This window comes from Lampetra fluviatilis, chromosome 52, assembly GCF_964198595.1.
Source record: "Lampetra fluviatilis chromosome 52, kcLamFluv1.1, whole genome shotgun sequence".
Lineage (NCBI taxonomy): Eukaryota > Metazoa > Chordata > Hyperoartia > Petromyzontiformes > Petromyzontidae > Lampetra > Lampetra fluviatilis.
Genome location: NC_136326.1, coordinates 427,813 through 499,259, shown reverse-complemented (window position 1 = coordinate 499,259; position 71,447 = coordinate 427,813). Strand labels below are relative to the sequence as shown.

The window sequence follows — 71,447 nt, the reverse complement described above, 5'->3', positions numbered from 1 at the left end:
GAGGTTACGTGACCTGTGGCTGTTTTGACCGGGTCACCATGAGCAGCCAGTGGTTGAAATTCCACATTCCTGCGGTGGGGCCAAGTCCACTCCCTGTTTGAATGTCTCTCCACCCCGGTGGGCAAACTGCAGAGAGATGTGCGACCGCCCTCGCATCTCGCATCGCGATGATGACGTAACCGTGACGGTCTGACCCAAATGCCAACCTCTGAACCCCCCCCACCCTCCCCACCCCCCGAGCGTGGGCCGCTATCGGCGTGCGTTGCTGCGTCGCGATTCTCGCCCTGCCAAACCGACCAATGGGAACGCAGCGTCAGTTTCCGTGGGGGTGTGGGGGGCGTCGGGAGGAGTTCACCGCTCCGTACGGATTTTCTGTCTCCTAACGAGCACTCTGCTAACGAGCCTGTTCTAACCGCCAGCTCCATCCCCGGTGGCTAGGAGATGTTAACTCCCTCGCCTGGTGTACAGGAGGTCGTGGGTTCGATCCCGACCCTGACCTCTATATTTGGAGTTTGCGTGTCTCTCTCTCTCTCGCCGTGGTCGTGTGGATTTTGCTTTGGGTCCTCCGGTTTTTCCCTCCACGTTTAGAACCAATGACGTTCATTTCGATTATTTGGCTGCTATAAATCTCCACACGATGATAAGCCACTACGTAGTGCAGTGGGGGCCCTTAAATAATAGTTTTGAGTTTAAATCACTCAGTTGAGATGCAAACAGCAGCAGCAGTATCACCCCCGATCCCCAACTGTGAACACAGGACCGTCCTCAAAAGGCATCTGTGAGGCTTTTCTCGGTAAACAAGCAGAATAATAAACAACAATAACAACAATAACAACAACTTGCATGAGCTCTGATAACCATGAGCTGTTCTCCCTCTGGTGCATGTGTGCATGGCATCTGCCCTCCCCTCAACTATCAACCACCACCAATACCACCACCGCCGCCACCACCACAACCACCACCGCCACCACTAACCTCACTAACTCCTCTCATGCCATCACTCCTGCCTCAAACGCCACCACCGCCACCATCACCATCGTTACCACCACCACCGCCATCACCAATCGTCGTCACCACACTTACTTGTAATAACCCTGAAACCACATTAACCGCTCAACCGCCTCTTAACAAGCGCGTTCTCCTAACGACACAAACCTGCCTCGCCTTGATCTATTTATATACCACAACCACCGTCACAACCACCATCGCTAACACTACCAAACTCGCCAAACACAACAATATCACTGCTACCACCAGCACCACCACCATCAACACCACTGACTTGGACCACCACTGCCATCCATACCACCACCACTACCGCAATCACTACTACCACCACCACAATCACTACCACCACCACCACAATCTCGACCACCACCACAATCATGATCACCACCACCACCACAATCACTATCACCACCACAATCATTACCACCACCACCACAATCACTACCACCACCACAATCATCACCACCACCACCACTGCGGGTTGGCCGACCGCCCCAGGACCGCTCGGGGAACCTGAGACCGGAGGATTTCCGCGCGTGTCTCATCTCGCTGGGCTTCAGTATCGCTAACGATGCACAGGTACCGTCGGGGCGACGCCCAGACCCCGCGCGGGCCTCGCTCGGCCCTCCGCCGTCACCGTGCCGCCGCCGTCACCGTGCCGCCCGCTAAACGCGTCTCGTCCGTGTGTTCTGTGTCTCCTCCCCCCTCCCCCTCTTCTTCTTCTTGTGCCGGTGCGTGTCCCTGTCCCTCTACCCTCCCCGCTTCTCGTATTCGCGTCTCCGCGTGTCCCTCTCCCCACCTCCCCACTCCCCCCACCCCCCGTCTGTCCACGCGTGTGTCTCCGCGTCTCCCGCACCTCGCACGCGCCTCCCTGCGCCCCGTCCCCTCCGCGCGCTCCCCGCCGCTCCCGCGCACGAACCGCTCGCTCCCCGCCGCTCCCCGCCGCTCCACACCCCCCCCCCGCCCACGCTCCGCACCAAGCTCACCCCCCCCCCCCCCACGCTGTCGCTGCTGCGCCGACCGCGACGAGCGGCGCGCAACCCCCCCACGGCACCCCCCCCCCCCCCACGGCACCCCCCACGGCTCTGTGCGTGCACGCCGTGCGTCTGCAAACTCCCTGTCCTCCACCCCCCCCCCCACCGTGCGTGAGGCTTGACCCCGCTCGGTCACACGTGCGTGGCCCGCTGCAACACGTGACACGTGTGTTACATGCGTGACACATGTGACACGTGTGTTGCAACTGAACCAAACTCTAGCGCCGTGTCGTCGATGGTACCTGTGGCCTGATAATGCCTCTCCGTGTGTGCGCGTGGCTCACTTCGTGCGTGACTCACTCCGTGTGTGACTCACTCCGTGTCTCTGTGCGTGACTCACCGTGTGTGCGTACATCTGTGTGTGCATGCATCTGTGTGTGCATGCATGTGTGTGTGTGCATGTGTGTGCATGTGTGTGTGCATGTGTGTGTGCATGTGTGTGTGCATGTGTGTGTGCATGTGGGTGCGTGTGTGTGCATGTGTGTTCGTGCATGTGCGTGCGTGCGTGTGCGTGCATGTGTGTGTGCATGTGTGTGTGCATGTGTGTGTGCATGTGTGTGTGCATGTGTGTGCATGTGTGTGTGTGCGTGCGTGTGGAAATGCTGCTCTGTAACCTTTATGCCCAATCGCTCTAATGACCTCTGACCCTAACACCACTCACCGACCCCCGACCTCCTTTCTGCTGCCTTCTCTTCTGTCCGTCCCTCACCCCTCACCGGCTGAGGTCGTGGGATTGAACCCACATCTCTCACATCTCTCACCCCCCCCACTCCCCCCTCAACCTCCACAACTGCTTCCTTCTGCATCGCATCACCTTGCTGACACGCGCATGCATGCCCGTGCGTGCCCGTGCGTGTGCGCGTGTCTACACGTGTTTATGCACGTGTGTGCGCGTGCGTTCACGTGTGTTTGCATGTGTTTGTGTGCGCATGTTCACGCTCGCGTGCGTGCGTTGCCTGCATGCGCGAGGCACCTCCTCCCCTGGCCGACGCTCACCACCACCACCTCCACTCCTCCGTCTCCCCCAATCAAAACCTCGCACGGCAACCCCCCTCCCCGACGCCCCCTCCCATCGCGTGCCCCCCCCCCCCCGCGACCCCACCCACCCTTTCCCAACCCTCACGCCGAACAGAGAAAGAGTGGCATGATGGAGCCAGATGATTTCAGGGCTTGCCTCATCTCCATGGGTTACGTGCTGGTACGAATCCACATCCCCCGTCGACGGAGAGCCCAACGGAGACCCCATCAGAGGTCCCATCAGAGACCCCATCAGAGGTCCCATCAGAGGTCCCATCAGAGACCCCATCAGAGGCCCCATCAGAGACCCCATCAGAGACCCCATCAGAGGCCCCATCAGAGGTCCCATCAGAGGTCCCATCAGAGGTCCCATCAGAGACCCCATCAGAGGCCCCATCAGAGACCCCATCAGAGACCCCATCAGAGGCCCCATCAGAGGTCCCATCACAGACCCCATCAGAGGCCCCATCAGAGGTCCCATCAGAGGTCCCATCAGAGGCCCCATCAGAGGTCCCATCAGAGACCCCATCAGAGACCCCATCAGAGACCCCATCAGAGGCCCCATCAGAGACCCCATCAGAGACCCCATCAGAGGCCCCATCAGAGGTCCCATCAGAGGCCCCATCAGAGGTCCCATCAGAGGTCCCATCAGAGACCCCATCAGAGACCCCATCAGAGACCCCATCAGAGACCCCATCAGAGGCCCCATCAGAGGTCCCATCAGAGGCCCCATCAGAGGTCCCATCAGAGGCCCCATCAGAGGTCCCATCAGAGGTCCCATCAGAGGTCCCATCAGAGGTCCCATCAGAGGCCCCATCAGAGACCCCATCAGAGGTCCCATCAGAGGTCCCATCAGAGGTCCCATCAGAGGCCCCATCAGAGACCCCATCAGAGGTCCCATCAGAGGCCCCATCAGAGGCCCCATCAGAGGTCCCATCAGAGACCCCATCAGAGGTCCCATCAGAGGTCCCATCAGAGACCCCATCAGAAGTCCCATCAGAGGCCCCATCAGAGGTCCCATCAGAGGCCCCATCAGAGGTCCCATCAGAGGTCCCATCAGAGGCCCCATCAGAGGTCCCATCAGAGGTCCCATCAGAGGCCCCATCAGAGGTCCCATCAGAGGCCCCATCAGAGGTCCCATCAGAGACTCAACTGTCATTCTCTTTCGCCTCTTCAATGATTGGCTCTGTCAGTCATGCAGTTGTCTCTGCGTGTTTCTGTGTATGTGATGGTGTCCGTGTCTGTGCGTGAGTGTTTCTGTGTATGTGTGAGTGTTTCTGTGTATGTGTGAGTGTTTCTGTGTATGTGTGAGTGTTTCTGTGTCTGTGCGTGAGTGTTTCTGTGTATGTGTGTGTGTCCGTGTCTGTGCGTGAGTGTTTCTGTGTATGTGTGTGTCCGTGTCTGTGCGTGAGTGTTTCTGTGTATGTGTGAGTGTTTCTGTGTATGTGTGTGTCCGTGTCTGTGCGTGAGTGTTTCTGTGTCCATGTATCTCCGTGTCCACATGTCTACGTTTTTCCTTGTCCCCGTGACTGTGTCTGTCCAAACATTTCTGTATGTCTCTGTCTCCCTGTGTCCGCGTGTGCGTGTGTCTCCGCGTCTTCACGCTCCACGTCTTTGTGCGTGTCCACATGTCTCCATGCCCATGTGTGCGCGTGCTCGTCTGTGTAAATCTCTGCGTGTCCACGTGTGTCTTTTGCTCGTGTTGTCTCGGTGCCCACGCGTGTCCGTGTGGCTGTGCGCACATCTCTGCGTCTCCCCACGTGTCCCCGCACGCCGATTCTTCTCGTGTCTGCGTGTCCGCGTATATCCGTGTACCCACATCTCGGTGTCTCCGTGTGTCTCCCTGTCCATGTGTCCCCGTGTGTGTCTCCGCCGTGTCCCCTCACCCCGTGTCCCCCCCCCCCCCCCCCCGCGTGCGTCTCAGGGGGAGGCCGAGTTTGGCCGCATCATGGCCGTGGTCGACCCCAACAGCACGGGGGTCGTGACCTTCCAGTCCTTCATTGACTTCATGTCCCGCGAGACGGCCGACACCGACACGGCTGACCAGGTCATCGCCTCCTTCAAGATCCTCGCCGGGGACAAGGTCCGCACGCCCGCCCGGCGCCTCCCCGTGTCTCCCCATATCTCTCCCCACGACGTCTCTCCCCCACGTCCCCCCACGTCTCCCCACGACGACTCTCCCCCACGTCTCCTGACGACTCTCCCCACGTCTCCCCACAACGTCTCTCCCCCACGTCTCCCCGTGACTCTCCCCCCACGTCTCCCCACGACGACTCCCCCACGTCTCCCCGTGTCTCCCCGTGTCTCCTCACGTCTCCTCACGTCTCTCCACGACGACTCTCCCCCACGTCTCCCCACGACGACTCCCCCCCCCCCCCGCGTCTCCCCACGACGTCTCTCCCCCACGTCTCCCCGTGACTCTCCCCACGTCTCCCCACGACGTCTCTCCCCCCACATCTCCCCACGACGACTCCCCCACGTCTCCCCCTGTCTCCCCGTGTCTCCCCACGTCTCCTCACGTCTCTCCACGACGACTCTCCCCCACGTCTCCCCACGACGACTCCCCCCCCCCCCGCGTCTCCCCACGACGTCTCTCCCCCACGTCTCCCCGTGACTCTCCCCGCGTCTCCCCACGACGTCTCTCCCCCCCATGCCTCCCCACGCCGACTCTCTCCGCGTGCGTCTCTCCCCTCAGAGCTACATCCTGCCAGAGGAGCTGCGCCGGGAGCTGCCCCCGGACCAGGCTGAGTACTGCATCGTGCGCATGGCCCCCTACGCGGGGCCCGACGGCGTGCCCGGGGCTCTCGACTACACCTCCTTCTCCACGGCGCTCTACGGGGAGAGCGACCTCTAGACGCACGCTGAGGGGGGGCGGGGGCGGCGGGTGTGGGGGGTGCTGGTGGGGGGGGGCGGGTGTGGGGGGTGCTGGGGGGGGGGCGGTGTTTTGCCCACAGGCACACGCAGCGGCTCACGCGCTCGCCGTTCACGGCGCGCGCACGCACACACACACGCACGTCTCGTCGTGAGCGCACACCCTCCACACGGGCTGGGAATCGAACCCGGGTAGCCGTGCTCGGTAGCAGTAGCGCGCGAGGCACGCTCGCTCGCGCACATGCGCACAAGACAAATATACACGCGTACACACAGAGACAAAGATCCCCCGTATAGCCTTTCCAGACTGTTGGGGCAAGTGCTGTTAGTGAGCACCTATGAAAGCCGGCACGGCACACGAGAGGGTGGGTGGCCAACACTACGCCCGGCCGCCTTTGTCTCCCCAGTGGCGATGTTTACACACCGCACCAGGCACTTATTTGAGGCTGAGTCGACCTCGGGGAGGCCCAGGCCCGGTTCAGATTATCGTCACCGGTGTTGGCCGTGAGTGGGAATCGAACTTGGGTGTCGGCAGGGTTCGTAGTGCAGCGCACTGACCGCCTCACTAGACACACATACACACACATACAGACACATACAGACACATACAGACACATACACATACAGACACATACAGACACATACACACATACAGACACATACAGACATACAGACACATACACACATACACACATACAGACACATACACACATACAGATACATAAACACATACACACATACAGACACATACACACATACAGACACATACACACATACAGACACACACATAGTCACAAACACACACGTATATAGACGTAAACACACACACAGGTAGACGTGAAACAGCAGGTGTCACCCGTTTACGGAAGGATTTTTTTGTTTGAATTTTTTAACTTTTTGAGACCAAACATCCTCATGGGACTGAGACGCCGGATCGGCGCCCCGAGTTGCCCCTTGGTTGCCGCTGGTTGCTGCTGGTTGCCCCTGGTTGTCGCTGGTTGCCCCTTGGTTGCCGCTGGTTGCCGCTGGTTGCACGGCGGCTCCCCAGTTCGCATCTCCAGACTCGCAGAACTTTGCCATTGAAAACGCTGGGGGGGAGGGGGGATGGGTGACGTGGAGTTTGGAGTTGGTGGATCACGCGAGGATGGGACAATCTTGTGCACGGCACGCACGGCAATGGAAGTGTGGGGAGGTGGGGGGTAGGTCACAGTCCGATGCCTGCTGTGTGCAGTACAGCAAGTAGGTTGCCCAGTATGTTTACAGTCCTTATTGGCTGAAGATACGGTGTTGTTGGCGAGGCGTGCGGTATAACGAATATAAATAAATAATAGCTTCTACCCAGGGCGGCGTCACACGCGTGACCCTGCACACGCGTGACCCTGCACACGCTGGCCCATGTCCCCACGCCACCAGTGAGGGGGGAGTGGCACGCGGGGCTCCGCGTGGGATGTCTGTCACGAGCGGTCGTCCTCTGGGAAACATCCTGGGCCCCACCATAGGAGTGTGGAATCTCCACTATTGCTTCAGAGTTGCCGACACAGACGAACGCGCACCCCCCCCCCCCCTTGTGGTTTTTGGAGCGGGCAAGGAGGGCGGCCGCCGACAATTTGTGTCTCCGACGTCCAACCTCGCGTGCCAAGTGTGAATTTATCGCAATGAATAAAGACATTCTGTTATTATACTCATCATCATCTTCTAAACGCGTCGCATCGTAGAATTCTTAGCGTCTCTCTCTTTTGCTACGACCCACAATTTACTCTTGCTTTATAAACGAAGACGATCTTTCTGAAGCTCCAATATAATCACTTTTCTCGCGTTCGAATTTCTATCTTCGGCCCTGTGCCCGAGAGCGGCGGGGGTGCGCTCAGCACGCAGACCTCGCGGGCTCACAGCTTCTCGTGGGCAGGGTGGAGAACTCTTTCTAACTCGTTGTTGTTGGGGTTGTTTTGTTAAATCGGGAAGCTCCTCGTCGCTGGCGCTTGGGTTCGCAAGGCCCCTCTCTCTCGAGGCCCCTCTCTCTCTCTCTCGTGTACCCCGGGGAACGCTGCGCGTCGTTTCGCGACACCTGCTGACCGCCCCCTCCCCGAGTCCCAAGCGCGGCGGCGGCGCTCGCCTCACACTACTCGGCGAACGTGGAACCGCTGGAGCCAACGTTGGTCCCAATCACATTACCCAACGTTGACCCAACGTTGACCCAACGTTGACCCAGCCCAAATCGCCAACGTCGTCGTGTTTACTTGCGGCCAACAACGCAGCGAGCGGGCAGGCCCCCTCCCTTCTCCCGTGGCGCCTCCTCGTGATGAGCCCCGAGGTTGGGTTGGCGACTTGCCCCGCTGCTCAGGGTTTGTTTATGTTTGTTAACGTCGCTGGTTTAGGACCCCCAGGACGTGGCGAAGCCCGCAGCTCGCCCAGCGACGCGCTGCTACCGCCGCCACCACCACGAGTGGACGCTCGCTTAGTCAGCGGCTGGCTCCGACCAGCCGGCCGGTCTTGCTGACGGTGATTACGGAGTGCCGGGTGCCTGTCGTGCACCGCCAGGGGGCTTGAAAAACGTCGACATTTGCCAGGACCACTGCCCAACTTCTGGGCTGTTCTCAGTCCACGGGAGCGGGGGGGGGGGGGGGTCCCCCAGGGGGCCTCTCTGGCCGTAGAGGTCCTGAGATCTGCCAGAACTCCTGACGCGATGCCGGGGAGACGCTGCCCGACTTTGCGAGTCCTTTCTGGGCCTTCTTGATTCAACGTCTCTCTGGAGGCCATCCGTCACTCGAGGCCTCCGACGTGTTTAGTTTCGTCAGGATTTTTTTGCGATTGCGTTCAGGGTCCCTCCCCAGGCGGCCGTCACGACGCTCTGGAAGGCCCTCGGTTTTGAAACCGTCCGTCTTGAGAGGCTTTTTGAAGTTTTGTAATGGCTTGCAAGGCCCGTTGAAGAGGCGGATGTCCCTTGAGACTCTTGAAGGCTCATTCGATCTCTCGACGTAAACTCTCGCAATGCCCTCTGACCTAAGGCCCTCTGACCTAAGGCCCTCTGACCTAAGGCCCTCTGACTCGACGTAGGCCCTAACCCGCTCGAAACTGTGCCTTGTGTTCGGATTCTAGAACGATTTTTTTCTTTTTACAAAAAAAAAGTGTTCGTGGCTACTTTTGTAAACACGGGGGGGGGGGGGGGGATCCTGATCCTGATGAAAAGGGCAAACAAAAACAACCAGACGTATGGACGTACACGGACGGCGCCACTCCACATTCACGTGGCAGGGCCCAGTTGTCCCGTAAAGGTTTTGGATCCGCCAGAGCCATGCACTGTGCAGATATCAACCATCGAAGGGCCTCCTTCGGTCGGGTATTTTGTGAATGAAACCTATTCTGGTACTAAAGCTGGGCGGGAATTTTGACCAAAACACATCACGGGTTTGTGAATGATTCTTTATCAATGATTGAGCAATGGCGCGACTTTCAGCTTTTAAACGGCAGTCTCTGCTTACTGTTATACTATTAAATGTTCATCTTTTTCCCGAGTCTCGTGTTGTTGTTGATTGGTTGCTGTTGATTTTTTTTGGGAAAGAAATCCTTGACCGTGGGGTTCCTCCTCCTCCTGACGCCTCTTTGGTCGTGAGATGATGTCCCGCTGCAGGAGTGAGTGGACGCTGCGGCGACGTCGCCTTGCAAGTTGCCAACACACCAAGCAATCACGTTCTGGAAGGGTCTCGTGACTTTAAAATGCCGTTGTGCCTGGCCTTTGTAAGTCGTGAAGAGGCGTTGGGACTCGCGAGAAATGGATGGCAGTGGTCACGCAAACTCTCACACCCACTGTAGTGAGATCGAAAACTCCTCACCTACGCTATGGTCCAGGCAAATAACTCATCACGCACTGTGTAGTACAGACCAGAACTCATCACGCACTCTGAAGCCAGATCGATAACTCATCACGCACTGTGTAGTACAGACCAGAACTCATCTCGCACTCTGAAGCCAGATCGATAACTCATCACGCACTGTAGTACAGACCAGAACTCATCTCGCACTCTGAAGCCAGATCGATAACTCATCACGCACTGTGTAGTACAGACCAGAACTCATCTCGCACTCTGAAGCCAGATCGATAACTCATCACGCACTTTGTGGTACAGACCTAGAAATCAGCACCCACTCTCTAGGCCAGACATGGAAGTCGCCCACTCTCTCGGCCAGACCAGTAACCCATCACTCACTCCCAGGGTTGGTGAGCCATGCAGTGATTTGTAAAAGCCTCGAAACCCTGACAGGTGGCCAGGAGATGGCAGCACAGCAAGTGGGTTCGTCAACGCATCTGTGCGGACCTTGGAGCGATACCCCCCTCGTCCGATCAGTGGGTTTACTCCGGACAGCGTGCGGCGTCCTTCCACGCGAAGCGAAACGATCCCTTGGTTACAGCGCAGCCACACCGAGTGCGCGTGTGGTCTGACAGGGAAACATTCGATCGATCATCGGCCACGATTCGGGCAGTGGCCCTTCACGGCACTATAGAGAGGTGTGAAGAAGACCCATCGCCAGAAACGTCGACCATCATATATGTATCCAGGGACTCATCTTCTTGGTTCTTTCGGTAAAGTCACGTAGAAGGGAAATAATAAAGTAATAAAAATAAAACATAATAAACTGATATTGTTATTATTTTATTATTTCCCTTCTACGTGACTTTACCGAAAGAACCAAGAAGATGAATCCCTACAGTCACGAAAGCTGTAAATCGGAATATCCAGGGACTCTTTAACTTACGAACTTTAAGATATACGAACCTGGTCCGTACGTTAAGTTGCCTGTTCGGATCGAGAGTCATAAGTTCAATCGCTGCCCAATAGATGGGGTGGTGGCATCTACATCTGCAGAACGTGAAGAACCAGTGGCATCTACAGGAGATTAGACAACTTTTAAAGTAATTCGCCGTGTTTAGTGGACATGCCATACAACGTGTTCGCAATCGACGGGCATTTTAAAGTTGCAAATTGACTTTGGAACAGGCCTCTGGAAAGTGAGCATCACTACCAACGCAAAAGCGCCACGTAATTCGTTCCACTCCTTCGGCGAGAATCATCAGAACGGCGACAAATCGACACGAACACCACTCCACCGATCTCCCTTCTCACAGCTTCATCGCAGCTCGCTCAAGACGTGTGTGTGTGTGCCTCGCTGTGAGCCCACTCACGCCTCTGCCGGGACAATGACAGTTTTGTTTTGTGTGTGCACCCCCACTGGGATGCAACGACGATCGTGCATTTGGTCGGCATCGGCACTGCACGTGACAGAACTCGTGGCGTGAAGCAGCAGGCGCGAGGTGGTGGACCAGTCGCCTCCTGCTCGCTCAACGATCGCTCCGAGCACGGCGACTGCTCCAGTGGACTTCACTCGCCGAGTCCTCTCCAGCCACGGAGAGAGGACTGGGACTGCCACACTCATTTGTCTCAACCACCACACCGCGCGTCACAACACCCTCACCCACTCACCACACCGCACGTCTCAACATCCTCACCCACTCACCCACTCACTCACTCACCCACTCACCCACCCACTCACCCACTCACCCACCCACTCACTCACCCACTCACCCACTCACCACACCGCACGTCACAACATCCTCACCCACTCACCCACTCACTCACCCACCCACTCACTCACCCACTCACCCACCCACTCCCCCACTCCCCACTCACCCACTCACCACACCGCGCGTCACAACATCCTCACCCACTCACCCACTCACTCACCCACTCACCCACTCACTCACCCACTCACCCACCCGCTCACTCACTCACCACACGTCACAACATCCTCACCCACTCAACCACTCACTCACCCACCCACCCACCCACTCACTCACTCACCCACCCACTCACTCACCCACCCACCCACCCACCCTCACTCACTCACTCACCACACCGCGCGTCACAACATCCTCACTCACTCACCCACTCACTTCACTCACCACATCGCAGATCACAACACCCTCACTCACTCACTACACCGCACGTCACAACATCCTCACCCACTCACTCACCCACTCACCCACTCACTCACCCACTCACCCACTCACTCACCCACTCACCCACCCACTCACCCACCCACTCACCCACTCACTCACCCACTCACCCACTCACCCACCCACTCACCCACCCACTCACTCACTCACCACACCGCACGTCACAACATCCTCACCCACTCACTCACTCACCACATCGCAGATCACAACACCCTCACCCACTCACTCACCCACTCACCCACTCACTCACCCACTCACCCACTCACTCACCCACTCACCCACCCACTCACCCACCCACTCACCCACTCACCCACCCACTCACCCACTCACTCACCCACTCACCCACTCACCCACCCACCCACTCACCCACCCACTCACTCACTCACCACACCGCACGTCACAACATCCTCACCCACTCACCCACCCACTCACTCACTCACCCACTCACTCACCCACTCACTCACTCACTCACCACACCGCACGTCACAACATCCTCACCCACTCACCCACTCACCCACCCACTCACTCACCCACTCACTCACTCACTCACTCACCCACTCACTCACTCACTCACCCACTCACTCACCCACTCACTCACTCACCACACCGCACGTCACAACATCCTCACCCACTCACCCACTCACCAACCCACTCACTCACCCACTCACTCACCCACTCACCCACTCACTCACTCACTCACTCACCCACTCACTCACTCACTCACTCACCCACTCACCCACCCACTCACTCACTCACCCACTCACTCACTCACTCACCACACCGCACGTCACAACATCCTCACCCACTCACCCACCCACTCACTCACTCACTCACCCACTCACTCACTCACTCACCCACTCACTCACTCACTCACCCACTCACTAACTCACCACACCGCACGTCACAACATCCTCACCCACTCACCCACTCACCCACCCACTCACTCACTCACTCACCCACTCACTCACTCACTCACCCACTCACTCACCCACTCACTCACCCACTCACTCACCCACTCACTCACTCACCACACCGCACGTCACAACATCCTCACCCACTCACCCACTCACTCACTCACCCACTCACTCACTCACTCACCCACTCACTCACTCAATCACCCACTCACTCACTCACCACACCGCACGTCACAACATCCTCACCCACTCACCCACTCACCAACCCACTCACCAACCCACTCACTCACCCACTCACCCACTCACTCACTCACTCACCACACCGCACGTCACAACATCCTCACCCACTCACCCACTCACCCACCCACTCACTCACTCACTCACCCACTCACTCACCCACTCACTCACTCACTCACCCACTCACTCACTCACTCACCACACCGCACGTCACAACATCCTCACCCACTCACCCACTCACCAACCCACTCACTCACTCACCCACTCACCCACCCACTCACTCACTCACTCACTCACCCACTCACTCACTCACTCACTCACCCACTCACTCACTCACTCACCACACCGCACGTCACAACATCCTCACCCACTCACTCACCCACTCACCCACTCACTCACTCACCCACCCACTCACCCACTCACTCACTCACCACACCGCACGTCACAACATCCTCACCCACTCACCCACTCACCCACCCACTCACCCACCCACTCACTCACCCACTCACCCACTCACTCACCACACCGCACGTCACAACATCCTCACCCACTCACCCACTCACTCACCCACTCACCCACTCACCCACCCACTCACCCACTCACCCACTCACTCACTCACCCACTCACTCACCCACCCACTCACTCACCCACTCACCCACCCACCACACCGCACGTCACAATATCCTCACCCACTCACTCACCCACTCACCACACCGCACGTCACAACACCCTCACTTACTCACCTACTCACTCACCCACCCACTCACCCACTCACCACACCACAGGTCACAACACCCTCACCCACTCAACCACTCACTCACTCACTCACCCACCCACCCATTCACCACACCACAGGTCACAACACACTCACTCACTCACCCACCCGCTCACCCACTCACTCACTCACCCACTCACCCACCCACTCACCCACTCACCCACCCACTCACCCACTCACCCACCCACTCACCCACTCACCCACCCACTCACCCACTCACCCACCCACTCACCCACTCAACCACTCACCACACCGCAGGTCACAACACACTCACTCACCCACTCACCCACTCACCCACTCACCCACTCACTCACACCCTCACCCACTCAACCACTCACCACACCGCAGGTCACAAGATGTCCTGCACCTTCAAATCCCCTCCAACCCTCTCTCTTCCCCAAACTCCACGCAGCTTCGATTAGCACGGTTGGCTACGTACGGTGCGAAAGAAGTTCAACAGACATGCATACAACCTTGCTCAATTCACGAAGCGTGCTACGACCCTTATCGATTACAACTTCGATTAGTGCTGGCCTGCACGTCTACACACAACACGTGTATACACGTATATACATAACACACGTGTACACCACCCACACGTGTACAACACCCACACGTGTACACCACCCACACGTGTACACACACAGACGTGTACACCAACACACACACACGTGTACACCAACACACACAAACGTGTACACCAACACACACAAACGTGTGCACCAACACGCGTGTACACCAACACAACAACAACAACCGCCATTCGCCACTAAGTGGCGGTGACGTCACCACGACGCTTGTGCCAGGCCATGTGCACCCTGAGGCCACGTGAAGTGTCGAACGCCCGCTGGCAGGAGGTCACGGGGCAGACCCAGGTGCCACGGGTCGACTGACCGAGATGACCGAGATGACTGGCTGATGCACCACCTGTGCCCCCTACTGTGCCAACTTGCTGTGCTTTAGCCACCCGGCGCTCCGCTCGTTGTTGTGAGCGTCGCTCCTCCGCCCTCCGTTGTTGTTGGAGGGCGACTGCCTCCAACTGCCCAGTAGCGTCCTTCACGAGCCTCCTCCACTGAGGCCGATCTTGACACCGCTGGTACCAGTCATCGGCAAGTCCACTCAGCTCCACGTCCTCCTGTACCACATCACTCCATCTCTTCTCTAGCCCGTGCTGCGCCCGTTTAGCCCCCTCGATCCGGCCGAACAAAAGCTGTTTAGGCATGCGGTGGCTGGGCATGCGGGCTACATGACCCAGCCAACGCAGCCTTGCCTGCCGGAGGAGCTCACTGATGGGACTTTGCCCAGATCTTTCAAGGACTTGTGAGCTCCTCACACAATCCACCCTGGTTAAACCCAGGATGGATCGTAGGCAGGCCAGCCTAAATGTTTCCAACCGGCGAAGATGCTCCACTAGGGGGGTCCACGTTTCGCAAGCGTAGAGAAGGGAGGGAATGACCGTGGCCGAGAAGACCTGAAGCTTCGTGCGGAGCGACAGACCAGGTAGCTTCCACACAGCGTTACGCAACCGATGAAAAGATATTGCCGCTCGACTGATTCGGAGTGAGACCTCTGCTGATAAACTGGAGCCGGTCATAAGCACACTGCCCAGGTATGGGAAACTCTCCACTCTCTCACTCAACAACTGCCCCATCACCGATTGGGAGTTGTGGGGGTGGAGTGCCCGATGGTACAAAATACCCAGGCAGGTGCTTAGTTTTGGTGGGGCTGATGGTAAGGCCCCACCTCTTAGTGGCACGCTCCAGTCTCAGCAGCAGCGTCTCCAACTCCTCTTCTGAATGAGCAGCTATTACCAAATCATCGGCATACATAACGTGGTTGACCAATAGGGAGCCATCCCTTGATCGCACCCGGGCGTCGATCAGCCTCCCGTTATATCTGTACCAAATGGTAATTCCCCCGGTACAGCTATTGAAGGCTTCACGAACCACGCAGTCGAAATAGATGTTAAATAATGTGGGAGCCAGAGGACATCCCTGTCGCACCCCAAGGTGTACAGGGAAAGGCTCCGACTCCCGGCCACGTAGTTTTACCCGGGCCCGCTCACCATCATGAAGGTCCTTAATGATCGTGAGCAGAGGGTCAGGGACTCCGAAAGCACGAAGAACAACCCAGAGCCCAGTCCTACTGATGGTATCATAGGCCTTGACCAGGTCAATAAAGCAGAGATGTAGGTCTTTTTGGAATTCCCTACACCTCTGCTGTAGCAGACGAACACGCACACGTGTACACCAACACACACACACACACCTGTACACCAACACACACACACACACACGTGTACACCAACACACGTGTACACCAACACACACCTGTACACCAACACACACGTGTACACCATACACACACGTGTACACCAACACACACACGTGAACAGAAGGCAGGGGAACAGAATGGAGGGGAACAGAGGGTAGAACAGGGGGAGGGGAACGGGGGGAACAGAAGGGAGGGGAACAGCGGGTAGAACAGGAGGCGGGGTGTATGAATGGTGGAACAATTAGGAGGGGTAGAACAGGGGAGGCAGAACAGCTTGGAGGCAACAGGGGTCGAGGGGGAACGGAGAGCACGGGGGGCAGGCGGGAGGGGAGCTGATGAGGGCAGAACAGGAGGAGGGAGGGAGGGAGCGTGGAGGAGACGGCGTGGGTGGGAGGTGCAGAACGAGCAGGAGGAGGGGATGGGGGGGATCGGGAGGGGAAGGGGAGGGGGGATCAGGGGGGATGGGGGGATCGGGGGGGGGGATCCCCCATTGTCTGCTCCGCCGCTCTCCGCCATCCACGAGACGTCCGCAGCGAAGCTGCTGCGAGAGGCCGTGCGGCAAAATGGTGAGAAAGACAGAGTGTGTGTGTGTGTCTCTGTGTGTGTCTGTGTGTGTCCCTGTGTCTGTGTGTGTGTCTCTGCTAGTGTGTGTGTGTCTCTGTGTGTGTCTGTGTGCTAGTGTGGGTGTCTCTCTGTGTCTGTGTGTCTGTGTGTGCTTGTGTGTGTGTGCTCGTGTGTGTCTGTGTGTGCTAGTGTGTGTGTGTCTGTGTGTGCTAGTGTGTCTGTGTGTGCTAATGTGGGTGTCTCTCTGTGTCTGTGTGTGCTAGTGTGTGTGTCTGTGTGTCTCTGTGTGTCTGTGTGTGCTAGTGTGTGTGCTAGTGTGGGTGTCTCTCTGTGTCTGTGTGTGCTGGTGTGTGTGTGTCTGTGTGTGCTAGTGTGTGTCACTGTGTGTGCTAGTGTGTGTGTGCTAGTGTGTGTGTCTGTGTGTGCTAGTGTGTGTGTATGTCTGTGCTAATGTGGGTGTCTCTCTGTGTCTGTATGTCTCTGTGTGTGCTAGTGTGTGTGTCTGTGTGTCTCTGTGTGTCTGTGTGTGCTAGTGTGTGTGCTAGAGTGGGTGTCTCTCTGTGTCTGTGTGTGCTAGTGTGTGTATGTCTGTGTGTGTGCTGGTGTGTGTGTCTCTGTGTGTGTGTTTCTGTGTGTGTGTGTCCAAGCTCTGCAGGCTCAACCACTGCTGAGCTTGCGAGGAAGACTGCCTGTTCACATGCAGTGTTCACAGGCACACAGGCAGTGTTCACAGCCAGTCTGCTTGTTCACAGGCAGTGTGCCTGTGAACAGGCGGTCTTTGTGTGCATGTGCGTTGCCCTGTACTGAGCCATGCGGAGAGCCCATTGAGATTCGTGAACGTGTGCTGTGCTATATGGGATTGGGATGCATTATTCAGTCATTCAGTCTCACGCAGTGTCCTTTATTGAACCACGCGTAGAGCCCATTGAGATTCGTGTGTTGTGTGTGCATAACGTGTATGGGTAATTACAGATTTGTTTTTAATGAATCATTTGTCAATGTATCCAATGGTGCTGTGTGTGTGTTTATTTGTATAAACAAGACGGAGATATATCCCCATCTAGCTCACACAGGCTGTCGGGGCAGGCACTGTTAGCGAGCACCTATGAAGGGGTGGTAAACATCACAGCTCTTGGGAGACAAAGGCGGCCGTGCTGTTTGACCCCCCCCCCCTCGTGTGTCGTGCCAGCCTTCATAATCGGTGCCCGCTATCAGCACTTGCCCCCGACAGCATGTTGAAGGCTATACGGGGATCTTTGTCTTGTTTCTGTGCATGCACACTGCAGTATGCGTGCTTTGTATGATGTGCACGGCTGTGTAATTTGTGTGTATTTTACATAATGCGAGTATGTATTATTCATGCTATGTATTGCATCATACTCAGGTGTCAACGGACTGCTGTTTTGACGCGTCTCCCGTACGTGAGGTCGTTATTGCTGCTGCGTGTGTACGTCACACTAGAGGGAGACAAAGGCGCGCGGGCGTGGTGCTGGCCACCCACCCCTCGTGTGCCGTGCTGGCGTCGCTAACAGCACTTGCCCCAACAGTCTGTTCAGGCTACACGGGGGACCTTTGTCTTTATCACAGTGGGGGGGGGGGGGGGGGGAGCGCAAGGTGGTGCATCTGACAGTCATCTCGGTCTGGTTCACCCCGGGGCCTGTCCCGTGACCTCCTGCCAGCAACGGAGTCTCCGACGCTGAACGTGAAAACCTCGAAGTGCACCTAGCCTGGCACAGGCACCGTGGCGATGTCACTGCCCCCTCAGTGGTGAATGGCGGCTGTGGTTGTGTGTGCATGGCCAGGATGGGTCTGTGCGTGTGTGTATGGGTCTGTGCGTGTGTGTATGGGTCTGTGCGTGTGTGTATGTATGGGTCCACGTGTATAGACAAATCGGTTGATGTGTGCGTCTTAGGGGTTGTTTCATAATGATGACGATTATATTTCGATTTAAAGCTTTCGTGACTGCAGGGATTCATCTTCTTGGTTCTTTCGGTAAAGTCACGTAGAATAAAATAATAAAAATAAAACATAATAAAACAATTCTCACGACGTTTCGGCTACAACGCAAGCAGCCGTCTTCAGGTGAAGAATGAGACACTGCCAAGCTAGGAGCTTATATATAAGCTGAGTTGGAGGTGGAAGAAGAAGAGAGCCTTAACAAAAGAATGTGCATATCAAGAGGAATTTAGCATATTCATGGTAAATGCGTAGGAGGGGTTTCAAAGTCATATTATGCCCATGCATTATGCAGGATCAGCAGCACCAAAGGGAGGGGGGGGGGTAGCATTAACAAAGGGAGGGCATGTTAATAGTATGTAGAAGCAATGACACATGTGAATGGGAAAACGGTGGCAGGAGATCCGCAGCGGAGCAAATAATGCATTCCCTGTGGAGAACACAAGATACACAGTCAATGCCAGTGAGTGGACTGCGGTCTGAAAGTCACCATAAACGTGAACAACAATCAGTTAAGATCCGAAGTGGTTTATTACGTCCTTCCAATGATTGCTGAGCCAGAATCCATCTTCTCGGTTGAAATTGTCTCTGTGTTTGTATATGTGGATCGCCTCATGAACGAATCTCTCATGGTAGCCAGATGGCTTGCAGAGAACCTCTGTCTTGGAGAAGTCAATGTCATGTGAACCCACTGAATTGTAACAGTGATCTGCCAAGGCTGAGGTGTTTGTCCTACCGTGTTTCAGGTCAGCTTTATGTTCACCGATGCGGTCCGAGACATGTCGTTTGGTTTCTCCAATGTAACTGCTACCACAGAGGCAACTTAGTTTGTAGACGCCAGGGTACTGTATGTCTGGAACCACGTCTTTTACAGACGGAACCAGATCACGGATTTTATGTACTGTGTTGAATCGTACCTGAATCTTGTGTTTAATCAGGATTTTGGAGATCTTTTTTGTGACCCCAGCAATGTAGGGTAAGGTGATGGTTTTGAAAGGCTCCTCAGCAGGATCCTTCTTGACGGTTGGAGTGATGGCCTTGCGGATTGTGTAGTCGGAGTAACCATTAGCCTTAAGAGCTTGGCGTACGTGTTTGAGTTCACTGGCAATGTGTTCCTGGTCGGAGATGCATTGGGCTCTATGGTATAGAGTCTTGATGAGGGAGTTCTTCTGGGATGGATGGTGGTGGGAATCCGGTTTTAGGTAGGCATCCGTATGGGTGGCTTTCCTGTAGACACAATGGTTCATTGAACCATCAGGTCTCCTTTTAATTAGGACATCCAAAAAGGGTAGCTTGCCATCTTTTTCGACTTCCATGGTGAATCTGATGGCTGGGTGTATGGAATTGATGTGGTCGAGAAATTGGTCTCTCTTCTTCTTCCACCTCCAACTCAGCTTATATATAAGCTCCTAGCTTGGCAGTGTCTCATTCTTCACCTGAAGACGGCTGCTTGCGTTGTAGCCGAAACGTCGTGAGAATTGTTTTATTATGTTTTATTTTTATTATTTTATTACTTCCCTTCTATGTGACTTTACTGAAAGAACCAAGAAGATGATGACGATTATCTGAACCGGTCCTGGGCCTCCCAGAGGTCGACCTGGTACTGTGTGTAGTAAACATCGCCACTGGGGAGACAAAGGCAGCCGGACGTGGTGCTGGCCACCCACACCCTCGTACCCAGGGCCGGCCTTCAACCGGCGCTACTCACGAACAGCACTTGGCCCAAAGAGTCCGTGAAGGCTACACGGGTCGCCTTTGTCTTTGTGTGCGGCGTGGAGGTGTGGGTGTGAAGTTAATGCTCTGACACCTCCCGTTCTCTCGCAGGGAAACGAAGGCAGCTACCCCATGGAGATGTGTTCTCATTGTGAGTCTCGCCATCGCACAGACTCGCTCGCGCACACACGCCTGCATACACCCACACAGACAAAGGGCTCCCGTATAGCCTCGGCAGCCAGTCGGGGAAAGTGCTCCTCAGTCAAGTACGGAAAACGGAGGGGGTGGGTTCGGTGGCTAGAACCACGCCCGGCCGCCTTTGTCTCCCCAACTGGGGATATTTACACGCCAGGTACGGCTGAGTCGACCTAGGGGAGGCCGAGTATCGGTAGAGATATTCGTTACCCGTGTAGGCTGTTCTACAACAATCGAATTTGGGATGATCTGTTCACTGCGCCACCGCTCCAGGAACGAAAGCTTCCCCCATGTCGCCTGTAACAGGCTGTAGGGGCAAGTGCTGTTAGCGAGTAGCAGCACCTGTGAAGGCCGGCACGGCACACGAGGTGGTGGGTGGCCAACACCACGCCCGGCCGCCTTTGTCTCCCCAGTGGCGTTGTTTACACACCGCACCAGGTACTCATTTGAGGCTGAGTCGGCCTAGGGGAGGCCCAGGACCGGTTCAGATAATCGCCACTGGTGTTGGCCGTGAACGGGAATCGAACAGGTCCCACACTGTATGGGGGCTAGCGAACAGCACTTGCCCCAACCAGTCTCTGCAGGCTACATGGGGGTCTTCTGCCTCCCCACCTCCAAGGGGCTCATTTAACTCGGCACTTAACGCAAACAGTCGCGTCAGGCGCGCCCCAATCACGGCTAATCACAGCCGCGACTCGACACCCCCGCCCACTGATGGCAGATGTAGACCCGTCTCGCCGCACCGCATCTCACCACACCGTGGTCTGGGGTAGGTGGTGGGTGAGTGAGTGGTGAGTGGTCGGTGGTGGGTGGGTGGTGAGTGGTGGATGAGTGGTGGGTGGGTGGTGAGTGGTGGGTGAATGGTGGGTGAGTGGTGGGTGGTGGTGGGTGAGTGGTGGGTGAGTGGTGAGTGGTGGGTGGGTTGTGGTGGGTGGGTAGTGGTGGGTGGTGGGTGGGTAGTGGTGGGTGGTGAGTGGTGAGTGGTGGGCGAGTGGTGGGTGGGTGAGTGGTGGGTGAGTGGTGGGTGGGTGGTGAGTGGTGGGTTGTGAGTGATGGGTGGGTGGTGGGTGGTGAGTGGTGGGTGAGTGGTGGGTGGGTGGTGAGGGGTGGGTGGTGAGTGGTGGGTGGGTGGTGAGTGGGTGGTGAGTGGTGGGTGGTGAGTGGTGGGTGGGTGGTGAGTGGTGGGTGAGTGGTGGGTGGTGAGTGGTGGGTGGGTGGTGGTGGGTAGTGGGTGGGTGGTGGTTGGTGGGTGGATGAGTGAATTTGCCGATGACCGGTACCAGCGGTGTCAAGATCGGCCTCTGTGGAGGAGGCTCGCGAAGGATGCTGCTGGGCAGTTCAGAATCAGAATTTCTCCTGCAGGAGGATGCTGATGAGCTATAAAGCTCTTGTTCACAGCAGCCGTGGGTGAGAACACGTTGCAACAACAAACACGATAGTCGTGCAAAGTACGTACGTATGTTGAACTTCTTTCGCACCCAACAACAGCGGAGGGCGGAGGAGCGATGCTCACATAAACGAGCGGAGTGCCGGGCAGTTAAAACGCAGCAAGTTGGCACAGTCAAGGGCACAGGTGGTGCATCTGCCAGCCATCTCAGTCAGTCAACCCATGGCACCTGCTGGGTATGTCCCGTGACCTCCTGCCAGCAGTGAACCTTCCACACTTCACGTGGCCTCGGAATGCACCTAGCCTGGCACAAGCGCTGTGGTGTCGTCATCGCCACTGCGTGCCGAATGGCAGCTGTTGTTTTGTGTTATGGGGAGCGGTAGCGTAGCGCTAAGCACACTGCGCTACACACCCGGCGACCCGAGTTCGATTCCTGCTCACGGCCAACACCAGTGATGATTATCTTAGCTGGTCCTGGGCCTCCCCTGGGGCGACTCAGCCTCAAATGAGTACCTCCTGGTGCGGCATGGAAACATCGCCACTGGGGAAACAAAGGCGGCCGGGCGTGGTTCTGGCCACCCACCACCTTGTGTGCCACAGTTCCGGCCTTCATAGGTGCTACTCGCTAGCAGCACTTGCCCCAACAGTCTGTTAAGGCTACGCGGGGGATCTTTGTGAATCTAGTGCAGTGACAAATGTTGTCTTGCAAACATTCGAAATAGCTTCCCTTAATTACAGGCCGTCACGCGTCGCTATGATCGCACCCATTATGTAATTTGCAATCCAAATATGCAATGTTGGTGCCATTTCATTAGCTTGCCACTGTAGCTGCATGCCTCCTCCACCGTGCCTTCATCATCAACCACCACCATCATCAGCCATGATCAATCCACTGCTGGATGAAGGCCTCCTCCAAAAGCCACCACCACCGACACCTCTCAGGATCCTGCGATACCAAGATACGCCCGGAAACCGCTCGCTCACGAGCCCATTTCAATGCTCCATCTCCCCCATTGCGCCGCCGCTCCCCATGCAAACAACAACAACCGGCGTTCACCAATAACGAAGTGGCGGTGACTTTACCACGGCGCCTGTGCCAGGCTAGGTGCACTTTGATGCCACGTGAAGTGTCGAAGGCTCGCTGCTGGCAGGTCACGGGGCAGACCCAGCAGGTGCCGCGGGTCGACTGACTCAGATGACTGGCTGATGCACCGCCTGTGCCCCATACTGTGCAAACTTGCTGCGTTTTAGCCACCCGGCGCTCCGCTCGTTGTTGTGAGCATCACCCCTCTGCCCTTCGTCGTTTGCCTTTGCAACAACAAACTGTTTCGGATTTTTCTTCCAACTTGTGAAATCCTTCTCAAAATCGCATGGTTGTCTGATTTTAAGCCACTCATATTTAAGATTCAATTCCTTTGCATTCATGAAAGGTGAAGCTCTCGACGTTGCATTTCACACACGTGTACATACACACACGTGTAAGGGGAGCGGTAGTGTACACACACACACGTGTACATACACACATACACACGTGTAAGGGGAGCGGTAGTGTACACACACACACGTGTAAGGGGAGTGGTAGTGTACATACACACACACACGCTGGGTGTATGTGCATAAAGAGCACTGTATATGTGTGAGTGGGGGTGGAGGAGTGATTGCCATTAAACATTCATGACAACACAGCAGGTCTGGCGCCCTGGGTCGTCACTCATGAGCCCTTTCGCTCCGCTGACTTTCTCCTGACGATGTCAACCTCTGGCCGCGATAGTTCCCTTGGCTCCGACGACGGAGACCACCACCACCACCTCTCTCCACCGTGCAGTCGCGCGTCCAGCGAGCTCGCAGCTCGTCGCGACACGGGGGACATTTATTTGAACCGCTTCGGTGCGCGTAGAACCTACGGTGGTGCTGTTGATGGTGGTGGTGGTCTTGGTGGTCTTGGCAGTGGTGGTCCTGATGGTGGTGGTCGTGGTGGTCTTAGTGGTGGTCGTGATGGTCGTGGTTGAGATGGTGGTCATGATGGTGATGGTGGTCAATGTGGTGGTTGTAGTCTGTAGAATCTCGCGTGGAACAATTGGTTTCTGGCCAGGAGATGCTGGCCTCATGGCCTCATGATGCCCTCAGCGCGCCAATCGCTGAGCCATTCCACCGTCGGCCTGAACAGGGGAGCGCTAGTGCAGCGGTTAGCGCTACGCTGCGCTACGCTGCACTACGAACCCGGCGACCCGAGTTCGATTCCCGCTCATGGCCAACATCGGTGACGATTATCTGAACCGTTTCTGGACCTCCCTGAGGTCGATTCGGCCTCAAATGATTACCTGGTGCTGTCTGTAAACATCGCCACTGGGGAGACAAAGGCAGCCGTGCAGGGTGCTGGCCAGCGCATAGACCGTGTCACTACGGACCTCAGTAGGCACTTTGTTAACAGCTCTTGGATCAACGACGTTCTACGTCAACTAAACTATTCCTATGTCACCAGCTAAGGCCCACCCAACTATGTAGCTCTTGTTCAGAAGCGACCTGGCGATCGCAAATGATGGCTCAACAAAGTCGCGGCTTATCACGTGGACATTTATAGCAGCCAGATACTCTAAACGAGTGATGTTGATTCTAAATGTGGAGGGGAAAACCGGAGGCCCCGGAGAAAAATCCACACGACCACGGGGAGAGAGAGAGACACCGCAAACTCCAAATACACAGCAGCAGGCGTCAGGGTCGGGATCGATCCCACGACCTCCTGTATACCAGGCGAGGTAGTTAACATCTTGCCACCGTGACACCCAACCCCATGTGTAGCCTACATAGGCTACACATGGGGTTGTGTTTCATGTTTGTGTGTTTTAACTCTTTGTTTAATCTCCCTGGGGGTGGCGGGGGGGGGGGCAGGACCCACGTGGGGAAGCTTTTGCCCTTTGAGGTACCCCCCGCGTGACCCGGTGCTGCCGCTGCGACTCCTCGGTCCGCCGCCTCTCACCTCCAGCTCCCTCGGCCTTTGCGTCGCCGGGGGCCCTCGCCGGCCCTGGGGGGCGCAGGCGGAGCGTCTAGAAACACGCGGTCAGAGTGTTTGGCTGCTGCTAGAAATGCCCACGTGACGATGCTAAGTCACTCCCTTGAGTTATCATTTGTGATAGCTCAGCTGCGTAGCTCAGTGGGCTTTACCTGCTACAATAAAAACTGCTTAATGTTTGAACATCTCCCTGCGTTCCCCTCTGCTCCCCCCCGTTAACCCCCCCCCCCCCGTTAACCCCACTCCTCGCCGCCCGATCCCCGCGGGCAGTCGATCCGGACGAGATCCGGAGGCTGGGCAAGCGGTTCCGCAAGCTCGACCTGGACGGCTCGGGCTCGCTCAGCGTCGAGGAGTTCATGTCCCTGCCCGAGCTGCAGCAGAACCCCCTCGTGCAGAGAGTCATCCACATCTTCGACACCGACGGCAACGGGGAGGTCGACTTCAAGGGTAACCGTGGCGACGGCGGCGGCAGCTGTGGCGGCGATCGCGACCGCGGCGATCGCGACCACAGCATCTACTTTATTACCTCATTGTACTCGGTTTGTCCGTACGTGCGTCTGTGTTGGCCACCCCCCGCCCACCTCGTGTGCCGTGTCGGCCTTCAGTGATGTTCGCCAACAACACTTGCCCCAACAGCCATGGGGAATCTTTGCCTTTGTCCGTTCTCTGCCACAGAGTTCATTGAAGGCGTCTCACAGTTCAGTGTCAAGGGAGACAAGGAACAGAAGCTGCGATGTGAGTAGATCAGCGCACCAACAATAACGGCCGCCATTCGTCGCTAATTGGCGACGACGTCACCACGGCCCTTGCGCCAGGCTAGGTGAATATTGAGACCATGTTGAAGGGTCGCTGCTGGGTAGGAGGTCACGGGACAGCAGGTGCCATGGGTTGACTGACTGAGATGGCCGACAGATGCACCACCTGTGCTCCCCACTGTGCCAACTTGCTGCGTTTTAATCGCCCGGTGCTCCGCTCGTTGTTGTGAGCGTCGCTTCTCTGCCCTCAGTTGTTTCTGGAGGGCGACTGCCTCCACAGTAGCGTCCTTCACGAGCCTCCTCAATTTTGTGGGACTGTCTCACAAAGACAAAGATCCCCCATATAGCCTTAACAAACTGTTGGGGCAAGTGCTGTTCGTGAGCACCTATGAAGGCCAGCATGGCACACCAGGGGGTGGGTGGCCAGCACTACGCCTGGCCAGTGGCGATGTTTTACACACTGCACCAGGCTGAGTCGCCCGAGGAGAGGCCCAGAACCAGTTCAGATAATCGTCACTGGTGTCGGCCGTGAGCGGGAATCGAACTCGGCTCGCTGCTTTGTATCGCAGAGCGCTCGCCGCTACGCCGCCGCTCCGCCACCGCTCCCCACACACCACGGACACCCTCGTCACCCCGGGGATTACGCTCTCCCCGAGCCCCGCCTGCCACCCCCTGCCTTGCCCCGCACACCCCACACCCCCCCGCCCTTTCCCTCCGCCAGTCGCGTTCCAGATCTACGACATGGACCGCGACGGCTTCATCTCCAACGGGGAGCTCTTCCAGGTGCTCAAGATGATGGTGGGCAACAACCTGAAGGACACGCAGCTGCAGCAGATCGTGGACAAGACGATCCTCAACGCCGACAAGGACGGCGACGGTCGCATCTCCTTCCAGGAGTTCTGCTCCGTAGGTCGCGCCGCCAACGCGGTCGCCAGCGTGGCCGCCGCCGCGGCGATCGTCATGGTCGCCAACGCCGCGAAACTTAACACTATAAAAACTAAACTATTTTTCATTGTAGAGGATTTTTGGGTTAGGTCGGGATTGAACCCTCGACCTCCTGCATACCAGGTGAGGTAGTTAACATCTCGCCACCGTGGTCCATGCCCTCCCCCATGCACTGCGTACTGACATAGGTTACACATTTATTACAAGTCTCTTAGTGAGCGGCCTAACATATATAGACACACACAAAGTACAAAGACAAAGATTCACCGTGTGTAGACTTTAACAGACCGTTGTGGCTGTCAGTGAGTGCTGTTGGCAAGCCCCTTCTCTAATGCCGACACGGAAAGCGAGGGCGTGGGTGGCCAGGCTGCCACGGTTGGCTACGTACGGTGCGAAAGAAGTTGAACACATGGACCTACGACTCATTTGAGGCTGAATTGTCCAAGGAACAACCACCCACAGGATGAGATATTCCATCACCGATTTTGGCTGTGAGCGGGAATCAAACTCGGGCCCCAGAGTTCCTGGCGCGGTGCGCTGACCACTGCACCATCGATTAAAAAACTACCATCACTCCCCCTATGCACATCAGAAAGATATACCGCATACATCCTCTTAGATTTACCAGGACAGGCGCTATTATCACGCGCCTGTTAAGACCCGCACGGCACACGGGGGGTGGCGGTGGGGGGAGGAAGGAGTGTTGTGGCAGCCGCCACGCTCTGCCGCCACGCTCTGCTGCCTTTGTCTCCCCCCCCCCCCAGTGCTGATGCCCTCCCCCCCCCGTTCCCCCCCGGCCGTGGCGTGTGTGCGCGTGTGCCCAGGTGGTTGGCGGGATGGATGTTCACAAGAAGATGGTGGTGGACGTCTGATGGTGGGAGACTGCGCTGTTCACGTTCACACTCGTTCACCTGGATCCATTAAACTCCGTTCAAAATATCCTCCCTCATAACCGCCCTCCGCCCCCCCGTAAACACGAACCAAATTGAATGTTCCATGCTGAGCCCACTTGGCGGGTGTTGCCGAGCTTTCCATGGGTTAGTCCATTTTATTTTTTAGGGGGGTAGAGGGGGGGTGAAGGCCGCCTGATAGGTATTTGATCATTTGCAGAGTGTGGTGAAATCGTTCTCTCTCATCTAATTGGCCGGATGATACCACCTTTGCACAGTTTCCCCTATTTATGGCCCGGAGGTTTTATTTAAACTATTTATATGAGACGAAATATTTATTTATTACTTTTACGACAGCCAGTCTGGTTGTTTTAAGTGCACGCGGTATTACCTGGGAGCGGTGGTGCAGTAGCGGTTAGCGCTGCGCTGTCAACCCGGCGGAGACCCGAGGTCGATTCCCGCTCACGGCCAACACCGGTGACGATTATCTGAATAAATCCTGAGCATCCACCCGGTCGAGTACCTGGTGTGGTGTGTAAACATCGCCACTAGGGTGACAAAGGCGGCCGGGCGTGGTGCTGGCCACCCACCCCCTTGTGTGCCATTCTGGCCTTCATAGGTGCTCGCTCACAGCACTTGCCCCAACAATCTTTTCAATCTATACGGGGGATCTTTGTCTTGGTGATACCCACAACTAGAGAGCAAGCAAGAGGTCACGCAGGGAGCGGAGCTATGGTGAGCGTTGGGGTCTGGGTTTGTTTGTATTAAGGTTAGGGTCATGTGGTCAGGATATTGTCTGATTGGCGAGTTTGGGGAGGGTTGGCGGTGGAGCTGGTGTCTGATTGGGTAGTGTAGGTAGGGTTGGAGGTGGAGCTGGTGTGTGATTGGCTAGTGTAGGTAGGGTTGGAGGTGAGGCTGGTGTCTGATTGGCTAGTGTAGGTAGGGTTGGAGGTGAGGCTGGTGTCTGATTGGCTAGTGTGGGTAGGGTTGCAGGTAGGGCTGGTGTGTGATTGGGTAGTGTGGGTAGGGTTGGAGGTGGGGCTGGTGTGTGATTGGCTAGTGTGGGTAGGGTTGGAGGTAGGGCTGGTGTCTGATTGGCTAGTGCGGGTAGGGTTGGAGGTGGGGCTGGTGTGTGATTGGCTAGTGTGGGTAGGGTTGGAGGTAGGGCTGGTGTGTGATTGGCTAGTGTGGGTAGGGTTGGAGGTGAGGCTGGTGTCTGATTGGCTAGTGTGGGTAGGGTTGGAGGTAGGGCTGGTGTGTGATTGGGTAGTGTGGGTAGGGTTGGAGGTGGGGCTGGTGTGTGATTGGCTAGTGTGGGTAGGGTTGGAGGTGGGCCTGGTGTCTGATTGGTTAGTACGCTTTTTGCACCTCTCTATCACTCATTCCTTTACAACTGAAAATCAAACCGACTTAAAAAAACCAGAGAGCTTTACAGTTTACTCTGTAGGTTAGACATTTGGTGAGGTCTTGCCAAATCTGTACCAGCAGAGTGTTATTGATGATTTTTGATGGCCTTTGACCCGTGGTGTCGTGTTGGTGGAGGGGGTTGCGTGGGGCCCTGGTGCATGGCTGGAAACCCGGCCCCACCCCCCACGTCCCACCCCCCACGTCCCATCCCCCCAGCGTCTCCAGAGGGGCCACCCTGGAGACAAACGCCAACGTCGCCTAAAGCGAGGGCACCCCCCCACCCACCGCCAACCCCCACTCACCGCCAACCCCCCCCCCCCCGCTTCGTAGCCTCGGCCTCCCCTCTGGCCCGTGGGCCTCAGCGCAGTTGCACCGCCTGCGCACCCACTCGCGAGCTATGCCGGTGCCGCACGGCGGCCATCACGTTCCGCCCCTTTCTCCGCGCTCGCCAGCCACTGCCGCCCCTGACCTCCTCCTCGCCGCCGCCGCAAGGTTTATTAGAGCGCGTGGCATTCGCTCCATCGTTCGTACGTTGTTAAGCTTCTTTCGCACCGTACGTAGCCAACCGTGCTAATCGGAAGCGTGGAGGAAGGACAACAACGTCCAGCGCAGGGTTCTTCATTGCAAGGCCCATGGGCCACTGGCGGCCCCCGACAATACACAAGTGAACACCCCCCCCCCCCCCCCCCATCATCATCGTGCTGCTGTCAAACCCCCAGTGGTTTCAAATGCGTGGCGGCCCCCGCACCGATGAGACTCGGTGAACAGCACTGGGGTGGCGAGCGGCAGGGCAAGCGTTGCGAGCGACGGAACGCGTTGCTGTGTTTCACCGCAGCTGTCAACCCAGACGGTTTTCGCCGTATTCTTGTGCAGGGAAATTTAGTTTTCAGGTCGAAACAGCGTACAGCCGTTTCAATAAGGGCACATTTAAAAAAAAAAAAACGTCTTTGTGTTTCTCCCTTATGCTGGGACTTTGTAGGATGAACGTTGCTATTTATAAGGTCACGGGGTGACCAGTGAGGTGTGAATTGGTCGCTAATAAAATAGGCACTGACAAGGGGTTGACAGGTCTGGTTTCACGGACGTGGCACCTGCGATAGTTCCCAAGTGGGGGTCGATGTTGCCGCGTGTGTCATCCCAACTGAGTTGTTTCTTTTTCGGTAAATTTTATTTACTTATTAAATTTGACAATTTGGAGCGTGACCCACCACCACGACCGCTACCTGGCTCGCTCCAGAAGCGGGCGTGGCTAACCGAGCAACGGGCGTGGCCACCCCGGGGTATGGGTGTCGGTAGGCATGGCCGTGTGAAAGTGGGCGGTGCTGGTGGAGGAGGAGGGAGGGGCTTACCAGCTCGCCAGGTGCTGAGCCTCTGAGCGGTGCCCGTGTCGCTTCATTGATGGAGCGTGCACCTGGGGGGGGGGGGGGCGGGGGGGTGAGACTCATGGAGGCTTCGGCTATTCGAACTTTTGGTTTTGAAACCTCCGCGTGGAGGCAGGCAGGCGGACGCTCGCGTTTTTTTCACGAAATAAACCACTCAGGCTCATTGTGCCATCGCGCTCTCCACTCGCATCATCATCAGTTAACTCCAGGATCATCATCATAATTATCATCTGCTCCAGGATTGTTATCATCATCATTGTCGGCTGCAGGATCAGAATCAGTCTTCATCATCAGCAGCACATGCAGCTCAGTTTCAATTGTCATCGGCGTCTACAGCCAGCATCGTTAGCTCCAGCGTCATTAGCCGGAGGATCATTGCAATCATCAGTTCATCATCATAATCATCATCATCACTTTCATAATCATCATCATCACTTTCATCATCATCAGTGTTACTCTTCGCGTCGCGATGGTTGTGTTGGCTTGTCGCTGTCAGTGGTTGTCGTCAGTCGGTGTTGTTACAGTATTAAGTGGTGGTGGTTGATGTTGTTGATGTTGGTGATGTTGTTGGTGGTGGTATGGGGAGTGGTAGTGTAGCGATTAGCGCGCTGCACTACGAACCCGGCCGCCCGAGTTCGATTCCCGCTCACGGCCAACACCAGTGACGATTATCTGAATAAGTTATGGGCATCCCCGAAGTCGACTCAGCCTCAAATGAGAATCTGGTGCGGTGTTTAAACATCACCACTGGGGAGACAAAGGCGGCCGGGCGTGGTGCTGGCCACCCACCCTCTCGTGTGCCATGCCGGCCTTCATAGGTGCTCGCTAACAGCACTTGCTCCAACAGTCTGTTAAGGCTATACGGGGGATCTTTGTCTTTGTTGTTGTCTTGGTTGTGACCACCATCCCGGTCTCGTACACCCCAGTTGCAACCCCACCCCGCCTCCCCCAACTCCACCCGGCCCCAGCCAATAACCAAAAAAAATCTGCGCGTTGTCACCAGACTTGCTCTGCTTACGTGACAACCCTTACTCATTGGCTGCGTCGGGTGGTGGCGGGTTTAACAACACATTTATATTTACACGATCTAACCCCCAAAAAATACTTATATTATGGACTTGCTCTGTTACAACTCGTGGTATGTGGGGGTGGTGCAGGGGGGGTGCAGGGGGGGGGGGGTGGTGCGGGGGGGGGTGGTGCGGGGGGGGGGTGCTGCTGCGGATTTCAGACTGTTGGCCAACGGGGAGCCGCGCGAGGAGTTGTGTGGCCCAAAGAGCAAACGACGGAGTTTTAAGTTACACAGATGATTGTAGTGTGGGGGTTGTGTTCATTCAAAAGGTATTTACGAGCATCCCTTCTGGACAAAGTTGCAGACGAGCAATGGTTGAGAAATCTGGCAACTAAAATAAGATAATCCAAAAAAATACGAAGGAAATCCTCAGAACATTTCAACCAAAAAAAAGATCTATCTTGAAAATCTGCCGTGGCCAGGTCCCAGGTGTTATAGGAGAGGAAAGAGCCTCGCTATTCGCAAGCTGGGACGAACAAACACTCCGTGCTGTTCAGTGGCCGATCCAGCCCCCACCGTGCCCACCTCCCGTCGTGCGTGCCGCAGTACGGTAGCAGACAGCTACCGTGTGGTTAATGTGTGGTTAACGTGTGGTTAATGGGTGGTTAATGGGTGGTTAATGGGTGGTTAATGGGTGGTTAACGTGTGGTTAATGGGTGGTTAATGGGTGGTTAATGGGTGGTTAATGGGTGGTTAACGTGTGGTTAATGGGTGGTTAATGTGTGGTTAACGTGTGGTTAATGGGTGGTTAACGTGTGGTTAATGGGTGGTTAATGTGTGGTTAACGTGTGGTTAATCAGAGGTCGAGCAATTGTCTTTCCTATCCCATACTGCCACCCCTTGGTGGCATTTCGCAGCACAGTTTATCCATGTTAAAACAAGAAATCAGAATCGCAATCTTTATTTTGGACTGCAGGGGGAATCCGACGAGCTATTAAACTTTTTTTCACAGATGTCCGGCCGGGTAATCAAATATGTTCCATCCAAGTTTGATTCTGGGACACGGCTAGCGTCAGATGTCCGATGGTGATCATTGCCTGAACTAGTATTGGGTCACACAACCCGCATTGACCAGCGTGGTGAAGTATGGTCATACACCCCCCCCCCCCACAACTCGCATGCCATGGAGGGACCCTAATCCATGAGTAGACTGACGAAGGACTGCAAGTTATTTTAATGTACTGTACGTGTACACGAAATACAAAATAAAGACTGTCCTCGTGAAATCCAGCAGTTATCACTCTACTGATGAGTTACAGTAATGGCGAAACCAGCCTACAGCTGTCCATCTTTGAATGACTGCTGTTGGTACTGTCGGTCAAATCTGCTCCAATGCTTGTGAACTCTGACCTACGACAAGAGAGTCCTTCGGGAACGGTTCATGCCGTTTCCATAACACCAAGGGTGGCACAGTCGGGTTTTCTACAATCGAGTTTAATTGTCTTTTTATATTAAACCCGATCTGAGATTTGGAGAAATCCGGTTTAATTGGCTCTAATTGCGGCATCCGAGCGGAACTTCTAAACGATGGGCTTCATCCATTCCAAGCGAAGGAACTCACTGGCGCCCACGATTGTGGAGAGGCTCGTGTTCATCAAGACCAACCTGCCCGCCGCATTCTACGACTACCCCGTGCCCGACGGCCCCGAGTACGATAGCAGCACCGACGAGGAAGCAGCCTAAGCCTTGGATCAGAGTTTCGTATTCATTAAACCAGGTTGTAATTCCCCGAAATCGGGTTTAATTGAATTGCCGCTGGAAAAATCGTGTTTTTCCCACCCCATGCATAACGCACGAAGGCCGAGCGCTTTGTGCGCCCGCGTGATGTTTGTTATTAAGGACGCCACGGTGGCTAGGAGATGTTAACTACCTCGCCTGGCATGCAGGAGGTTGTGGGTTCGATCTCAACCCTCACGCCTGCTGTACACGTGGAGCTGGCATTTCATGTCTCTCTCCCCCCGTGGTCACTGCGTGGATTTTTTTCCGAGTCCTCCGGTTCCCCCCTCCACATTTATAATCGACATCGCCACGCGTTTGGAGAGTGCTGCTGCTGTACAATGTCCACGTGATAAGCCACTTCGCCGAGCGATCGTTTGTGATCGCCAGGTCGCTTCTGAAAGGGGCTAGAAAGCTCAGTGGACCTCACTTGCTAAAATAAGTTTAGTTTCATCACGGAGGAGTCACGGCATTACAGAGTTGATCATTTATAATCGAGGTTTGTCGGGCTGAGTTGATCATTTGTTTGGCATGAGCCGAACAAGATGCGGACTCTGCAGTAGTGAGCATTGGCTACTTGATGAGTCCCTACCGTGAGCGAAACCGGCCCACAGTTGGACAAAGATCCCCCGTGTAGCCTTAACAGATTGTAGGGGCAAGTGCTGTTAGCGAGCACCTATGAAGGCCAGCACGGCACACGAGGGGGTGGGTGGCCAACCCCACGCCCGGCCGCCTTTGTCTCCCGGTGGCGATGTTTACACACCGCGCCAAGTATTTATTTGAGGCCGAGTCGACCTGGGGGAGGTCCAGGACCGGTTCAGATAATCGTCACCGGTGTTGGCCGTGAGCGGGAATCGAACCCGGTTCGCCAGGTTCTGCATCAACGCTGCTGCAGGCGGGGCTACCGGTCGAGTGGGCGGGGCTATAATGGGAATGGGCGGGGCTACCGGTCGAGTGGGCGTGGCTATCGTGGGAATGGGCGGGGCTGCCGTTTCAGAGGGCGGCGCGAGACAACGCGGGAGTCGGGGAGGGGCTGTGCACTTTTGGCGGGAAATTCTCCCGCGTGGTCCCTCAGAAGCCGCGTGGTGAAGGCCCCAACGCTTCCCACGCGGCGCGGCCCCGCGGAATTTATCGAAGAATCGTCGCCATCGTAGTGCGAGCAGAGAGCCTCGCTTACTACGACCTCATGGAGTGGCTGAGCCGCCACGTGTGGTACCTCGACTCCAAAGAGAAATGCCCGTACATTCGCCTCAGCGGCCTGGCCAAGGACTCGAAGCGGAACCCCGCCGCGTCCACCCTGTGCGTGGACGCGGCGGATTCCCTGCTCGACCGCCTTTATTTTTTGCACCACGACCAGCGGCGGCAGCTGCAGCAGCGCGAGGCTGAGCAAGACTGGCTGTGTGGCGGACAGTGGCGCCAGCTGGAGGTGAACGTGGGTGCCGTGTGCGCGACTTGCCCGCTCCGCTTCGTCTTCGACGGGGGGTAGCGGCAAGTCGTGTGGGTCACCGAGCCTGCTGCGGGGCCGACGGCGGTGGGGGCTGCTGCCGGGCAGTGGCGAGGAGCAGTGGGGCCTCCCCTCTTGTGCTGGGCGCGCCCAGTGGCTCGTGACGGCGCCCGCGGGCCTCAGGGACTCGGTGCGTCTCGCCGCCGCTCTCCGCGGGGCCACCGTGAGTACGAAGGGGGTGGGCCCTCTGTGAGCACGAAGGGGGCGGGGCCTCTGTGAGTACGAAGGGGGCGGGGCTTGTGTGAGTACGAAGGGGGCGGGGCTTGTGCGAGTACGAAGGGGCGGGGCTTGTGAGAGTACGAAGGGGCGGGGCCTCTGTGAGCACGAAGGGGCGGGGCCTCTGAGTACGAAGGGGGCGGGGCTTGTGTGAGTACGAAGGGGGCGGGGCCTCTGTGAGTACGAAGGGGTCGGGGCTTGTGTGGGTACGAAGGGGGCGGGGCTTGTGTGAGCACGGAGGGGGCGGGGCCCCTCGCAAACCACGGTGATTTGCGCGGGAATTTTTTTTAAATAAATCGCGTTTACGTGTTATCGAAGCTTTAAAAAAAAATTAGGATTTTATAAGGTTGATGTTTTGTGGAAAACTAATTATAACTGGCAAGGACTAATGTGTTAATATTTCAATTGAGAGAAATAAACAAATGATTTTAACAGTCCTGATCGCTCAGTGCTGGCCTTGAAGCGTGTGATTAAGTCATAACAACACCGTTTCGGTGCATGCCTATTCGCGTTATCCTATGTTGAATAACTTGTGACTAATCCAACCAGTAATATGGACTGCATATTCTCACATTAACATTGCACGTATGTAGAACTTCTTTCGCGCCGTACGAAGCCAACCGTGCTAAGAGGTGCAGGGAAGATCAACAAACTAAACACGAAACGCATGCCACTGTTGATTAACTGACTAACAAAACTGATCATAGGTACTGCGTGTTCTCGCATCAACATAATCCATTGCAACGCATATGATGGCTACATAATCTCTCTTCGATAGGCTCACGGTGATGAAATTACCTTTACTCGGTGTCAGAGCTGATGCAGCTGCTGGTTGTTGTAGTCGTCACCAGCAAAACGTCACGGGACTCAAGCGTACATGTCGTAGTGGGTTTCCTCTCCGACACACGCGCGGTGCGCTGACGTAGTGAGCGATTGGCACGTTTCGTTGACGTGACGAACCTTACTGATTGGCTGTGTCGGGTGGTGGTGGTGGGCTAACGACACATGATTACGCGATTTAACCCAAAACACAACTTTGTTATGAGGTAAATCTGCCATATGGGTCGATAGTTGAGGATTTATCTTCTTGGTTATTTCGGTAAAGTCATGTAGAAGGGAAATAATACAATTTTCATAATAAATCATATTTTATTATGTTTTATGTTTTTAATTGTATTATTTCCCTTCTACGTGACTTTACCGAAAGAACCAAGAAGATGAATCCCTGCAGTCACGAAAGCTTTAAATCGAAAGTTGGGGATTTATTTTTTTATCGAACCACATACTTATGTTGGGGCCCACGTTACTTGCCTACTCCACGTTACTTACCTACCCCACGGACCCAATCAACAAGTCCCTCCGCGGCATACATCAGCCCAAACAAAAAACATTTATTTATTATTTTAAAAGGTTATGGTCATTTTTTTGTATATTTTTGTCTGCATCTCTGGGTCCGTCTGGGATACAGAGGTTTTTGGGATCTCCCCCCTCTACCCCCCATGCCGCCACCCCCACTCCCCAAAACTAGCCGGGTAACTGGCTAAACAGGATTTTTTTGCGTAAACATTCAATTGAAACTGCAGAAGCAGAATTTAGGAAAACATAAAATTGTGGCCACAGCGAGGTGGGCGTAACAAATACAGCAATTCCTTGCAAACCGCATGGGGGCTAGGCTCCTGGACAATGCCGCGGTAGGCAAATCAGCGTTTGGTACAGCGCCTATGGGAAGTCGGGGGTTAGGAGAACCGTGGCCACGGTGAGATTCATCATAGCTTAACCAACTTGCCTCTTTATTCCAGGGTGTCGCCGTGACACGGAGACCCACGGCCCCACACAATTTGCAACAATGACGTCGCGCAATGCAATGACGTCATGCTGTGGTACGTCATTTGACTTCCCTAGCACCGTGTTTACCAGTGGATACTCACATTTCCAGGCTGCGGTGGATAAATTGGTATACAAATAATAAACCGCATGAAACCGTGGTTGGCAAGTCCGCGGTTGGCGAGGGATTCCTGTACCCCGAATTTTCCCAGACAAAACATCCCGTCTCGTTTTGTCATCATGCACCTCCGATTAGCACTGTCGGCTACGTATGATTCAGAATAAGTTAAACATACATATGTACATGCCCAAAACTGTTTATACCCTGCTTGTCTGAAATTATCCTCATTGATGTTCTTGTTATGCACCCTGCTGCTGTCCGTAATGCATTCGCATCGCTTATCTGGTGTCGCCACTGAAATGAAAAACATCCTCCTTCAACCCCCCCCCACCAATATGATATTTGAGCATCATGTCGCGGGAATAAAATGTCAATCTGTGCCGCACACACACCCCTCTCCTCTATTCGCTTGGGTCGGCTGGAGGAGGGTCCACGACACAGCTCCCTTAATGAACACGGCGACGTTTGTAACTGCGGCCCCCCCTGTGAACGCGTGCGCAAGGTGTCTCAGAGCGTGAGGGACCACCGGCTCGCCGTGGCGCGCGAGTGCCGCGCGAGCCGCTGCTCCGCCGTGCTGGCACAGCACGGGGACTACCTGGCGTTCGGGCCGCCACGCCTCCTCTCGACGCCTTCACTGCGCTTGGCCCACGCCGGCAGCTGCCCCGCGGTGGCGCGCGAGTTCCGCCGGTCGCTCGGCGCCATCCTGGACCTCGGGCAGGAGCGCGTGCCGCTCTTCGCCTCGCTCATCGGTCCGTACCCTCGTCTACGGCAGCGATGGCTTATCGTTCCGTATTCTTGTCTATGGGAGTGGTGGCTAATCGTTCCGTACCTTTGTCTATGGGAGTGGTGGTTTTCGGTCCGTATCTTGTCTATGAGAGTGGTGGTTAATCGTTCCGTATCTTTGTTTATGGGAGTGGTGGTTTTCGGTCCGTACCGGTTGCCGCCTTGCCTCATTTTTCCCACCTCGCGTCACGATTGCATCGCGCTGCCTCTAAAGAGGGCACTGGGGCATGTCGGCTGCCCTTGGCCACGCTCACTCACCTAGACTACCTTCCCCTAGGCCACGCTCTCTAGGCCACACGCGCTCCCCGAGGCTACACTCCCCTAAGCTACGCTCACTCACTGGGTTGCTCGCATGAGACATATGCAGCGTGCACGCCAATTGTGGGCAACGACGCGTGTCTGTAAGTTGCATGTGTAACATACGATCGTTTACATTACATTGTAAACAACGCTTGCTTTATTCCTATTATAATATTGGTGCTGTACGAGAGTTCTGAATGGATTCTGCTTGTGACGCCACCAATAGCAAACTAAATAATGTGGGGTATCATGAAAAACTAAAAAACTTTGAAACCAAAGACTAATTGTGTTGTTTTGGTTCACAGGCAACCACATCCTGTCAGCAGAAGCCTTGGCTGCTTTTCACAAGCATCTGGTGCCTACGGCCTTCTCTAATGAAAAGGTCCTGACTTATGCATCAATAACTCCGTTCAAACACATGCCAGAGTAGTCGTCGCGTACGACACAGATCAATCCTGACGATGCCTGTAATATTTGTAGTTGGCATGTTCTCCTCATGGTCGTGTGGATTTTTCTCCGGGTCATCCGGTTTTTCCCTCCAAATTTTTAAACGTGCCTTCAGAGTGTTTGGCTGCTCTACATTTCCACATCATGAGCCACTTTGTTGAGTTTTCACTTGTGGCGAGGTCGCTTCTGAAAAAAAGTTATGTAGCTCAGTGGCCCTTACCTGGTAAAATAAAAAAAAATAAAAAATTTTTTTGTGGGGAATCTTTGTGAGCCTTCACCGTAGAGCTGCTACCTTTTTCCACAGAACAAACCCAGCCTTGTTTCTCTGCCAGCGCTCGATCCGTTGCCAACACTCCGCCATCTTTGCATTGCGATCGCTTTGAACGCCACACGCACTCGTGGTCATCGTTCCCTAAACCTTTACAGCCGCTGCTGAGAGACGTCGTCCTGGCGGTGGCTGCGTTTGTGAGGAGTCTGCCCGATCTGTCCGACCTGCAGGCGATCGCCAAGCGAGTCTTTCAGGACCACTCCAAGGTAACCGAACCTGGGCCCTAAACGAAACCACGTGTGATCTGAAGGGGAGGGGGGGGGGTTTGGTGGACGTGGAGGGGTTAGTGCACGTGGCGAGAGGCGAGTCGTGGTTGGGGCCGAGCGCTGAAGTTTGGGAACCCGGCAAAGTGGTCCGCCAGGTTCCCAGCGTTTGTGGTTCGAACCCGGCGGGCTACCCTGGCAATGAGTGCGGTGTGTGTACAAACTGTGATAGTGGAATACGCGCCGTCTGCTTCACCCTGAGTGGATGTTAAAATTTCCCGTGACATCGTTCGAAGTGAGTTAGGCCGTTGTGTCGTCTCACAGGAAGGGCTGGTGTAATCCCAATTGAGTCGTTATCAGCCACTGTGGAGCAGACAGCGCATTATGGTTTTACAGTTATTACGGCAGTGATAAACTATTTTTATTTTACCAGGTAAGGTTCACTGAGCTATACAGTTTTTTTTTAATCGATACGGCCACAAATGATAGCTCAGCAAAGTGGCTTATCAAGTGGAAATTTACAGCAGCCAAATGCTCCATGCATGTTTCTTAATGTGGAGGGAAAAACCGGAGAACCTAGAGAAAAATCCACACGACCATGAGGAGAACATGAAAATTCCAAAATATTTCGGCATCAAGGTCGGGATCGAACCCACGGCCTCCTGTATACCAGACGCGGTAGTTAACATCTCGCCATCATGATAACCAGGGCGGCCTGGTAGAGTCGAACCGCTAGCGCCACGTTAACATGTGGATAATGCCACAATTGTCTCTGAGCATGTGAGCAAGTGCCGTTTCTCATCAGGGGAGCTGTGGCGCAATGGTTAGCGCGCTGCGCTTCAGACGCAGCGACGCGAGTTTGATTCCCGCTCGTGGCCAACACCGGTGACGATTATCTGAACCGGTATTGGGCTTCCCCTCTGTTGATTCGGCCTCAAATGAGTGCCTGGAGCGGTGCGTCAACATCGCCACTGGGGAGACAAAGGCGGTCGTTCGTGGTGCTGGCCAAACACCTCGTGTGCTGTACCGGCCCTCATAGGTTCTGCTACTCGCTAGTAGCACTTGCCCCAAAAGTCTGTTAAGGCTACACGGGGGAATCTTTATCTTTTGCTGCAAGTCTTCTCTCCCGCTGCCTCCCTCAGCGCGCACAGCAGCTGCACCTGCTGTGCGCGTCTCTCCGCTACTATGACGCCGGCTGGGCCGCGTTCCACAACGACGGGGGCGGGGCCCGCAGCGGCGAGTGGGCACCCCCCGGTGACGGGGCGGCGGCGGCGGCGTCGGGGCAGCCAGCGGAGCGGCTGGCGCCCGCCGAGCTCGTACAGGAGGTGGAGTGGCTCCACCGCCGGGGAGAGATTCACCCCTTCCTGCTCCACGTCGTCAGCACGGTACGCGCGTGTTTGTGTGCATAGTAGTGTAGCGCATTGCGCTACGAACCTGGGCGACCAGAGTTCGATTCCCGCTCATGGCCAACACCAGTGACTATTATCTGAACCGGTCCTGGGCCTCGCCTAGGTCCACTCGGCCATAAATGCGTTCCTGTTGCAATGCGTGAATATTGCCACAAGGGAGACAAAAGTGGCCGGGCGTGGTGCTGGCTACCCAATCCCTCGTGTGCCGTGCCAGCCTTCGTAGATGCTCGCGAACAGCACTTGTCACAGCAATCTGTTATACGGGGGATCTTTGTCTGTGGTGAGAGTCTGTACGGCCATCACGGGCGGTGACGCGGCCCAGCGGAAATATATGTCCGCGGTTCGAATCCAACAGGTCGCCCTGGTTATCGCTGCAGGAACGTTATCCGTAAACTACGCACCGTCTGCTGCACAGTGGATGTCAACGATCCCGTGGGCCGTTGCTTGGTCCAAATTTTGCCAAATATGAAAAATGGCACCGCAACATCGCGTAACTTATACGGCAGCAACGTCGCGAAGCTACCACCTTGGCCTATGTCTTTGAAACAGCGGTGCCTTCCCGCGTGGCGACCGCCCCCTCGTCGTAACAACGCTGGCGCCCGTACCCACACGCACTCGCTTGATGAACGATCTCTGTGTGATCTTCCAAATCTCTCCCCCCCCCCGGCACCATGGGCGGGCGGGCGGGCTGGTGCGTGGGCCCCCGCGTGCAGGGCGAGGTGTGGCTGCCGGCAGAGGTGACGGAGGAGGGGGAGGGCGGCCCCGGGGGACTGCCGTCGGCCGCGAGCCTCTACCGCACCGCCCGGCAGCACGTGTACGCCGTGCTGCTCCACTACCACGACGGCGGGCAGCCGGGCCAGCCGGGCCAGCCGGGGCAGCCGGGGCAGCCAGGGCAGCATGCAGGTGGAGAAATAGCCGAGCAAAATAACTAAGCGGACAGTGCACAACTCCATCTCGTACCTGTACCTCCACATACAAGAGCCGAGTACTTTTTTTAACACGTCTCATCAGCCACACGGCCTTCTGGGAGTTCAGCAGCATTTCAGCAGGATCGGTTCAATCTGTACAAGGAAACTACGATTGGCCGGATTCAACATTCATCGTGTCATCAGCAGAGCCAGGCTCACTTGAACCAATGCTGGTGAACTGCCAGACGTTCATTGGCAAAGATCCCCTCTCTGTTAGATATGGGTCCTAGTCCGTCGCTAAACTATGTAACGCAAATGAAGATTTTTGTCTTTTATGTGGAGGGATGGGTGTGTGAAGGAGGGGTGCGTTGTCTATGTGGAGGCACGGGTGATGGTGGTGGTTGCCCTGTGTGCACTTTAAGGCCACATGTAGTGTCGAACGCCTGCTGGCAGGAGGTCACGGGATAGATCCAGCACGTGCCATGGGTTGACTGAGATGGCCGGTAGATGCACCACTTGTGCCGCCCCCTACTGTGTTAACTTACTGTGTTTTAGCCGTCCGGCACTCGGTTCGTTGTTGGGAGCGTCGCTGCTCTGCCCTCTGCTGTTGCTGGAGGGCGACTGCCTCCAACTGCCCAGTAGCGTCCTTCACGAGCCTCCTCCACATAGCCTGGCACAAGCGTCGTGGTGACATCACCGCCGCTTCGTGGCACACGGCGGCTCTTGGTGGCACGCAGGCTGCACGGCGCGCATCAGGGAGTGGAGGCCGAACGGGTGCCCGCGCCCCTGGGACCTGGTGCCGCCACTGGCGCTGCCCGCCGCCGGTGCCCGCCGCCGGTGCCCGCCGCCCCTCGAGCTGTGGGCGACGCAGGGCCCCGAGGGCGACGCCGGGCGCCTGGGCGCCTTCCTCGCCTGCCTGCGCTGCGACGGCACGCCCGGCCTGCGCAACCAGGCCAGCGTGCCGCAATACTTCCTCCTCTTGTGCTGCGTGCTCCGGTAAGTGCCCCTGTGGAGGGGGGGGGGGGGTTGTGGAGGGGGGGAGATTGAGTGAGCATCAAATGGCATGAGCCTCAACGTGACGACTCACCCCTTGACCCTGACGCGAACCCCTATCACTATCCCCTATCGCCCCCATCACTATCCTCCAACTCTAGCCTCCTATTCACTTTCGCTGTCCGCTAACTCTGTCCCAAATCCCTATCCGTTATCACTAACCCCTATCCCCCTATCAATAAGCCCCAAAACTAACACGACACCCTTATCCCCTCTCACTATCCCTGACGTTCACCCACCCACCCACCCACTCGCCGTCCTACTGGTTGACCGCACTGCAGGCCCACGTCACCTCCGTCTGCCTCGTGCTCCGTGCGTGCGGCAGCTCGCCGCGAGTCCGTGTCCCCGCACGGCGGGTGTCGGGGAGGGCTATACATCTATCGCCTCTTTCACTAAAGAATCGCGTCGGTGGAGCCAAATATGCTTTTAGCTGGAGGGGGGAAGGGGGGTGGTCAGGGACGAAGGTGGGGGTAGTCATCTTACGGGGAGGGGTAGTCCGATGCCCTCTGTGATGCATTTTTTCAAATCCATAAACGCCACCCCCCCACCCCCCCATCGCAACAGAAACGTCGGTGCGGAACCACTTTGAACACAAATTATAGCTCAACAAAGTGGCTTATCATCATCGTACGGAAATTTACAGCAGCCAAATACTCTCAACTCATGTTGATGCTAAATGTGGAGGGAAAGGCTGGAGGACCCGGAGAAAAATCCACACGACCACGGGGAGAGAGAGCAACACTCAAACTCCAAATATGCAGCAAGCGTCAGGGTTTGGATCGAACCCACAATCTCCTCTGTACCAGGCGAGGAAAATAACATCTCGCCACGCAAAAACCACCAACAGTTCCCGAAGAACGACGATGGGGACCAAAGACAAGAGGACCACAATGTAGTCCTTCAGGAAATGCCGATGGTTTTCACGTGACGCACACAGCCCGCGCGAGTGCTTTGTACATACGTGTCTCCTGTGAGTGTGTGGGGAGCGGTGGCGCGGTGGTTAGTGCGTGGCGCCTCGTACCCGGCAGAGACCCGTGTTCAATTCCCGCTCGTGGCCACCAACACAGAGCGGTCCTCGGCCTCCCCTAGGTTGACTCGGCCTCAAACGGGTACCTGGTGCTGTTGTGTAAAATTCGCGGCTGGGGAAACAAAGGCGGCCGGGCGGGGGTGGCGCCGGCCACCCACTCGCAGCGCGCCTGCTACTCGCTAACAGCGCTTGCCCCGACAACCTTTCAAGGCTACACAGGCGATCTTTGTGCTTTGGGTGGTGCCCGTTGTGGGGGCCAGGTACATGCTGCAGTGGCCCGGCCCGGGGGAGCTGCTGTCCAGGTCGGAGCTGAATGCGTTCCTGGCGCAGGCCGTGACCCTGCACCACCGCAGCCTCGCCGAGCTCAGGGACCTCGAGGTGGCGACCGAACAGTTGCACACACACAACACACACACAACACACACACTGACGCAACACTAACACACAGCATTCACGCAACACACACACACGACTAACACGGGCAGAACACGCTCACCACACACCACTCACGCACCACCACACACCCCGCTTAAACACCACACACACACCACTCACGCACCACCACACACCCCGCTTAAACACCACACACACACCACTCACGCACCACCACACACCCACGGGGTGACGCCGGTGTGCAGGTGCAGCAGGTGAGCGCGCGCGGCGTGGCGTTGGCGAGGCTGTTCATGTGCGGCGTGGAGATGGCGCTGGTCGCTAACGACGCGTGCGGCCGGCCCGTTGCGCTCGCCTGCGCCGCGCCCTGGAACTACTTTGACGGGAAACTCTTCCAGCGCAAGCTGGCCGACTCGGCCATGCAGCCGCTGCTCGAGCTGTGCGACGGCAAGGTCAGGCGGACGCACGCACACACACATGTACACGCACACACGCGCACACACACGTACACACACACGTACACGCGCACACACGTACACACACGTACATACACGTACACGCGTACACGCACACACACGTACACACGTACACACACGTACACACACGTACACACACGTACATACACGCACACACACGTACACACACGTACACACGTACACACGCACACACACGTACACACGCACACACACGCACACACACGTACACGCACACACACACGTACACACACGTATATGCACACGCGTACACACGTACACACGCACACACACGTGTACACGCGCACACGTACACGCACACACACGTACACACACATACACGTACACATACACGCACATGCACACACACGTACACACACGCTCGCACACGTACACACGCTCGCACATGTACACACGCTCGCACACGTACACACGCTCGCACACGTACACATGCGCAGACATACACAGGTACACATGCACACGCGCACACGTACGCACGTGCATGCACACACACGCATATAGGCTTAACAGACTGGAGGATTTCTCTACGATTTTTGCTGTCGCCTGATGAGGCTGGTTGTTGTAATTACGGGCGAAACGTCACGGTGCTCGAATTGTAAATGTAGTGGGTTCACTCTCCAACACACGGGTGTGCTGAACCAGTAATTCATTGGAAGTTTTTGTTTACGCGACAAACCTTACGAATTGGCTGTATTGAGTGGTGGCGGGCATGTCACTCGAGGGGGTGGGTGACCAGCACCATGCCAGAACGCCTTTGTCTCCCCAGTGGCGATGATTTTACACACCGCACCAGGTACTCATTTGAGGCTGAGTCGACCTGGAGGAGGAGGACCAAGATCGATTCAGATAATTGAACTCTGGTTGCCGGGTTGGTAGCTCAGCGTGCTAACCGCCACACTACCGCTCCCTACACATGCACGCATGCAGGGACACACATGCGCACGCACGCACGCACGTGCACACGCACACCAACTTCGGAGGAAAATCAAAGCCAGGAGGAGGTGCAATGGCATTTGGGTTTTGAGCGACGAAGCGGTTATTCTGGAAGTCCGCGTTGCTCCGCTCTGTTGCTGGCACAGCGGCGGTGGTGACGACTGGCGTCGATTGGCGCCGTGACTCCACCGGACAAGGTCACTAAACTCCTCGTTCCTCTCGTCGTCGTCGTCGTTGTGCCCCTCCCGTCTGCGTGCGCCACCGCCCATGCCGTCGCGCAGGACGAGCTGGCGGCGCACGCCGGCGAGATGTGCAAGTGCATCGCGGACGGGCTGACGCTGCCGCTGCCGCTGCTGAGCAGGCCCCCGGCGACCGACAGAGAAGGAGTCTGCGCCTCCGCCACGCTCGGACTCCCGGCGGTGGATCGCGAGACAATCGTCCTCCCGGCTGGGGCCTCCTGGACGCTCCAGCTCAAGAGAGGGGGGGCGGGCAGGGCCCGCGAAGGTGCGATTGTGATTGGTGCGACCGAGAGAGCCGCTGCTTTACACGCGACTTGCGTCATCAACCGGCGTGGTGAAGTATGGTCAAACAACTCCCCCCCCCCCCCATCACTCTGCCCGCGTGACCCTGGCGTGCAGATGGCCGCGCGGTTCTGCGGCGTGGTGGCGGCAGGCTGAAGGTTGCCGGCGTGACGGTGGCCACGTGGTCGGGCGGTCCCAGGGAGGGCCGCCAGGAGGAGCGAGCTTTCCCGGCGGTGGCGCTCGCATCGTCTCCTCTCCCACGGCCTCCGCGGACGCCGCCGCCTCCGACGGCCGACACGGCGCTCGTCGGGCCGTTCGCCGCACGGAGGTGACGGACGCAAGCCGGCGGCGGCGCTTTCGCTCGGCCGTGGAAACTGGCCGGGCCCGGCGTGGTTCCGCCAAGGGAGGGGATTTAAAAACCACTCCCCATTTCCGCAATCTGCTACCGGTTTCCGAAGGTTGCAACCGCTCGCTCGCGCCACGGCTGGTGGAAGGGGCCGCCACGGGAGGCCGCTCTAGAGCAGCACTTGGCCTAATCTTTCACGTCTCGGTAGAGAGGGGTCCTCGCCACCACTCGACCCCCGCCGCGTGAACCTAATTGGGTGGGCAGAGGCGCACGGCCGTGGTGAGGGTCTCGGACAGGGGTTCTCAACCGGGGGTACGTGGACCCCTGGGGTTACATGGGCAAAGTCCCAAGGTGTACGCGAGCTGATTTATAAATTATATCATACGTGAGAGTCATTGCTGAATAATAATGTTGCATGAATCTGCGAATATAAAATAACTGAGATAAAATATAAATCCATATGGTAACCTAGAATGACATAAAATACCTTTATAAAGTCATTAATCGTAAACAATGTGGTTTACAAGAGTAGCCAGCCAGCGTGAACAAATGATGTCGTGCGTGCAGTGTTCATTTATGTTTTATATTCGCTTGCAAGTTACTAGCTAGGTAGAGGATACCTAGAAAAATGGACAAGTGTTTAAAATATTGCCGTTCATTATCCATACATTTTTTTCTCAGAACCATGTTGGCTCAGGCAAGGGGGGTTACTCGGTTGAAATTCAACAAGGGGCGTACAGAGTCGCCAAACAAGGTTGGGAATAACCGCTGGTCTAGGAAACTCGTGCCGTTAAATGTGCTTCGCGCTTCAACTCTGCACGGTGCTGTGTCTCTCGGACGATGCGGGGCGCACGCACGCACACACACGCACACACACGCACACACGCACACACTCTCACACACACGCGCACACTCTCACACACACGCGCACACTCACACACACGCGCACACTCACACACACGCGCACACTCACACACACGCGCACACACGTGCACACTCACACACTCACACGCACACACGCACACACACACGCACACTCACAGACACACACAAGCACACACGTTACCGCCCACGGTCTCTCACCGAGCCGCGTTGTCTTTCTCTGTCGCCGCTAGGCCGACGGCGCGACGGGGCTGTCGGGGGACCATTGGCCGGATCGCCGTGATGGGCGAGCCACTAGCGCAGCGCAGGCCCCGGGGCCTTCTCCTGGCACGGGGGTCCCCCTCCGCTAGCCCTCCCCCGCCCCCCCCCTCCGCTAGCCCTCCCCCCCCCCCTCCGCTAGCCCTCCCCCGCCCCCCTCCTCTAGCCCTCCCCCACCCCCCCCTCCGCTAGCCCTCCCCCGCCCCCCCCCTCCGCTAGCCCTCCCCCGCCCCCCCCTCCGCTAGCCCTCCCCCGCCCCCCTCCTCTAGCCCTCCCCCACCCCCCCCCTCCACTAGCCCCCCCCCTCCGCTAGCCCTCCCCCACCCCCTTTCTCCGCTAGCCCTCCCCCACCCCCCCCCTCCGCTAGCCGTCCCCTGCCCCCCCCTCCACGAGCCCTCCCCCACCCCCCCCTCCACGAGCCTGCCCCCCACTGTGAGAGAGAGTGGGGGACGGGGGAGCCTCGATGTGCTAACTCCACGGCGGAGACCGGTGAGTGAATGTTTCTAACCGGGGGGCCGCTGCTCGTCGCCGGCCGAGGTTCGTGGTTTGCATCCGGCAGGCCGCCCCGGTTAACGCGTCGTTCGAAACGGGGTTCGGCCACGTCTCGGGATTTCGAGACCTCTAACAGTTTAAAAAATTCCACCTCGGGTTCCCCTCCCCGCACCCCAATCGCTCGCAGCAGCAGCAGCGACGACATCGCGCCCGCCGGCGCAAAACTAGCGGGCGCGGTAGCGGCGGTGGTGGTGGTGAGACACGGCGGGGTGAAGGCCCTGCGAGGCCGCGAGAGCGGCGCTGTAAAATGATACCGCGCTCGCACCGCCCGCTCGGCAACCCTGACGCTCGCCGTCACGCGGCGGAGGCCCCGGCAGGCGGAGCGGACAGAGCGGCCGCGGGAGCCGTTGCCTGCCGCTACATCCTTCTGGAAGTTGACGTTAAAGTTCATCGTTTGCTATCAATCCTTTATATGCGTGGCATCGGTTTTATTTTATTATTGATTTCTGTTTTTCTTGAGTAAGAGTTTCATTTTTATCACATTGGTATTTTAAATTAAATATGAAAAAAAATTTTTCCTAAAAAGTGGAAAATTTTGGAAAAGATTTTTCACGAAAATAAATTGTCACGCACAACGAGTCTGTGTGCAAAATGTCAGCTCGATTGGACCACGGGAAGTGGGTTAAAAAACGACCGAAAGATTTGCACGGTCGTAAGCGCGCAAGCAAGCAAGTGAACTTAATATAAAGGATTAATAAAAAAATATTAACGTTCGGATGGAGAGAAAATGCATTGCGGAATTTGCGTTCCTAGTGGAACAAATATTTGTGTGAACTTAATAATTACCACTGACTTAGCCAGGGAGGGGGTCCTGCTCCCTTGGGATGTTTGGCTGGGGAAACCCACGGAGAACAGAGGGGGGGAGAACAACAACAACAACCTCGACACACACAGGGAGGTCTCCTCGTGTCGCGCTGAGACGCGCGCGGCCACCAGGGGTCGCTGTGAGCCCGGTGGACGCGGAGGGGGGGAGGTGCTTGGGGGGTTAAAAATATAACGTTGTTTGCTTGACCGTCCTGTTTACGTCGAAATCTCGATTTCACAAATGTGTTCCGTGCTCTGCATCGGAAGGGGAAGTTCGGTAACGACGGCGCTGGTTGGCAGGAACGTATAAGCGGCGGGCGGCCTCTGTCACCGCCTGGTTCAACTTAACCCTCGTTGCTCTGTGGAGAAATAAAAGTGCAGCACCGCATCTGCTCGCTCGCTGTGCATTGCGTGTGTGTGTGGTGCGTGTGTGCGTGGTGCGCGTGTGTGCGTGGTGCGCGTATGTGGGCGGTGAGGTGGTGTTAGCGCGCTGCGCTACGAACCTGGCGTCCCGAGTTCGATTCACGCTCGCGGTCAACATCGGTGACGATTGTCTGAACCGATCATGGGCCTCGCCGAGATCGGCTCATCCAGCACCACGGCCACCACCTCGTGTGCCGTTCTGTCCTTCATAGGTACTCTCAAAGCACTTGCCCCAACAGTCTGTTAAGGCGATACGAGGTATCTTTGGTGCTTGCGTATATGTGGTGTATGAGGAGGCTCGTGAAGGTCGCTACCGGGCAGTGACAGGCGAGGTGTTACTCTGAGGCCACTCTGGAGTCGGAGGCAGTTGTCCTTCAGCAACGGCGGGGGAGCGACGCTCTCAACAAAGCGCGTTGGGCGGTTAAAACTGATGGAGTTGGCACAGTGGAGAGCACAGGTGGTGGTGCATCTGCCAGTCATCTCGGGTCTGTCCCGTGACGACTTGCCAGCAGCGAGCCTTCCACTCTTCACGTGGTCTCGAGGTGCACCTAGCCTGGCACAAGTGTCGTGACGTTACCGCCACTTAGTGATGAACGGCGGTTGTGTGTGGACACGTGTGGTGTGTTGTGAGTGGTGTGTGGGGTGGTGTGTGGTGAGTGGCGAGTGGTGTGTGGGGAGTGTGGTGACTGGTGTGTGGGAAGTGTGGTGAGTGGTCTGGTGCGTGGGGTCATGGCGCATTCCGACTGCGACCCGCGCGATAACCTCCGTGTTTGACTCCTGAGCAAACAATCACCAACCACCAGCAGGCAACCACCAACCACCACCAAACAACCACCAGCAAACAACCACCAGCAAACTACCACCAACCACCAGCAAACAACCACCACTAAACAATCACCAAACAACCACTAAACAATCACCAAACAACCACCAACCACCACCACCAAACAACCACCAACCACCAGCAAACAACCACCAACCACCACCACCAAACAACCACCAACCACCAGCAAACAACCACCAACCACCACCACCAAACAACCACCAACCAGCAAACAACCACCACCAAACGACCACTAAACAACTACCACCAAACATCAATCCCCACCAAACATCCACCAACCACCAAGCAACCACCACCAAGCAACCACCACCAACGGTCTATAGTTTGGGTTTGCCACAGAATTCTTTGTTGTTGTTTAGTTTGTTGTCCTCCTCCCGCCCCTCCAAGGAGCGCGGCTGGCTACGTACGGTGCGAAAGAAGTTCTACACACACAGTCGCACCACAAGTTTCCATGCACGAGGTGCAGCATTGGCCTGGCGATGTTGCGATGCGGTTGATGGCTCGACTCCCAGTGTCTTCCAAAGCCAAATATAATAATAACAGGGATAGAATGCAGCCAAAACTATCGGACCGCTTTAGCGAAGCATTAAATAAATATAAAAAAACCGCTTTATTAATGGTCTCTTGACAAACTTCCAATAACTCATCTCGTCTCTTAAACTCCCCACGTGGTCCCCCGGCCCTCGAGAGCGAGCGAGCGAGCGAGGCAGCGATAACTCAGCGACTGACTCGCCCTCCGCTCTCGTGTTTCCTCGTCGACAACGTGAGACCCATAATCGAGGTCACGAGGTCGCCCCTGGCCTCGAATCCCTGATGTCACCGCGTCTCCACATCCGCTCGGCTTGTTCGCACCGTCGACCCCGCACACACCTCGCAGCTGTGTGCCCAACTCCCCACCCCCGGACATAGGAATGTGGAATTTCCACCGCTGTTTTTTTCTCCAAACACCATCCGAATTTTTAAAATAAATCTCCAACCTCTTTTGCCACTTCTCCACTTACATCGTCTGCTGCCCGCACGGCTTCCCCGCCTTGCGGATGAGCACCAATGCCTCAATTCTCAATTGGGGGGGGGGGGGTATTCTGTTACACGCAGCATTTGCAATCTGACAAACCCTTAATAATCAGCATAACAACAATTATAAAAGCGATAACCACAATGTTCTATCACAGCTCACAGCACCGTGACCAGGTGCCCCGAACAACGACACGCGCGTGGCTGCCTGTGATCCAGCAGTGGAGGCAGCAGCGAGGGTTGGTGGGTCGCACACAGATGGTGCCAAACTCCCTTCTACCCGTGGGCGTCTAGGAGGAGCCTGGCGGTACGGCACAAAGTGTGACCACCTGTTCCACCTGTTCCACTTGTATGGGAATAGAGTGTTTCCCCCTCGCACGCGTGGGGCTCTATCCGAGTGCTCCGGATTCCCCCTCGACGTGTAATTAATTGGGCCGATCTCACCGCCTGGCTGCTGCTCCCTTCCCACGCATCTGTGGTTCCTCCTGGCATCGCCGAGTCTCCGCTACCTCTCTATGTGAGCCAGCGAGTTGCGTACGCGTTACAATCTGAAATAGCCATCATCAGCATGAGTTCATCGCAGTGAGGAATCTACACACCCATTCCACCAGAACTCACGGCGGTTGTATCGGGATAGCTGAGTGGCTGTATCGGGGCAGTCGCCTGACGGTTCGCACCTCGCCGCTTTCGCAGGCTGATGGAGGACTCCTCCGATCGTTCCATTGAAGGAGGCAGCATCACGCGCGCCATCTTCTCCCTCCACGTGGCGGCCGTGTCATCGTCGTCATCGCCGTCGTCATCGGCGTCGTTGTGACGCGCACGAGAGCGGTCCCAGCTTCCGTTGGGTGCAGCGGCGAGACACCAGGGGCTGTCCCGTCGTCTGATAACATAAATGGACATGCAGATCATTACGCCTCCAACTCGTATATGTCCGTCCGCGTAGAAACACGTGAAACACGTGTTTACACATCCCGTCAGACACACGGACCTTCCCTCTGGGAGTCCAATCGATACAAACAAGATCATGGGGCGAGGTGGCGGGGCTGGTGGGGGAGTGTCGGGGGCGGGGGGAGGACGAGGGGGCGGGGCTGGTGGGGGAGTGTTTGAGGCGGAGGGGGGGGGGTGTAAACATCGCCACTGGGGAGACAAAGGCGGCCACCCACCCCCTCGTGTACCGTTCCGACCTTCATAGGTGCTCGCTAACAGCACTTGCCCCAACAGTCTGTTCAGGCTATACGGGGCATCTTTGTCTTTGGTGGGCGAGTGTCTCGGGCGGGGGGCAGTGGTGAGAGAACTCTTCCGTGCCCCCCCCCCCCCCACGGGTCCCCCCCCCCCGGGTCCCCCCGGGAGGGACGGGGAGGTTCTATTCTTACGCACTATGGCAGCAGCCGCGATGTGGTGCAGCGGCTAAATGCCACCAACGTGGAGGTCTCCTGCTGCTGCTGCTGATGGCCACGACGAGAGGGCTTCAGCAGCGAGAGAGAGAGAGGAGAGAGTGGGTGTCGTGTCGCTCTTCCTCCTCCACCTCCTCCACTGTCGAAGAATCGCAGACCCCAGTGGGTTCACTGTGGGGTCCGCAGTGTGGGTTGTATGGCCACAGTCTCACTGCTGTGGCTTGTGTCTTTACTCTAGCTCTATAGGTTCATTTGAGTCTCTATGGGTCTCAGTGGTGCCAGCTCCACTGTCCCACCACGAGTCGTGTGGGCGGTGGCGGCTCCGCGTGGCTGCCACGTGAGTCGTGTGGGCGGTGGCGGCTCCGCGTGGCTGCCACGTCGTCCAGCGCTGTGCAGGCAGCAGCCAGGGTTGGTGGATCACACACAGATGGTGGGAGACTCCCCTTCCCGTGGGCGTCGCGGAGGAGTCGGACCCCTGGCTCTATCAGGAGAAGGCGTCACACAGCAGCAGCGTGGACTGCACCCGTGCCATCTGCACGGGGATAGAGTGTTGCCCCCTCGCACGCGTGGGGTGCTCTCCGAGCGCTCCGGGTTCCCCCCTCGTGTCTAAACACATGAATTGAGCCGATGCCACCTCCATGAGTAGAGGACCGCAGAGCTCGGGCAATTGTTGGTAGCGCCGGATCCTCACCACGTGGCTGCTGCTACTGCTGCTCCTGCTGCTGCTGCTCCTGCTGCTGCTACTGATGCTGCTGCTGCTCCTGCTGCTCCTGCTGCTGCTACTGATGCTGCTGCCTTCCCACTCCTCGTCTGTGGTCCCTCCTCCCGGCGCCTCGGAGTCGTCCATCTCTCTCTCTGAGTCGTCCTCTCTCTCTCTCTGAGTCGTCCTTTCTCTCGCTCTCTCTCTCTCAGAGTCGTCCGCTCTCTGTCTCTATGAGTCGCCCTCTCTCTCTGAGTCCTCCTCTCTCTCTCTGAGTCGTCCTCTCTCTCTACGAGAGTGAGGAGCGGATCCCGTGCGGCGGTGTCAGAGGCGCAGCGCCACTGACGCCGCCGCCGCGATTGCTCGCGAGCTGCGCTCTCCCCTCGGCACCGCGAGGATCGCCGCCGGTGCGGGGGGGGTCGCTTCAGTTTGGTGCAAAGGGGTCGCGCATTTACCGCGACGTAAATGCGACGTTGTGGTGGTGGTGGACGAAGGGGGGTGATGATGAGCGGAACTAAAAATAATTACCCCTCCCCCACCTCCACCTGCCCCCCCCTCCCACCGCTCCCCTGCCCCCAAATGGAAGCGGCGCCACAGCCGCAAGGAGCCGGTCCCCGTGACGGGCGACACACGAAGCCAGCGGCGGGGATCTCGCGCGCGCACCACGGCCCCGCGCGTGTGCACGCGCACGGCGCGTGTGCACGCGCACGGCGCGTGTGCACGCGCACGGCGCGTGTGCACGCGCACGGCGTGTGTGCACGCGCACGGCGCGGCAAGTCCTCGCTCAACGCGTGGCTCTTCACGCAACGCGCGCCGCTAGAACGCGCGCTCCTTCCATGGCACGCACAGAGCAGCGCTCGCCACGAATGAGCCCCAGGACCTCGCCCATCTCGCCCAGCGCCATCGCGCGACCTCCGCTCCACCTCGCCGCAGCGGCGGCGGCTTTGTCCGCAGCGGCGGCGGCTTTGTCCGCTGGCCATCGACCACAAAGAGGGCGGTCACAGCGCAATCGTCGCGCGGCGCTTTCGGGTGCGCTTCTGCGGCCGTCTGGAACGCTCTTCCTTGCCGCGTTAGGAAGCCGCTCTCGCGATTAACAATAGAGACGTGAATTTTGCACTCGGAGAAACGAAGGCAGCAGCCACGGCCCGGAGTAAAGGTAACGAGCACCCGGTGACCTGCGACCCAAAGGGCACCGGTTCGATTCCATCTCCTGCCGGGCTGTTGACGCAATGGGGCACGTTGATGATTAAGTCGCCCTCGGCCCCACCACCTCGATCCTTCCAGATTTAGGGTCATGGTTAGGGTCAGGGCAGGATTAGGGCTGGATAAGGCTCCGTTAGGCTCAGCGCCAGAGTTGGGGTCAGGGTCAGGGTTAGGGTCATGGTCAGTGTTCGGGTCAGTGTTGTGGTCAGGTTCACGGTCAGGGTCATCACTGGGGCGAGGCTCAGGGTCAGCGTTAGGCTCGGGGTAAGAGTCAGAGTCAGGCTCCTCCCGTGGGAGCCAGGCGCTCCGACTCGCGGGCGCACGCTGCGGTACTTGATGTATCGACCGCAGAGGGATTACGATGGCGGCGGTGGTGATGATGGGCCCGGGTGCGAGCACATGCGGGAGCCTGGTGGAGTGAGTGGGTGGGTGAGTGGGTGAGTGGATGGGTGAGTGAGTGAGTGGGTGAGTGACTGAGTGGATGGGTGAGTGAGTGAGTGAGTGGATGGGTGGGTGGGTGAGTGAGTGAGTGGGTGAGTGATTGGGTAGGTGAGTGAGTGGGTGAGTAGGTCAGCGAGTGAGCGAGTGGATGGGTGAGTGAGTGGGTGAGTGAGTGGGTGGGTGGCTGAGTGAGTGAGTGGGTGAGTGAGTGGGTGGGTGAGTGGGTGTGTGGGTGAGTGAGCGAGCGAGTGGGTAAGTGAGTGGGTGAATGAATGAGTGGGTGAGTGAGTGGGGTCCCCCTCCCTGACCCCAGCGGCACACGGAACGGATCGGGGGTCAGGAGGTCGTGATTAATAAAACGAGGAATCTCTCATCACACTCCCACCACCCCCTAAGCAGCCTCCTTTGTATTGCCCCTCCCCCGCGACCCCTTCATTAAAGCCCCGGGCACCCCACGAGGCTCTACGTCGAGGGGGGGGGGGTGAAGTTCCCCCCCCCGCCTGGGCGGTGACGTCACGGCCCAGTGCGCCCGCTTCCCCTCCCTGGCCCCTCCCTCCCTGCCGCTGCTGTTCGCGGTTCGCGTCCCGCAGCAGCCCTGGTTAATGGTGTTCGTGGTGGTCGTGCAGGTGGATGGTTCATACTCTTAGGTTGTTTCAGTCAAGTCACGTAGGGGAAATAAATAAATAATAAATGATTGAAACAAAATAATAAATCACGACGTTTCGGAGGCAACACAAGCTTCCTTCTATTATTTATATTATTATTTTTTCCCCACGTGACTTTACCGAAAGAAGCTAAGAGTATGAATCCTTGCAGTCACGGAAGCTTCAAATCTAGGATGGTTCATTGTTTGTTAGGGTGGGGAGCGGTTTTCACGTCGCGCTATGAACCCGGCATCCCAAGTTCGATTCCAGCTCACGGCCAACACCGGTGACGATTATATCCTAACCGGCCCTGGGTCTCTTCCCCTAGGTCGACTCAGCCTCAAATAAGTACCCGTTGCGGTGTGTAAACGTCGCCGCCGGGGAGACAAAGGCGGCCGGGCGTAGTACTGCCCACCCACCCCCTCGTCTACCGTGCCGGCCTTCATGGGTGCTCGCTAACCGCACTTGCCCCTGCAGTCTGGTGAAGGCTACACGGGGGATCTTTGTCTTTGTATTAACTCCGCGCCGTCTGCGTCACTCATTAAAGACCTCGTGACGTCACCGGTAAAGTGTCCCCAGCCCGTTGGGTGTCGGCGCCAACAATTCCGAGTTTGAGAAACGACGCCGCAGTTTGACGCCCTTGGGATCGCACCAACAACAACAACAACCACAACAACAACCACAACAACCACAGCCGCCGCCGTTCCCCACGAATCGACGGTGACGTCACCACGGCGCCTGTGCCAGGCTAGGTGCACTCTGAGACCACGTGAGGTGACGAAGGCTCGCTGCTAGCAGGAGGTCACGGGACAGACCCAGCAGGTGCCACGGGTCGACTGACTGAGACGGCTGGCTGATGCACCACCTGTGCCCCCTACTGTGCCAACTTGCTGCGTTTTAGCCACCCGGCGCTCCGCTCGTTGTTGTGAGCGTCGCTCCTCCGCCCTCCGTCGTGTTGGAAGGCGACTGCCTCCACCTGCCCAGCAGCAGCGTCCTTCACGAGCCTCCTCCACACCCACAAAGACAAAGATCTCCCAGTGTAGCCTTAACAGACTGCTGGGGCAAGTGCTGTTAGCGAGCAGCACCTATGAAGGTGGGCACCGCACACGAGGGGGTGGGTGGCCAGCGCCACGCCCGACCGCCTTCGTCTCCCCAGTGACGATGTCTACACACCGCACCAGGTACTCATTTGAGTCCGAGTCGACCTAGGGGAGGCCCAGCTACCAATTCAGATAATCGTCACGTGGTGTTGGCCGTTAGCGGGAATCGAACTCTGGCTTGCCGGGTTCATAGCGCAGCGCCAACCACGACAGCACCGCTCCCCATTGGGGTCACACTGCAGCAGCAGCAGCAGCAGTAGTGACGAGCCCCTGCTCCTGCTGCTGCTCCTGCTGCTGCTGCTGCTCCTGCTGCTGCTGCTACTGCTGCTGCTGCTGCGGCGATCACGTGGCAGGATCCTCTCGAGAGAAAGCGAGTCTCGAGACTCTCTTCCCCGGGGTGTACGGGCGCGTTGTTATTATGAAACATAATACTGATGACTGATGAACGTTGACCTCAGTCTCGGTGACCTCTCGTGCCACTGCGGGCGTTACCAGAGACCCCCTGCACTCCACGGGGTCTCTGTCCAAGCCGGGCCGGGGGGGGGGATTAGGAGTCGCTAATCCCTCTGCCAGCCCCCTCCATCCCCGCGGTAATCCCCCCACTCTCGCCCTGCTTCTTTTCAGGAGCTCATCAACAAATACACAAACAAATACATAAAGAAACACAAACAAATACATAAACAAACACGTAAAAATTCAAAAACAAACACATCAAACAAACATACAAACAAACACACAAACAAATAAAAAAACTAATAAAAAAAACTAATACAAAAAAACAAACAAACACGTAAACAAATAAATAAACAAATACACAAATACATAATCAATCATAAACAAACACACAAACAAATACATAAACAAACACACAAACAAATACATAAACAAATACATGCAATCCCGCGCACCTCCGATTAGCGCGGTTGGCTCCGCACGGCGCGAACGAAGGCGACGCAGCGTCCTCGAGCGCGTGGCTCAAGCGAGGCCCGACTGCGCTGCTGCCGATGAGACCCTCGGTGCTCAAAGCCCGGAGTGACAGCCCCGACTCACGTCGCGTCAAGCCCCACACCCACGTCGCGTCAAGCCCCACACACCCACATCGCTGACGGCATCGTCCGCCCTTCTCTCTATCCGTCGCCTCTCAGCCACCACCACCATCACCACCACCATCACCACCATCACCACCATCACTACCACCATCACCACCATCACCACCACCATCACCACCACCATCACCACCATCACCACCACCATCACCACCACCATCACCACCACCATCACCACCATCACCACCACCATCACCACCATCACCACCACCATCACCACCATCACCACCACCATCACCACCATCACCACCACCATCACCACCATCACCACCACCATCACCACCATCACCACCACCATCACCACCATCACCACCACCATCACCACCACCATTACCACCATCACCACCACCATCTCCACCACCACCACCACCACCACCACCATCTCCACCACCACCACCATCTCCACCACCACCACCATCTCCACCACCACCACCACCATCTCCACCACCACCATCTCCACCACCACCATCACCACCCTGTACGTCGCTTTCATTGACGTCGTTTCGATATTCGTCGTCGCGACTTTCAGGAACGCATCCCCGACGCAAACCGTGGTGCTGCCGATGGGATCAGCCACCGCGATCTACACGACGACCTTGCTGAGCAGGTCACCTGCCGGGTCCATCGCGATCTACACGACGACCTTGCTGAGCAGGTCACCTGCCGGGTCCACCGCGATCTACACGACGACCTTGCTGAGCAGGTCACCTGCCGGGTCCACCGCGATCTACACGACGACCTTGCTGAGCAGGTCACCTGCCGGGTCCATCGCGATCTACACGACGACCTTGCTGAGCAGGTCACCTGCCGGGTCCACCGCGATCTACACGACGACCTTGCTGAGCAGGTCACCTGCCGGGTCCATCGCGATCTACACGACGACCTTGCTGAGCAGGTCACCTGCCGGGTCCACCGCGATCTACACGACGACCTTGCTGAGCAGGTCACCTGCCGGGTCCATCTCTTTTCGCCGCATACAGCCACTGGTATCGTGGGGTAGTTGCCACCTGGGTGTGAACTCCCTCGCCTGGTGTCTAGGAGATGTGAACTACCTCGCCTGGTATACAGGAGATGTGAACTACCTCGCCTGGTACACAAGAGATGTTAACTACCTCGCCTGGTACACAGGAGATGTTAACTACCTCGCCTGGTATACAGGAGATGTGAACTACCTCGCCTGGTATACAGGAGATGTTAACTACCTCGCCTGGTACACAGGAGATGTTAACTACCTCGCCTGGTACACAGGAGATGTTAACTACCTCGCCTGGTGGCGAGGAGATGTTAACTACCTCGCCTGGTATACAGGAGATGTGAACTACCTCGCATGATGGCGAGGAGATGTTAACTACCTCGCCTGGTACACAGGAGATGTTAACTACCTCGCCTGGTACACAGGAGATGTTAACTACCTCGCCTGGTGTGCAGGAGGTCGTGGGTTCGATCCCGACCCTGACGCCTGCTGCTGCTGCTGTGTATTTGCCGTGTGCGTGTCTCCCTCTCTCCCTCTCCCCGTGGTCGCGTGGAAATGCCTCCGCGTCCTCTGGTTCCCCCTCCAGAGTGTTTCGACACGAGAATGTTCCACACGGTCGACTCCTCCACGGCTACTCGGCCACCGCCCGACTGTCGACGTTCCGCGGCGAAGCCTCGAGCAGCACCGCTGGGAGGGCGGCAGGAGGCGAGAGCCTCGCCGTGAGATGGACTCGACCCGGCGACCTCGACATCGCAACTCCACTTACCACGCTGATGCTACTGCTGCTGCTACTGATGCTACTACTGCTCCTGCTGCTGCTCCTGCTGCTGCTACTGCTGCTGTGGCTGCTGCTGCTACTGCTGCTGCTGCTACTGCCGCTGCTACTGATGCTGCTCCTGCTGCTACTGCTGCTCCTGCTACTGCTGCTACTGCTGCTATTGCTCCTGCTACTACTGCTGCTGCTGCTACTGCTACTGATGCTACTGCTGCTACTGCGGCTGCTGCTGCTGCTACTGCTGCTGCTGCTGTTCCTGCTGCTACTGCTCCTGCTGCTGCTACTGATGCTACTGCTGCTGCTGCTACTGCTGCTGCTACTGCTGCTGCTGCTACTGCTGCTCCTGCTACTGCTGCTACTGCTGCTATTGCTCCTGCTACTACTGCTGCTGCTGCTACTGCTACTGATGCTACTGCTGCTACTGCGGCTGCTGCTGCTGCTACTGCTGCTGCTGCTGTTCCTGCTGCTACTGCTCCTGCTGCTGCTACTGATGCTACTGCTGCTGCTGCTACTGCTGCTGCTACTGCTGCTGCTGCTACTGCTGCTGCTACTGCTGCTGCTGCTACTGCTGCTCCTGCTACTGCTGCTACTGCTGCTATTGCTCCTGCTACTACTGCTGCTGCTGCTACTGCTGCTGCTGCTACTGCTGCTATTGCTCCTGCTACTACTGCTGCTACTGCTACTGATGCTACTGCTGCTACTGCGGCTGCTGCTGCTGCTACTGCTGCCGCTGCTGTTCCTGCTGCTACTGCTCCTGCTGCTGCTACTGATGCTACTGCTGCTGCTGCTACTGCTGCTGCTACTGCTGCTGCTGCTACTGCTGCTCCTGCTACTGCTGCTACTGCTGCTACTGCTACTGATGCTACTGCTGCTACTGCGGCTGCTGCTGCTGCTGCTACTGCTACTGCTGCTGTTCCTGCTGCTACTGCTCCTGCTGCTACTGCTGCTGCTGCTACTGCTGCTGCTGCTCCTGCTGCTGCTACTGCTGCTGCTACTGCTGCTCCTGCTGCTGCTGCTGAATGACAGCGGTCGTGGCAGCAGCTCCCTTGGGGTTTATTTGATTTTATTGGAAAAGGTAAAACGTCTTATGGGTTAGAAGCGGTTTTGACCGGTTCGTTTCATGCGGTTACCGTTTAATGCAACAGACCCCGACCCCCACCACCCCCCCTCCACCCTCCCCCCTCCCACCTACTGCCTCCCCCCTCCCCCTCCCCCATCCCCCTCCCGCCTCCCCCTCCCCCTCCGCCTCCCCCTCCCCCCTCCCCCTCCCCCCTCCCCCTCCCCCATCCCCCTCCCGCCTCCTCCCTCCCCCCTCCCCCTCCCCCATCCCCCTCCCGCCTCCTCCCTCCCCCCTCCCCCTCCCGCCTCCCCCTCCCCCCTCCTGCACGACGCGAATGTCGACCTCAACCTGCGACAGTCGCGCGGCAGCGGCTGCGGAGTTGGACTTTGGCAGCTGGCGGGACACGCGGAGCGGGAGGGGAGGGGCTGGAGGGGGGTGAGAGGGGGGGGGCACAACATGGGGGGGGGGGGGGGACGAGGTTGTGGGTTCAATGTCAGACGCGGGGAGGGAGAGGGGGGGGCTCCACCACGCGCTGTCAATCCCTCCCGACTCTCTCAGACGACCCCACGGGCAACGCAGAGACGCTGCTGCTGCTGCTGTTAGCGATCGATAGGTGCTGCGTTACAACACCTATAAATCAGCACCACTTATCAATCAACAACACCTATCAATCAGCAACACCTTTCGATCAGCAACACCTATAAATCAGCAGCACCTATCAATCAACAACACCTATCAATCAACAACACCTATCAATCAACAGCACCTATCAATCAACAACACCTATCAATCAACAACAACTATCAATCAGCAACACCTATCAATCAGCAACACCTATCAATCAGCAGCACCTATCAATCAACAGCACCTATCAATCAACAGCACCTATCAATCAACAACACCTATCAATCAACAGCACCTATCAATCAGCAACACCTATCAATCAGCAGCACCTATCAATCAGCAACACCTATCAATCAGCAGCACCTATCAATCAACAACACCTATCAATCAGCAACACCTATAAATCAGCAACACCTATCAATCAGCAACACCTATCAATCAGCAACACCTATCAATCAGCAGCACCTATCAATCAGCAACACCTATCAATCAGCAACACCTATCAATCAGCAACACCTATCAATCAGCAGCACCTATCAATCAGCAACACCTATCAATCAGCAACACCTATCAATCAGCAACACCTATCAATCAGCAACACCTATCAATCAGCAACACCTATCAATCAACAACACCTATCAATCAGCAACACCTATCAATCAGCAACACCTATCAATCAGCAACACCTATCAATCAGCAACACCTATCAATCAGCAACACCTATCAATCAGCAGCACCTATCAATCAGCAATACCTATCAATCAGCAGCTCCTATCATTCAACAACACCTATCAATCAGCAACACCTATCAATCAGCAGCACCTATCAATCAGCAACACCTATCAATCAGCAGCTCCTATCATTCAACAACACCTATCAATCAGCAACACCTATCAATCAGCAGCACCTATCAATCAGCAACACCTATCAATCAACAGCACCTATCATTCAACAACACCTATCAATCAGCAACACCTATCAATCAGCAGCACCTATCAATCAGCAATACCTATCAATCAACAACACCTATCAATCAGCAACACCTATCAATCAGCAACACCTATCAATCAGCAACACCTATCAATCAGCAGCACCTATCAATCAACAACACCTATCAATCAGCAACACCTATCAATCAGCAACACCTATCAATCAGCAACACCTATCAATCAGCAACACCTATCAATCAGCAGCACCTATCAATCAGCAACACCTATCAATCAGCAACACCTATCAATCAGCAACACCTATCAATCAGCAACACCTATCAATCAGCAACACCTATCAATCAGCAACACCTATCAATCAGCAGCACCTATCAATCAGCAACACCTATCAATCAGCAACACCTATCAATCAGCAACACCTATCAATCAGCAACACCTATCAATCAGCAACACCTATCAATCAGCAACACCTATCAATCAGCAACACCTATCAATCAGCAACACCTATCAATCAGCAACACCTATCAATCAGCAACACCTATCAATCAGCAACACCTATCAATCAGCAACACCTATCAATCAGCAACACCTATCAATCAGCAGCACCTATCAATCAGCAATACCTATCAATCAGCAGCTCCTATCATTCAACAACACCTATCAATCAGCAACACCTATCAATCAGCAGCACCTATCAATCAGCAACACCTATCAATCAGCAGCTCCTATCATTCAACAACACCTATCAATCAGCAACACCTATCAATCAGCAGCACCTATCAATCAGCAACACCTATCAATCAACAGCACCTATCATTCAACAACACCTATCAATCAGCAACACCTATCAATCAGCAGCACCTATCAATCAGCAATACCTATCAATCAACAACACCTATCAATCAGCAACACCTATCAATCAGCAACACCTATCAATCAGCAACACCTATCAATCAGCAGCACCTATCAATCAACAACACCTATCAATCAGCAACACCTATCAATCAGCAACACCTATCAATCAGCAACACCTATCAATCAGCAACACCTATCAATCAGCAGCACCTATCAATCAGCAACACCTATCAATCGGCAACACCTATCAATCAGCAACACCTATCAATCAGCAACACCTATCAATCAGCAACACCTATCAATCAGCAGCACCTATCAATCAGCAACACCTATCAATCAGCAACACCTATCAATCAGCAACACCTATCAATCAGCAGCACCTATCAATCAGCAACACCTATCAATCAACAACACCTATCAATCAGCAACACCTATCAATCAGCAACACCTATCAATCAGCAACACCTATCAATCAGCAACACCTATCAATCAGCAACACCTATCAATCAGCAGCACCTATCAATCAGCAATACCTATCAATCAGCAGCTCCTATCATTCAACAACACCTATCAATCAGCAACACCTATCAATCAGCAGCACCTATCAATCAGCAACACCTATCAATCAGCAGCTCCTATCATTCAACAACACCTATCAATCAGCAACACCTATCAATCAGCAGCACCTATCAATCAGCAACACCTATCAATCAGCAGCACCTATCATTCAACAACACCTATCAATCAGCAACACCTATCAATCAGCAGCACCTATCAATCAGCAATACCTATCAATCAACAACACCTATCAATCAGCAACACCTATCAATCAGCAACACCTATCAATCAGCAACACCTATCAATCAGCAACACCTATCAATCAGCAGCACCTATCAATCAGCAACACCTATCAATCAGCAACACCTATCAATCAACAACACCTATCAATCAGCAGCACCTATCAATCAGCAACACCTATCAATCAGCAACACCTATCAATCAGCAACACCTATCAATCAGCAACACCTATCAATCAGCAACACCTATCAATCAGCAACACCTATCAATCAGCAACACCTATCAATCAGCAACACCTATCAATCAGCAACACCTATCAATCAGCAGCGTGGCTGATGGCATGGAATATCAACATGTCTCAAGTGGAGAGACGGATATCAATATCTAGGAGTGTGAGAGAGAGATACGGTTATCAATATATAGGTGTGTGTGTGTGAGAGATATCAATATATAGGTGTGTGTGTGTGAGATATCAATATATAGGTGTGTGTGTGATATCAATCTATAGGTGTGTGTGTGTGTGAGAAATCAAACTATAGGTGTGTGTGAGAGAGACGAATGGTCTCTACATGATTTCACGAGGGTGTCTGAGTCTGCGAAGGGGATGGGTGTGGGTTGTATGGGAGGGTGAGGAGGAGGGGGGGGAGGGAATTCTCGTGGAGGATTATTTTATTATTTTCTGTCAGAATCCATGTCCAGGGTCGTTCCCACGCGGGGGGAGCCGCGGGGTCGCCCCCCCCCCCCTCTTTGCACAGCGACGCGGCGGCGATAACCCTCAGGCTGACGTCAGAGCGGTCAGGGTCGTGAGGGTGAGGGGTGGAGGTGGGGAGGGTGAGGGTGAGGGGTGGAGGTGGGGAGGGTGAGGGGTGGAGGTGGGGAGGGTGAGGGGAGGGTGAGTGGTGGAGGTGGGGAGGGTGAGGGGAGGGTGAGGGGTGGAGGTGGGGAGGGTGAGGGGTGGAGGTGGGGAGGGTGAGGGGAGGGTGAGGGGTGGAGGTGGGGAGGGTGAGGGGTGGAGGTGGGGAGGGTGAGGGGTGGAGGTGGGGAGGGTGAGGGGAGGGTGAGGGGTGGAGGTGGGGAGGGTGAGGGGTGGAGGTGGGGAGGGTGAGGGGTGGAGGTGGGGAGGGTGAGGGGAGGGTGAGGGGTGGAGGTGGTGAGGGTGAGGGGTGGAGGTGAGGAGGGTGAGGGGAGGGTGAGGGGTGGAGGTGGTGAGGGTGAGGGGAGGGTGAGAGGTGGAGGTGGTGAGGGGAGGGTGAGGGGTGGAGGTGGGGAGGGTGAGGGGTGGAGGTGAGGAGGGTGAGGGGAGGGTGAGGGGTGGAGGTGGTGAGGGTGAGGGGTGGAGGTGGGGAGGGAGAGGGGTGGAGGTGGGGAGGGTGAGGGGAGGGTGAGGGGTGGAGGTGGTGAGGGGTGGAGGTGAGGAGGGTGAGGGGAGGGTGAGGGGTGGAGGTGGTGAGGGTGAGGGGTGGAGGTGGTGAGGGGAGGGTGAGGGGTGGAGGTGGGGAGGGTGAGGGGAGGGTGAGGGGTGGAGGTGGGGAGGGTGAGGGGTGGAGGTGGGGAGGGTGAGGGGTGAAGGTGGGGAGGGTGAGGGGAGGGTGAGGGGTGGAGGTGGTGAGAGTGAGGAGTGGAGGTGAGGAGGGTGAGGGGAGGGTGAAGGGTGGAGGTGGTGAGGGTGAGGGGAGGGTGAGGGGTGGAGGTGGTGAGGGTGAGGTGAGGGGTGGAGGTGGGGAGGGTGAGGGGAGGGTGAGGGGTGGAGGTGGGGAGGGTGAGGGGAGGGTGAGGGGTGGAGGTGGTGAGGGTGAGGGGTGGAGGTGAGGAGGGTGAGGGGAGGGTGAGGGGTGGAGGTGGGGAGGGTGAGGGGTGGAGGTGAGGAGGGTGAGGGGAGGGTGAGGGGTGGAGGTGGGGAGGGTGAGGGGAGGGTGAGGGGTGGAGGTGGGGAGGGTGAGGGGTGGAGGTGGGGAGGGTGAGGAGTGGAGGTGGGGAGGGTGAGGGGTGGAGGTGGGGAGGGTGAGGGGAGGGTGAGGGGTGGAGGTGGTGAGGGGAGGGTGAGGGGAGGGTGGGTGAGGGGAGGGTGAGGGGAGGGGTGGAGGTGGGGAGGGTGAGGGGAGGGTGAGGGGTGGAGAAAATTTGAATAAAGTGGCGGTTTTCACACCTGATGATGATTTCTTGTGTTGCAATCGAAATGTCGTGAGAATTTAATTGTTTTATTTTTATTATTTTATTATTTCACTTTTACGCGACTTTACCGAAAGAACCAAGAATATGAATCCCTGCAGTCACGAAAGCTTCAAATCGAAATCATCATGATTATCATTATTTCGATTTAAATAAATTTAAACTTGTTTTATTGAATTTTGCTGGATAAAGGCCACCGTGCTTTGAGCCCTTCATGTTGCAGAGGCGACCTTGCCACGCGTGACGACAGCTCGTCGTCAAGGTAGCTGACATCATCATCACCACCGCCATCACACGTGGGACCTCTATAGGAGCAGCCTCATCATCGACACGCCGCGTGTCCATTCTGAATGTGCAGGAGGAGGAGATGGGCAAACCCGCACTAGGAACCCGGTGGACAGTCCACGCCGGGACCACCACGGGGAGGAGAGACCGAGAGAACACCAGACTCCCAACTACACAACAGGCATCGCCGGGGTCTGGGGATCGAACCCACGGCCCCTCCTGCGTACCGGGCAAGGGCGTTAACATCTCCCCGCCATCGCGATCACACCCGGCCACCCTCGCACGCCTCGCTGGGTCGCGAGACTCGGTGTTGGAGTTCTAAAGAAGTGACAGACGGACAGGGCCTTGCTGCGCAATAGCCAACGCAGAGAAGATCCCTCTGGGCCTTTACTCTCCCACGAAGCTGCTCATGGTCCACCCCAGAACGCACCCACTGCACGGACCATGGCAGCGGTAGCTGCGGATCGTAGCTGACGGTGTGAAACTCTGCAGCAGTAGCGGTGCGACCGTGGCCATCATCCAGAACAGAGGCCGTGCACAGCGCGGGACGACGCAATGCCCCGATCCACAAATACGAAGGAGACATCATCACAGTCAGCTGACGTCACCCGGTGGTGACGTCAGCTGACTGTGATGATGACGTCACCCGGTGGGTGTGACGCGGCAGTCAGCTGACTCACCACGTGGGTGTGACGCGGCAGTCAGCTGACTTACCACGTGGGTGTGACGCGGTAGCTGCTGCTGCTTCTCCATCAGCAGCACGACACGAAGATGACGAAGACGTCTTTCTCAAGAGGGTCCTGTATGTTTTGGCAGTAGCGGGTGTAGATGCTGCTGCTGCTGCCGCGTGATCCAAATTGAGAGATTCAGTGCAGGGCATTGTTCTCCATTGCGATGTTTGGCCGACGCCGATGACGTTGTATGGGGTTCAAAATAAATTAGTATCGCTCCATCTCCTCCGGGGGACGTCTTTTAGCTGCGGGGGGAAGGGGGCTTGGGTCCAGATAATTCGAGGATGTGCGAGCTCTTCGCGTGCTCCGGTCTGGTGAGACCCAGCAGGCCTCGCTGCCATTGCGGCGGCAGCGGCGGCAGCGTTACGCAGCCGACAAATATGTCAGAATGTCCCGTCGCTGATTCGGAGTTGAGACCTCCGCTGCCAAACGGAAGCCGGTCACGAGCGCACTGCCCAGATACGGGGATCTCCGCCACTCTGCCTCTCAGACCGCGGGGTCAAGTGCCGTTCGCGAGCCACAGCTCCTATGAAGGCCGTCACTGTGGGTGGTCAGCCCCACGCCCGGCCGCCTTTGTCTCCCTCGTTGCGGTGTTCACCGAGGCTGAGTCGACCTCGGTGAGGCCCATGACCGGTTCAGATAATCGTTACTTAGAAGCGAATAGACAGACAGGAAGACACAGAGAGACACACACAGACACAGACAGACAGGCAGACAGACACAGACACACACAGACACAGACAGACACAGACACACACAGACACACACACAGACACACAGACAGACACACAGACAGACACACACACAGACAGACACAGACAGACACACAGACAGACACACACACAGACACACACAGACAGACACAGACAGACACACACACAGACACACACACAGACACACACAGACACACAGGTAGACACAGACAGGCAGACAGACATAGACACACACAGACAGACACACACACAGACACACACACAGACACACACACAGACACACAGACAGACACACACACAGACTCACACACAGACAGGCAGCCAGGTGAGGCGGCCGGGGGTCTGCTGACACTGTCCTCAATGTCACACGCGGACACCGACGCCAGCGAATGTACGGGCCTGGGGGGGGGGGCTCACCCCCCACCGCCCCCCCCCAACGCCCCCCACCACCCCCCCCGACTTCACTCCACCCCAGCCGCCCCCCCCGCCCCCCCAGGTTTCTATGTTGGCGGCCCCTGCCCGGGATTGTGGTATTTATAGCGCACGCGGCAGTCTCACACACACAGCACACACACACAGCACACACACACAGCACACACACACAGCACACACACACAGAGAGAGAGGTCCCTCTCCCTCCCTCTCTCTCGTGGTGCGCGTCTCTTGTTTCCAGTCTCTCATTGCCAAGTCCGCCCCCCCCCACACACCCCCCCACCCCCCCCACACCCCCACCCCCCCCACACCCCCACCCCCCCACCCCCCGTGCCGTGGTGCTGCTTGCAGGGCTGTGCCTCGTGGCCGCTTCGCGGTGGTTGCGGTCCGGCAGGGGACGGGTGGTGGTGGTGGTTGGTGGTGGTGGTTGGTGGTGGTGGTGGTGGTGATGGTTGGTGGTGGTGGTGGTTGGTGGTGGTTGGTGGTGGTGGTTGGTGGTGGTGGTTGGTGGTGGTGGTTGGTAGTGGTGGTGGTGGTTGGTGTTGGTTGGTGGTGGTGGTTTGTGGTGGTGGTTGGTGGTGGTGGTGGTTGGTGGTGGTGGTGGTTGGTGGTGGTTGGTGGTGGTGGTGGTGGTTGGTGGTGGTTGTGGTGGTGGTGGTTGGTGGTGGTGGTTGGTGGTGGTTGTGGTGGTGGTGGTTGGTGGTGGTGGTGGTTGGTGGTGGTGGTTGTTGGTGGTTGGTGGTGGTGGTTGGTGGTGGTGGTTGGTGGTGGTGGTGATGGTTGGTGGTGGTGGTTGGTGGTGGTGGTTGGTGGTGGTGGTTGGTGGTGGTGGTTGGTGGTGGTGGTGGTGGTGGTTGGTGGTGGTTTGTGGTGGTGGTTGGTGGTGGTGGTGGTTGGTGGTGGTGGTGGTTGGTGGTGGTGGTTGGTGGTGGTTGGTGGTGGTGGTTGGTAGTGGTGGTGGTTGGTGGTGGTTGTGGTGGTGGTGGTTGGTGGTGGTGGTGGTTGGTGGTGGTGGTGGTTGGTGGTGGTGGTTGGTGGTGGTGGTTGGTGGTGGTTGTTGGTGGTGGTTGGTGGTGGTGGTGGTGGTGGTTGGTGTTGGTGGTGGTTGGTGGTGGTGGTTGGTGGTGGTGGTGGTTGGTGGTGGTGGTTGGTGGTGGTTGGTGGTGGTGGTGGTTGGTGGTGGTGGTGGTTGGTGGTGGTGGTTGGTGGTGGTTGGTGGTGGTGGTTTGTGGTGGTGGTTGGTGGTGGTGGTTGGTGGTGGTTGGTGGTGGTCGTTGGTGGTGGTGGTGGTGGTTGGTGGTGGTGGTGGTTGGTGGTGGTGGTTGGTGGTGGTTGGTGGTGGTGGTTGGTGGTGGTGGTTGGTGGTGGTTGGTGGTGGTGGTTGGTGGTGGTTGGTGGTGGTGGTTGGTGGTGGTGGTGGTTGGTGGTGGTGGTGGTTGGTGTTGGTGGTGGTTGGTGGTGGTGGTTGGTGGTGGTGGTGGTTGGTGGTGGTGGTGGTTGGTGGTGGTGGTGGTTGGTGGTGGTGGTGGTTGGTGGTGGTGGTGGTGTTGAGGGGCAGAATCCCAATGTGCCTAGGCGGCCTCGAGGAGAGAGTGCTACGGCATGCGTAGAGACCCATAGAGATGCATAGAGACCCATAGGGACACGCAGAGATACAGAGACACATTGAAGGCATCAAGAGACAGAGAGACCCACGGATATATACACACAGACTCATAGAATACGTACAGACACCTCGAGATACGGAGAGACCCACGGGGATACACAGAGACGCACAGAGACTGAGTGAGCCACGGGGAGCCACCCCCACTCACTGGGTGAGCCACGGGGAGCCACCCCCACTCACTAGTGAGCCACGGGGAGCCACCCCCACTCACTAGTGAGCCACGGGGAGCCACCCCCACTCACTAGTGAGCCACGGGGAGCCACCCCCACTCACTGGGTGAGCCACGGGGAGCCACCCCCACTCACTAGTGAGCCACGGGGAGCCACCCCCACTCACTAGTGAGCCACGGGGAGCCACCCCCACTCACTAGTGAGCCACGGGGAGCCACCCCCACTCACTGGGTGAGCCACGGGGAGCCACCCCCACTCACTGGGTGAGCCACGGGGAGCCACCCCCACTCACTAGTGAGCCACGGGGAGCCACCCCCACTCACTAGTGAGCCACGGGGAGCCACCTCCACTCACTGGGTGATCCACGGGGAGCCACCCCCACTCACTAGTGAGCCACGGGGAGCCACCCCCACTCACTAGTGAGCCACGGGGAGCCACCCCCACTCACTAGTGAGCCACGGGGAGCCACCCCCACTCACTGGGTGAGCCACGGGGAGCCACCCCCACTCACTGGGTGAGCTACGGGGAGCCACCCCCACTCACTAGTGAGCCACGGGGAGCCACCCCCACTCACTGGGTGAGCCACGGGGAGCCACCCCCACTCAATGGTGAGCCACGGGGAGCCACGGGGGGTCCCTGGGGATTGAATGGAGTCGAGGTGCCAGTGGACTGCGCACCGCGGGCTCCACGTGGAGTTGGGAACCTCAGCAGCGTCACCCCCCTCCGCCCGCCCCCCCCGCCCCCCACGGGTCGCGGGAACGAGGCCCAGGCCCTGGTCCGGGTCGTCTTCAAACCTCCCGCCGCGGAGCGGCGGTCACCCCGCGGGCAGGCGGCCGGGATTCCGCTGAAGGGCACTCGGAGTGGTGGTGCTTGTGGTGGTGTTTGTGGTGGTGGTTGTCGTGGTGGTGTTTGTGGTGGTGGTTGTTGTTGTGCTGGCGCCGGAGCCAAAATCTCGTGGACTCCACACGGGGGGCACGGGGCGAGGCGGGGGGCATTCCTGGAAAACAACGTGCGAAGTTTGTCTGTGTGTGTGTCTGTGTGTTTGTGTGTGTGTCTGTGTGTGTGTGTCTGTGTGTGTCTGTGTGTCTGTGTGTGTGTGTGTCTGTGTGTTTGTGTGTGTGTCTGTGTGTGTGTCTGTGTGTGTGTGTCTGTGTGTTTGTGTGTGTCTGTGTGTGTGTCTGTGTGTGTGTGTCTGTGTGTGTGTGTGTCTGTGTGTGTGTGTCTGTGTGTGTGTCTGTGTGTGTGTCTCTGTGTGTGTCTGTGTGTGTGTGTGTCTGTGTGTGTGTCTGTGTGTGTGTGTCTGTGTGTGTGTCTGTGTGTGTGTATTTGTGTGTGTGTGTATTTGTGTGTGTGTGTCTCTGTGTGTGTGTCTCTGTGTGTGTGTCTGTGTGTCTGTGTGTGTCTGTGTGTCTGTGTGTGTGTGTCTGTGTGTGTATGTGTCTGTGTGTCTCTGTGTGTGTGTCTCTGTGTGTGTGTCAAAACCTACATCTCTGCTGTATTGACCTGGTCAAGGCCTATGATACCATCAGTCGGCCTGGGCTCTGGGTTGTTCTTCGTGCTTTTGGAGTCCCTGACCCTCTGCTCACGATCATGAAGGACCTTCATGATGGTGAGCAGGCCCCGGTAAAACGACGTGGCCGGGAGTCGGAGCCATTCCCTGTACACCTTGGGGTGCGACAGGGATGTCCTCTGGCTCCACAATTATTTAACATCTATTTCGACCACGTAGTTTGTGACGCCTTCAATAGTTGTACCGGAGGAATTTCCATTTGGTACAGATACAATGGGAGGCTGATCGATGCCCGGGTGCGGTCAAGGGATGGCTCCCTATTGGTCAACCACGTTATGTATTCTAGATTTGAAGCTTTCGTGACTGCAAGGATTCATACTCTTAGTTCTTTCGGTAAAGTCACGTAGGTAAAACATGAAATTAAAATTAATACAAATA

General features: G+C 56.6%; 3 protein-coding genes across 5 annotated transcripts in view; all 3 read left to right on the top strand.

Moving 5' to 3' along the window:
- Positions 1-5,946, top strand: part of LOC144949037 (alpha-actinin-1-like) — a 57,853-nt gene extending 51,907 nt beyond the window's left edge. For 2 of the 3 annotated variants that reach the window (XM_078878829.1, XM_078878832.1), the window contains 4 exons: positions 1,507-1,587; positions 3,175-3,240; positions 4,984-5,142; positions 5,755-5,946. In XM_078878829.1, coding sequence (XP_078734955.1) covers positions 1,507-1,587; positions 3,175-3,240; positions 4,984-5,142; positions 5,755-5,913 — 465 coding nt within the window. In that variant the 3' untranslated portion in view covers positions 5,914-5,946. The remainder of the gene's footprint in view (positions 1-1,506; positions 1,588-3,174; positions 3,241-4,983; positions 5,143-5,754) is intronic. The other variant, XM_078878830.1, reaches the window with a different exon arrangement.
- Positions 5,947-16,607: 10,661 nt separating this feature from the next.
- LOC144949036 (calcineurin subunit B type 1-like) lies at positions 16,608-29,631 on the top strand. The gene is made up of 6 exons (XM_078878828.1): positions 16,608-16,706; positions 20,485-20,524; positions 25,236-25,412; positions 25,641-25,700; positions 26,442-26,626; positions 27,490-29,631. The coding sequence occupies exons 1-6, from the start codon at positions 16,704-16,706 to the stop codon at positions 27,535-27,537; spliced, it is 513 nt and encodes a 170-aa protein (XP_078734954.1). The 5' UTR covers positions 16,608-16,703; the 3' UTR covers positions 27,538-29,631.
- Positions 29,632-36,034: 6,403 nt separating this feature from the next.
- Positions 36,035-47,203, top strand: LOC144949035 (constitutive coactivator of PPAR-gamma-like protein 1). Its single transcript, XM_078878827.1, has 12 exons — positions 36,035-37,543; positions 38,183-38,259; positions 38,751-38,858; positions 39,998-40,240; positions 40,978-41,167; positions 41,910-42,168; positions 43,513-43,630; positions 43,891-44,094; positions 45,351-45,573; positions 45,708-45,918; positions 46,618-46,690; positions 47,052-47,203. Exons 1-12 carry the CDS (start codon positions 37,162-37,164, stop codon positions 47,166-47,168), a joined length of 2,205 nt encoding a protein of 734 aa, XP_078734953.1. The 5' UTR covers positions 36,035-37,161; the 3' UTR covers positions 47,169-47,203.
- Positions 47,204-71,447: the final 24,244 nt, after the last annotated feature.

Coding starts and splice junctions, on each gene's coding strand:
- LOC144949036 (XM_078878828.1), top strand. Junction 25,413..25,640: donor CGGGGAGGTCGACTTCAAGG/GTAACCGTGGCG, acceptor TCTCTGCCACAG/AGTTCATTGAAGGCGTCTCA. Junction 26,627..27,489: donor CCTTCCAGGAGTTCTGCTCC/GTAGGTCGCGCC, acceptor GCGTGTGCCCAG/GTGGTTGGCGGGATGGATGT.
- LOC144949035 (XM_078878827.1), top strand. CDS start 37,162: ATGTCAATCTGTGCCGCACACACACCCCTCTCCTCTATTCGCTTGGGT. Junction 38,260..38,750: donor CGGCCTTCTCTAATGAAAAG/GTCCTGACTTAT, acceptor AAACCTTTACAG/CCGCTGCTGAGAGACGTCGT. Junction 41,168..41,909: donor GCAGCCAGGGCAGCATGCAG/GTGGAGAAATAG, acceptor GGTGGCACGCAG/GCTGCACGGCGCGCATCAGG.